The sequence below is a fragment of the Homarus americanus genome, unplaced genomic scaffold, assembly GCF_018991925.1.
Source record: "Homarus americanus isolate GMGI-L3 unplaced genomic scaffold, GMGI_Hamer_2.0 scaffold51859, whole genome shotgun sequence".
Lineage (NCBI taxonomy): Eukaryota > Metazoa > Arthropoda > Malacostraca > Decapoda > Nephropidae > Homarus > Homarus americanus.
Window position 1 is genome coordinate 735,132 of NW_024711292.1, and position 72,089 is coordinate 807,220.

General features: G+C 41.4%; 2 protein-coding genes across 7 annotated transcripts in view; one reads left to right on the forward strand and one right to left on the reverse strand.

Moving 5' to 3' along the window:
* LOC121868915 (mitochondrial amidoxime-reducing component 1-like) overlaps positions 1-2,083 on the reverse strand; it is a 19,495-nt gene extending 17,412 nt beyond the window's left edge. For 3 of the 6 annotated variants that reach the window (XM_042370234.1, XM_042369983.1, XM_042370144.1), the window contains exon 1: positions 1,962-2,083. The gene's annotated coding sequence lies outside the window, so the exon portion shown is untranslated. Of the gene's footprint in view, positions 1-831; positions 1,105-1,961 lie in introns of those variants that run through there. The other 3 variants (XM_042370393.1, XM_042370061.1, XM_042370316.1) reach the window with 1 other exon arrangement.
* Positions 2,084-27,615: 25,532 nt separating this feature from the next.
* LOC121864151 (ribonucleoside-diphosphate reductase large subunit-like) lies at positions 27,616-54,411 on the forward strand (the record flags this gene model as incomplete). The annotated part of the gene is made up of 16 exons (XM_042363160.1): positions 27,616-27,708; positions 28,494-28,671; positions 31,220-31,380; positions 37,353-37,555; positions 39,464-39,660; positions 42,206-42,318; positions 45,623-45,752; positions 45,886-45,986; positions 46,193-46,321; positions 47,719-47,811; positions 47,972-48,105; positions 48,315-48,459; positions 48,830-49,042; positions 49,548-49,643; positions 52,527-52,715; positions 52,924-54,411. Coding segments are annotated over 16 exons (2,349 nt in total), but the record flags the coding sequence as incomplete, so codon positions are not given.
* Between the last annotated feature and the right edge of the window lie 17,678 nt (positions 54,412-72,089).

Here is a 72,089-nt window from a genome sequence, read left to right on the forward strand (position 1 = left end):
ATATGATGGCATTGCACGTATGTTATGTTATGTTAGGTTAGGTTAGGTTAGGTTAGGTCTTTCCGTGCCTTTTTTGTGAATTATTCCTTGTGACTTTTTTTCCTAACCTTCGCTAATTAAAATTAATTTCCCTTTCATGTTTCCAGGTGAAGGTGTCATAATCATGTGACCACAGCCACCACCCTGATGGCTGTCACCCACTGATTCATTGATTATATTAACCGATTAGTGATGAAGAGGATAAAAGAATAACGAGTAGTCTTAAGAAAGTATAACTGCAGTTTCAAACAATATGGATCTCGAGTTGAGTAATGTGGTTTTTTTCCGGTTTTAGGTCCCTTGTGACGGAAACGTCATAGATGAAAAGCGTCTTATAAGTGTCTAAGCCATCGGAAAAACTCATTGCTCAACTACTTGGGGTATTGTCTGAAACTGCAGTTTTATCCTTACGAATGAATATGAGGGATTGGTTAATTACATATTTTATGATTAAGACGAAGAGGCTATCAAGATGAGTAACAGACGACTACCCCTATTATTATTATTATTATTACATTACTATTTTATTATTTTTATTGTTTCACTATTATTATTATTATCATTATTATTATTATTATTACTGATCTCGTCATTTTATTAGTTATTGTTGATAAGGTTATATACTTTTTTTCATCGTTCACGGGATAACAAGATCAATTCGGAGAAGTCTACGTTATTGGTGATAATAAATCTGGATCGGATTAGAGGAAGTGGCCAGCTGGAGCCTGTTATTAAACACAATTTTTACCACTATGGAGGGATCTGTGTTAATATTGGCAAATTAACACTTACTTGGGTAATGTCTGGGAACAACACTTCCGCGAGAAGGAGGTATTCGATGTCGTTCATTTTTTTCCACAGATGTTCTTTGGGTGGGTGATAGTAAGTAATAAAAACGATACACATGATTCTCAAACTGGGGTTCGCGAATTCCCAGTGTCTAATTATGTCCTCGACTATAAATTGACCAAACCATAGTCCAGGTGCCCAAGAACTCTAGGCCACAGTGGCACAGCCCCTAATACCCTAGTCCAGGGGGCCAAGATCTCTAGACCACGCTAGATTCAAACTGAGCAAACTACACCTGCCAAACGAACACCATTAAAATCAAACACACACACACGCATATATATATATATATATATATATATATATATATATATATATATATATATATATATATATATATATGCAAGTAAATCACTGTAGGTGCGCGTGATCTAGGTACAGTATATGCTGATAACCACAAGGAAAGAAGAAAACACGAATATCTTTACCTGTCTTACTGTTACCTGTTTTACTTAGGCCAGACAGGTAAAGATCTTGCAACTAGAATTAAACAACACAAATACAGTGTTAGGACAGGCCAGGAATCCAATGCTCTGTTTGTTCATTTGAGGGATAACAAGCATTGCATTGACTGGGATAATGCCTCCTCAATATTACCATGTAATTCAATTGATAGTAGGAACATCATAGAATCTAGTCTTATTAAACATACCGAAGCATTCAACATGAATTTGAGTAACGGCATGTACAAGCTGGACAATTTTGTAATTAAGAAGATTTGTGATCAGGTGAGAAGGCCGGGTCACTTGACCATCTGACCTGACCACCAACCGTTGTGTGCTATTTAAAGATTAGTAGGGTCATTACCTAATACCTGACCATTGTGGACCTGGTCTCACCCTCCTCTGTATATATACACCTTGATTTGTATTACTCTCTAGTCTGTACTCACCCCTGAAGATGTGAATTACACGAAAGCGCTTGGGAACTTCGTGTTTTCTTCTTTCCTTGTGGTTATCAGCATATATATATATATATATATATATATATATATATATATATATATATATATATATATATATATATATATATATATATATATATATATGTAGTATATTATTACTTTTACTTACTTTTATCCTCTTCACCACTGATCTGCTCGTTAGCCGCTTGGGCGATCGGTCATTGGAGGAAGGTGTCTGACTTGCACTGGTCCCAGACTCCCAGCCCAGATTGGTGGTCACTTGTAATGAGTGACGTGGAGACACGCGACCAAGGAAGATAGAGCAAGGAAGCTCAACTCCCTTTAACTTGTCATCTGGCGCTGACGGATATAACTTAGACAGTATTCATAGAAAACGAAAGATGCCGTATTGTGGGTTAACTATACTAACCTTGACGTATTTATATATATTTATTTATTTAAACTTCATTTATTCATTGATGAAGAAAACCTAACCTCATTATCATTTGTAAAACGTTATTCATTCCAAAATGACTGAAATTACTGTCTCCAGTATTTTTTTCACGGTTAAACACATTTTCTACAACATCACTATTGTAGAGGTATCGTAGTGGATTTCTCCCCTACAAACGCTGTTTGTCGCTGAGTAGCCGATCCCGCGAATTCCCCAGTGTATGCCTCGTGGTCTGGGTCAACCAGCGCCGCCTTACATGACGGAGGTCAACTATTAAGCCACGCCTACCTCCGCTATTTAAGACCTGACCTCGTGGTGACCACTCTCTTTCTACCTACACCAACCAGCCAACAACACCTCCTCCTCCTCCGCCTGCCTGGCCGTCCTCGCTCCCGCCGGCGAGCATGGCGACCCACAAGTTGCCCTCCTCTGAGCATCCTCACCAACCAACTCTCTTCTTCTAGCTACAGCCGCAGCCAACACCACCTCCTCCTCCTCCGCCTGCCTGGCGGTCCTCGCTCCCGCCGGTGAGCATCCTCACCAACCAGCTCTCTCTACATCACGCTTGTAACCACGCTGCCACTTCCCAGCACCAAGCTACATTGTACATCCAATACAATATGTATACAGTGAGCACATTGTGAGTTTCCTTTCTCCATCCCATCCTGTGTGCGAACCCAAACATTATATAAAGTAACAATAATAAGTAATACAGAAAAGGCTGATTCACTATAACAATCTAATCCATGTACCTAACCTAACATACGTGTAATGCCACCATTCATCGAATATAAATTGTGTTGTCAATGTGTATGTTATCGCCTTCCCCAAACAAACATTGGATCTCCCAGCACCCCCCCAATGTGTATGTTATCGCCTTCCCCAAACAAACATTGGATCTCTTTCCCCCACGCGGCCTGTTGCCTCGTGAGATGTGGCGGCTGGGGGAGGGGGGGATGTTCACAGATGAAGAGTTCTTGATTCTCCTGACTGTAAGGTCTAAAGGGTGACGTGGCTCTCATGACACAGATTGCCCTCTCGAGTGATATTCCCCCCCCCCACGCGACCTGTGACCTCGCCAGATGCGGCGGGAAAGTTTACCAATTGTAGGGTATCGAGATATTAATGTTGTCTAGCACTCAGGATGGAAGGAAACTCTAATGTGGTTTTCTTATATAATATAAGTTATATGATAGACAGTCTGGTGCTGGAGGTGCCGTGTGGTGAGGAGCTGCTCAGTAGAGACGTTCGGTGAGTAGCGTGTTGAAGGAGGTAGATGTGCAGGAGCTTCGTTAGAGAAGATGTTGCCTGTTGCTGGCCTCCTGGTTGAATGAATGCTGACAGCGTGGAGCTTGCTGGAGGAGGTGTTGCTTGTTCAGGAAGATGGGCAGAATGAGAGTTGGTTGGTGAGGAAGCTCAGAGAAGGACAGCTGGTGGGTCGCCATGCTCGCTGGCGGGAGCGAGGACCGCCAGGCAGGCGAGGAGAAGCGAGGGCAGCCAGGCAGCGGCGGAGGAGGAGGTGTTGCTTGTTCAAGAAGAATGGTCAGAATGAATCTCAATGGAGAGACAGAGCTTATATACCCAGCAGCCGCTATGAGTCATGTTGGGAAAACCCAGAAAGTCGCCGGTTCCTGGTTCCGTTGCTAAGATACGGTAACATCTGGTTGGTTGCTAGGGAAGGCAGTAGCAGGTGGTGGCTGTGGCTACGCAGTTGTAGGCAGTTGTAGGGGAGACGTCCACTACAATACTCCCCCTTCCCTCCAGGCGGTGTAGGAGACTTGTTGTCTGTAGAGTTGCTTAGCACATGTGAGGCAGACCGGGCGGTGCATGCCTCATGTGAGACAACGGCGATGGCGTGATGAGCCGATCGCTGAAATACAACTGTCTAGATACACACTATCTGTGGGAGAAGGGAGAAAAAGGGTGTGTGGAGGCGATGAATGTTGTGCTTCCCTCACGACAGGTACAGGGTCGTCAGATGCGCCTGCTGGGGTGTGTGTGGGCCTGGGTCAGGAGCAGGGGCTGCGTCAGCAGAAGCGGATTAGGGCTCGTGACAGCAGCTGGGTCCACGACAGCAGCAGGGTGCAGGACATTAGCAGGGAGTACCTGAGGGAGAAAAGAGGGGGTGTGGAGGCGATGGATGTTGTGTGCTTCCCTCACGGCAGGTACTGAGTCGTCAGATGCGCCTGCTGGGGTGTGTGGGCCTGGGTCAGCGTCTGAGGCAGGACGGGTGTGCTGGGGTCGTCAGAATGTGGTGCGTGGGGCAGGAAGAGGAGCCGGTGTCTGCTTGAAGACTGGGAGCGTGATCAGTGTCTCCTCCATCCTGTGTGAGTGCTAATCTCCGGGAGTCACCATTTGTAGGGGTATCGAGATATTAATGTTGTCTAGCACTCAGGATGGAAGGAAACTCTAATGTGGTTTTCTTGTATAATATAAGTTATATGATAGACAGTCTGGTGCTGGAGGTGCCGTGTGGTGAGGAGCTGCTCAGTAGAGACGTTCGGTGAGTAGCGTGTTGAAGGAGGTAGATGTGCAGGAGCTTCGTTAGAGAAGATGTTGCCTGTTGCTGGCCTCCTGGTTGAATGAATGCTGACAGCGTGGAGCTTGCTGGAGGAGGTGTTGCTTGTTCAGGAAGATGGGCAGAATGAGAGCTGGTTGGTGAGGAAGCTCAGAGAAGGACAGCTGGTGGGTCGCCATGCTCGCTGGCGGGAGCGAGGACCGCCAGGCAGGCGGAGGAGAGGCGAGGGCAGCCAGGCAGCGGCGGAGGAGGAGGTGTTGCTTGTTCAAGAAGAATGGTCAGAATGAATCTCAATGGAGAGACAGAGCTTATATACCCAGCAGCCGCTATGAGTCATGTTGGGAAAACCCGAGAAGTCGCCGGTCACTAGTTTCGTTGCTAGGATACGGTAACATCTGGTTGGTTGCTAGGGAAGGCGGTAGCAGGTGGTGGCTGTGGCTACGCAGTTGTAGGCAGTTGTAGGGGAGACGTCCACTACAATACTCCCCCTTCCCTCCAGGCGGTGTAGGAGACTTGTTGTCTGTAGAGTTGCTTAGCACATGTGAGGCAGACCGGGCGGTGCATGCCTCATGTGAGACAATGGCGATGGCGTGATGAGCCGATCGCTGAAATACAACTGTCTAGATACACACTATCTGTGGGAGAAGGGAGAAAAAGGGTGTGTGGAGGCGATGAATGTTGTGCTTCCCTCACGACAGGTACAGGGTCGTCAGATGCGCCTGCTGGGGTGTGTGTGGGCCTGGGTCAGGAGCAGGGGCTGCGTCAGCAGAAGCGGATTAGGGCTCGTGACAGCAGCTGGGTCCACGACAGCAGCAGGGTGCAGGACATTAGCAGGGAGTACCTGAGGGAGAAAAGAGGGGGTGTGGAGGCGATGGATGTTGTGTGCTTCCCTCACGGCAGGTACTGAGTCGTCAGATGCGCCTGCTGGGTGTGTGTGGGCCTGGGTCAGCGTCTGAGGCAGGACGGGTGTGCTGGGGTCGTAGGATGTGGTGCTTGGGGCAGGAAGAGGAGCCGGTGTCTGCTTGAAGACTGGGAGCGTGATCAGTGTCTCCTCCATCCTGTGTGAGTGCTAATCTCCGGGGGTCACCATTGTAGGGGTATCGAGATATTAATGTTGTCTAGCACTCAGGATGGAAGGAAAATCTAATGTGGTTTTCTTATATAATATAAGTTATATGATAGACAGTCTGGTGCTGGAGATGCCGTGTGGTGAGGAGCTGCTCAGTAGAGACGTTCGGTGAGTAGCGTGTTGAAGGAGGTAGATGTGCAGGAGCTTCGTTAGAGAAGATGTTGCCTGTTGCTGGCCTCCTGGTTGAATGAATGCTGACAGCGTGGAGCTTGCTGGAGGAGGTGTTGCTTGTTCAGGAAGATGGGCAGAATGAATCTCAATGGAGAGACAGAGCTTATATACCCAGCAGCAGCCGCTAGTCCTCTATGAATCATGTTGGGAAAACCCAGAAAGTCGCCGGTGACTAGTTTCGTTGCTAGGCTACCGTACCATCTGGCGTCAGCTCTCGCTTGGTTGCTAGGATACGGCAGCGCGTCGGAATGCGATACGCAGTTGTAGGGGAGACGTCCACTACACGCCTGTGTCAGTGCTGGCGTGTGAGTGCTGGCGTTTGCTGCCCTACCCGAACAAAGATTGGGACGGTGGGCGGTGTTTACGGAGAAGAGGTCCTGATTCTGCTAAATGAATGGTTTAAAAGGGTGGCGTGGCCGCCTAGACTCCAAGAGATCGCTCACTCGAGTGATGCTGTAAGGAGCAGCCTTCTGCTCGCACTGATAAACACCACACAATCCTGTCCAAGAATTTGTGCTGAGACAATTTACACAGTACTGTTGTCTCTTGGAACACCATACTGATCTGCATTGATCCTCACTTGTAAGTACAGCATAAGTAATGAAATATTGTTGACTAATTACGTCTACTCGTTTCTGCCTAACTTGGAGTAATAAGACAATGCAGAATGAAGCGAAGCTAAGATTAATAGAGTTATAAACTTTGTATCATGTCACTATGATCAATATCAATTATAATTAAGACAAATTGTGTGAGACTAACTAATTATGTATCAGATAGATCACCATGCAATGCTAATGAACGCCTTGTTCTCTGCAGGTTTTGACCACATCAATAAATATTGAATGCGTCAACAGGCTGGTTTCAATCATTCCCCTGTGGCGTACTGAATGTGGCCAGTAGATATCTCACACTCAGGACGAGGTAGGAGAGAAACAAACAATGCGTTTTCTTTATATATTGTAAGTACAGTGCAGTGCTAGGGAGTTGCCGTGTGGTGAGAAGCTTGCTCAGAGGTCCTGTTGGGTGAGTAGCGTGCTGAGGGGAGTTGCTGTGCAGGAGCTTTGGTAGAGGAGGTGTTGCGTGTTGCTGGCCTCCAGGTTGATTCCTTCTACACGGCGAGAATGGGAGCTTATATACACGTCCAGTGGACGTGCAACGGAAGTACAAACTGCCGGTGTCGACCCCCCCCATGTCTAGACTCGTCAGAGAAACTGGCGCGACTAGGCTTTGGCAGAACTCCGTTGCTATGGGATACAGCTAGGCTGTTGTAGGGGAGAGTATCCACTACAATACTCCCCCTCCCCTCCGAGCGCTGCAGGAGACTTGTTGTCGGCAGGGTTGTATCCCACATGTGAGGCATAACGGGCTGGGGTGTGGATCAGCCAGCCGCTGCGGGAGACGACTCTGTCTGGAGACACGAGATCTGTGGGAGAAACAGAGGTAGAAAGAGGGTTGTGGGTAAGAGAAGGTTGTACAGGCGAGGAATGTGGTGCTTCTCTCGCGGCAGGTACACAGTCCTCAGTGGCGCCGGGTGGGGTGTCTGGGTCCTTAGGGCAGGCTGCGGGGTCGTCAGGAGCAGTAGGTACCTGAGGAAGAAAAGAGGGTACCCAAAAATGTTGTGGGCGGGGTGTTGCTGCAAGAGGTAACTGCGGGCAGACTGGTGTAGGCGTAGTTTGTTGGGGGTAGTACTGGGTTAGGGATTCAACGGGTAAGGTGGCCGGCTTCACTCGATCTATGCTGACGGTATCGTGTCTGCCACAGTCGATGATCGTCAGGAACTTCGCTGAACGTGCAACAACCTGGAAGGGTCCGTCGTAGGGGCGTTGAAGTGGGTTGCGGTGAGCATCGCGCCTGACGAAAACATATTCGGCGTTGAGTAGAGCAGGAGGGATATGTTCAGGGCGCCGGAAGGCTGGCTTGGGGCAGTGGCTCTGAATGCAGAAACTGCTTGTCGTAGAGTTTGCAAAAGGTCGCGACGGGCAGCAGGAGTGAAGTGGTCAAGGTCAGAAGTAAGGCGTGTGATGTGCTGCTTGATAGTGTCGGAGGTTATGGCGTCTACCAATCCCCATCGATGTTGCTTCCTCATGTAGTTGCAGGGGGCCTCACAGCGTCTAGCTTTAGCACCAAAACGTTAATGGTACCAACAGAAGGTAGGTACACTGTGCTGGGGGCTGGCGCGGGGTCAGGGGCAGGACGGAGATGTTGGGGTCGGTAGGACACAGTGGGTGGGGCAGGAACAGGAGAAGCAGCATGCATGGAGGAGCAGAGCTGCTCGAGGGTGTCCATTCTGCGGTGTAGAGACTGTAGCAGGACCCTCATGTCTTGCTTGTCTGGTAGAATGCTACTTCTCTGAGGAGCGTTGATCAGGTTGACGAAACCGGAGCTAAGTGGAGGTGTGACCACTGAGTGGTTTGCGGCAGCATGGCGCACAGCAGTGTATTCGTGGAATACTCTGTGTGCCGTGGCTGCATAGGTCGCCGAGGTAGTAGAGGAGTCCAATGCCGAGAGGACGAGACGAACTTCGCAGGGAGCTTCTGAGTGTGAAGCTGGCACAGGATAGTGTCAGGAAGCCTGTCTGTGTGGAGGGAGTTCAGTCTATGCATCTCGTCCCAGAGACGTGCAGGAGTGGAGTTGCCGAGGGGTAGACTTGATAAGTCTTGTAGGAGAGTGGCGTGGGGCCGTTGGTATCGCGTCTTCAGAGCATCCCGCAGGGCACCGAACTTGTTGTCAGCTGGAGGGTTGGTAATGATCTCTGAGACTTGCGTGGCGACTTCCGTGGGCAGGGAACAGAGCAGGGCGACATACTTTTGCGCGTCATTAGCTGTTGATCCGGTAAGGGCTGCCTCAACATGAATTAACCAGCCCTTGATGTTATGGTTGAAGGTTGGTAGAGAGATCCGTTTGTCGTCCATGGTAGTAGACAGGGCGGTCCTCACAGCTCCAGGGGCACGGCAGCAGAGTACTGGTTTTGCTGATCGTGCTGAGTGGTATTGGTGGATACTCTAGGTGGGGGCGGACAAGTGCTTTGAATAGATGTAGTTGAAATTTGGTGTCTATTTTGCTAAATCTTCGTAGTTTCGTGAGTTGTGATTGGGCAAGCTGTTTGCGTTGTGTTATGTGTTTTGCTATACCTGTTCTTGTTGTTGTGAGTCCCAGAATTTTGCCTTCGTTGGAGTATTGTATAGGTACGTTGTTGACTGTGATTGGTGCAGGGTTTATTTTGTCAATGTGTATGATCTTTAGTTTCTGTTTATTGGTTTGTATTTTCCACTTTTTTTCATATTCGTTGATTTTCTCGATGGTGTGGGCTGTTTTTCGTGCCATCATCTGTTTGCCCTTGCCTGGATGTCGGATGATTTGGGTGACGTCATAAGCATAAGCTACTTATTCTTTGTGTATAGGAGGTGGCATGTCGGCCGTGTGCAGTATATTGTGTAGAGTGTGGGCGAGAGGTTACTTCCCTGTGGTACTCCACTGTATAACCTGATGCTTGGGCCTATGTGGTTACCAATGATAATTTTGGCCTCTCAATTGTCAAGGAAGTTACAAAGAAAGGAAGTAAAGTTGTTGGGAAGTTCTTGGGTGGTAATTTTGTATTTGAGCCCGAGGTGCCAGACCTTGTCGAATGCTTTTGCTACGTCCCTTAATACTACGTTACATTGATCCCTGTTGTGCATTGCGTTTGCTATGTTTTCGTAAATTAGGGCTAAGGCTGTATGGGTTCCTCTGTGTTTTCTAAATCCGTGCTGTCTGGGGTTGTATTTCTCTTCAAGTTCGAGGTGTATTCTCAGTAGGTGGTTAATTATTTTTTCTAGGACTTTTCACGGTGCTTCTAGAAAAGAGATTGGTCTGTAATTTGATACTTGGGTAGGGAATTTACCTTGTTTTGCTGTTTTAAATTTCCTTGGGAAGTAGCCAGAGGCAAGTGCTGCATTAAAAATGTTTCTGAGTTGGAGTATCATGTTGATTGGTAGATGCTGGAGTATGGGTTTGTTTATTTTACTGATGCCCGGGGCCTTGTTCTTGAAACTGTTTATTGTTTTGTGAATTTCCTCTGCGGTGATTGGTTTGATCAGTGTGGAAAAATCATCAAGAGCGTTTATGTCTCTGTTGGGACTTGGTTGCCAGATGTGGGTTGTGTGTGTCATGTGATTGGTTACTTGTTGCTCGTTGTTCATACAGAAGTTTAGGTTGTCTTCCTGGCTTATTTGAAAAATTTTGCTCCATTATTTCCTGAATTCAGGTTCTTGTTCTTGGGTTCAGTTAATTTGATTTGGTTGCTGTTTAGAATGTAGTTTGATTCGTTGCTGGAGAGTCCCATTAGGTGTTTTATTTTCCGCCAGAATTCTTTCGGGTTGTGGTAAATTGCTTCTGTGTCTGCTATTAGTTTCTCCCAGTTATTCACGTATGCTTCTTTGGACATGTTTCATAGTTGTTCGTGCATGGTGTAATATTGTCTTCTGTATTTTGACGTCCATCCTTGTTCTATGATTAATTTGAATAAACTGCTGAATTGTCTGTAGAATTTTTGATTGACGTGAGTATTGAGGGTGTGGTATTGTACGGTGAGTGGTCGTGGGTATGTGGTGTTCCACTGCTTGGCTCACGTTTCCGTACCGTATCTCCAGTGTGTTGTCTATTTGGGAAGTGTGTTTGTTGTTTAGTTGGATGATTTGGTGATTGCTTAACTCCTTCGACACGGCGAGAATGGGAGCTTATATACACGTCCAGCGGACGTGGAACGCAAGTACAAGTTGCCGGTGTTGATCCCCCCTCCCCACTCATGTCTAGACTCGTCAGAGAAACTGGCGCGACTCTAGGCGACTAGGCTTTGGCAGAACTCCGTTGCTATAGGATACAGCTAGGCTGCTGTAGGGGAGAGTATCCACTACACCCTTTGACTTGCCCGTCACCTGAACCTCCTCCTTCCCAAGGCGTTTATAGTATAAGTCATGTATTGTCAGTTAATAAGTGACAAAATTTTTTATTTTATTTCTTTAACTGTTAATGATATTTAGATAAAATGTGACTTTTTTCTTGAGTTTTTTCCTAGTCAAAATTGTCACATTTTTGTGATTTTTTCCTACTGTAAGGGGGAGGGGTTAATGTTTCCCATTTTATTCTTATTCCTTTTTATCTATCACTGTGTAGGAGAGATTAAAGCAATCATCTCTTCTTGTATATATAAATAATTTTATTTTCTAAGTCTTTCTGTCAATATGTATCTATCTTATATTTCATTGCTTATATTTTACCTTTCTTTCTTTCAGTGTCAGTCTATATTTCTTATATCTTCCTCTTACTACTTTCTCTCAACTTCTTATCAGGGCTTAGTTATGTTCTATACAATGGATTAACCTGGGAAAACCATTTCATTCCTTACCATACTACTGTATTTTCAGTATTTACTATACTTACACAGGTATCAGAATAAACTGATATTATCAAACTAGTCTGTAGCGTGGTAGCGAGCTTAGGCACGTGAGTTCTAATGAGTATTTAATGAGAATCAATTGCGAGAAGGAATGAGCGGTGATATTCTCAATCTACTAATGCAATATTTATTAACAGCAAAAGTGAATAAGATGTCAGTTTAACACACTCAGACAAGACTGGACCACTTAGAGTTTACTTTACAAGTAACAAAATAGATCTTCAATTATTTGTTACAACATTCAACAATGATTATATTATTTCCTTGGCCATACAGATGGTTATTTCAAACACTTGACAATATCCCAAATTAAATAGATTATTTACTTTTATCCTCTTCACCACTGATCGGCTTGTTAGCCGCTTGGGCGATCGGTCACGTCTCTGATTACTTTACCTTTTCATTTATCTTCTTCACCAAAAGATCGGCTCGCTAGCCGCCCGGGCGATCGGTGACGTCTCTGTCACGCACTGTTGGCAAATACTGGGCACGCACCGGCTCCTGAATGTACCTGAACCCGCTCCAGTGTTGGTCAAGTCTTGTCTTGAAAGAGCTCACACTCGGTGCCGTCACAACACTCTCTGGTAGATTGTTCCAAGAGTTTACAACCCAAACTCCGAAAAAGTTTGCCCTCACAGTTTTCTGGACTTGCAGCTTCTTCAATCTTGAGCTGTGACCCCTTGTGGGGCGAGCGTCCGCCAGCTCCAAGTAAGGACACTCAACTGAGTAGTGCCCCCTGAGATGCTTATACACCTCAACTAGGTCCCCCCTTGCCCTCCTGTAGTATAAGCTAGACAAGTTCAGGCGCTCCAATCTCTCAGGGTAGCTGAGGTGCCGAAGTGCAGGCACCAGTCTGGTGGCCCTCCTTTGAACATTTTCAACCAACTGACAGTCCCTAGCATATCTCGGGGACCAGATGGGGTGACTACTCCAGATGGGGAAGCACTTCACTCCTGAAGATCGTAACGAGGGACGGACCGTCTAGATATCTGAACGACCTTCTTATAAGACCCAATAATTTATTTGCCTGATTTACCTTCTTCTCGCAATGGCCCGAGAACTTCAGCTCATTGTCAACATACACACCTAGGTCCTTCTCACATACAGTCTCAACTAGTGCGATTTCTTCATCCCTTTGGGACATATGATACGCCTCCTTACCGTTGGTACGCCCCAGGTGCATCCTCTTACACTTCGTGACATTGAATCTCAGCAGCCATTTCTTCGACCATTCCTGGAGCCCACAGAGGTCCTTCTGCAGCTCTTCACAGTCCGCTTGGTTCTTAATATACCGAAATAACTTGGCGTCATCGGCAAGCAATTGTATGGAGGAGTGTACAACGTCAGGCATGTCATTTATGAAACAAACAAACAACAGCGGGCCCAATACACTGCCCTGTGGTACTCCACCTGTGACAGGTACAGATGACGATTTCGTGCCATTAATCACCACACACTGCTTGCTGTCATGTAGAAAGTCTTCAATCCACGCTAGGACATTTCCCCGAATTCCGTACCCTTCTAGTTTGATTTTCAGCCTTTCGTGGGGTACACTGTCGAAAGCCTTGGCAAAATCTAGGTAAATATTGTCGATATTACCATCCCGTTCCAGAATATGGGTCCAAATATCCAATACCTTGAGCAATTGTGTTAAGCAGGAGCACCCCGGTATAAAACCGTGTTGGCAATCCTTTACAAGGTTGTTTCGTATTCGATGTCCCATTGCGGCGTATCTGATAATACTCTCAAGTACCTTACATATTATGCTGGTCAGGCTCACCGGTTTATAGTTGTTCGTGGAGTGACGATCGCCCTTCTTGAAGATAGGACTCACATAAGCCACTTTCCATTCACTGGGGACCATTTGTTCATCCAGGCAATTACAAAACAGGATCTTCAGGGGCTTTGCAAGCTCGTTGCACAACTCTCTTAGCACTCTAGGATGCACCATGTCAGGTCCGGGACTCTTATGGACCTTTAGCCTGGACAGTTTATTTCTAATACCCTCTTCTGTGAACACAATGTGGGTCAGTGCTGTGTAGAACCGTCTGTCCTCAAACGCAGGGAGGTTAGTTGCATCCTCTCTTGTGAACACCGAGGAAAAGAAGCTGTTCAATGCCTCAGCTTTATCCTGGTCAGAATCTGCGTAACTACCATCCACCAGCCTCAGATCTGATACTCCTACTCGCTTTTTCAATGTCGACTTTGCATAGCGGTAAAACGCCTTTGGGTTTGACTTGACCTCGCTTGCAACCAGCCTCTGGAACTCCTTTTCAGCCCTTCTACACTCTGTCTTTGCTTGGTTTCTGGCTCTTGCATACATCCTCCTGTCTTGCTCATCGTTTGACCCAACCCACGTCTTGAATTTCTGGGTTTTCTTCTTAATTTTGTCGACCGCCGCATGGTTCATGTGTAGGGATCCCCTCGTATCCCTAGAAGCACTGGGTTTGGTCTTGGGTATATATTTATCGATCAAATGGGTCACTTTACGAGTTATGATATTTAGCGTAGTGTCTGCGTTCTTGTACCTTAATGAGTCAGGCCAGTTGATACCCCTCATCTCTTCCTCATCCGATTGTAATTTCCTTTGTAATATTTGCACCTTGGCCTGGCCTTATCCTGAACTAGGTAACAGTTAAATCTGAATGACAACACTATATGGTGACTGGTGCCAACTGGAACAAGGTGTTCCAGTTAGGCCACCATACCCTCCTCGTTTGTTATGAGGTCTAGTGGCTTGGGTGTTTGCTCCCCTCTGTAATATGTTAGGTCTTTAACATATTGGAACAGAAAATGATCTCTCAGAGTTTCTACAAAAAGAGTAGCAGGGTTATTCAAGTCATTTGGGGCGAACTCGTTTCTCTAGTCGATGTCGCCATAGTTAAAGTCCCCCATGATAAGGAGGTGGCTAGGGTTGAGCATCGCCGCGTTGTCTAGTAAGGTTCTTAAGTTCCTTTGATTTAGTGGGCCACAGTTTGGGAATTTGCAGATACACCCGACGATAAGTAAGTCCCTCCCTTTAATTTAATTTTACACCGCTTGGACTCTTCAAAAACATCCTCTCCCTGTACCCTCGCCTGGCTGGCTCTAAGGTCTTGCCAAGCTTAGATAACCACACCCCTCTTACAAGTTTCTTGAGAAAGGTTCGTAAATGAGTCATATCCAGGAATACTGAACTCACATTCCTCTGGGTCGATTCTTCTGTTCTTGTACAACAGTTCTACAACACCTACAATATCTGGTCGGTGTACTCTTTAGTAGTGTTTCAAACTCATCTCTCTTATCAAGGAACGTGTCAGTATTGGTGTACATGACATTCAAGTCAGAATTTGTTCTCGGTAACGTCTCTGCTCTTAGTAGTAAACTAGCTCCCCCCATCCTCAGAAGCTGCAGCATTTGCTAAGTACACTGCATTTTGCAGGGTGTGGTTAGAAATGTTATTGTTTACACGGCGCTCGCCTCCTCCTGTCCGGTAGGCTGAGCTGGTGCCGCCTCCCGGGTGGGGGTTGAGTGGGTGGAGGGTTCTCTACTGCCCCCTGGCCCTGTGTCGGCACACTTGTTTCCACTCCCCTCTCCCTGAGTGTAACCCATGTACTCCTGTCTCCGTTCCTCTTTGACTCCTCCCTCTTGTGCTTCAAGAAAATCAAATGTGGCAAACAGAATGAATTTCACACGAGAATGAATATTCTTTCATTATCTCCTGTATCACTTACCGTATCAAAATTATATAAAGCTAAGAGTATTAATTTTATAAAAATATATCATATATTATAGAATATAAATATGGGAATTGGCAGGTTAAATTAATATAAGTACAAATGCAATAATTTTTGTCTTGCTTTCTCATGTAAACAGTTGCGCACTCGGCAGACGCAGCTGGTGACGTAGAGGACTTGAAAGAAACACTATGATTCGTCAATTCAAGCCTCCTCCTTTGTACAAAGGACAGCTTGGCCAATCAGTTTGCTCTCTGAGAGTCATATAGTAAGGTTTCTTCCTATTGGGTGGAAAGGAATATTTCCCGCGTTTTTCGTTGATTTCTGTTTCTCCGCGCGCACATAGTGAATAAGAGGCAAGGCGGAGAGACGCGAGCACTACGTGGAAGGAATTTGCTTCATTTTACTCTCTCCACGACTCAAAATGGCTGAACAAGCAAAGAAGACGTGTTCCAACATATATGTCCTGAAGCGAGGTATGTACTTGTGGTGTTTTATATAAGAATTATAACAAAGAGTATCGGTTTACTTAGACAACTTTTCCATCATGTTCAGAATCAAATGTTCATGGTACTCCTCGGTGTATATTTATTTCAACAAAAGTGCGTTAATTATTATAATATGCCAATATTTGAAATGGCCTAGTTAATTGAAAATCTTAATTACACAACCTTAACGGCTTCTATCGGTGTTACAGCACCACTGGTTTTCCTGTTAACAAGTTCACTTAATGCTTGATAATATTCGAAATGTGTAACGATATTGATGTCACGCATTTAAGGTAAATTATAGGTATGGTGGTTAATTTTGGAAGATGCTGGTTTTGGTGGAAAGTTCGCAGTGTATTGTAGTGTGGTTCGCTTAAACTATCTTGAAGTGAGAACTCAGTTCTATCGGGTAATTTTTAATTATTGATGGATTAGTGTAATTTCTAGGGTCCGGATAATTATGCATTTACATATTTAAAGGCACAGTTTAGCAATTTTTTAGCTAAAGTGCATGTTCATTTAGCTTTTTATAAGGCATAATTTTTGGAAAATCTTAATTTATTGTACATTCATCCTTCTCTGATGTTTAAATTCATAAGTGTCCAAAAGGAAAATACAAAGTGTATATGGCTCAAAATCATGCTGTGGTTAGGCTAGACTGTGGGGTTCAAGATGTTTGGTTCACACTCGGGATGGGATGGAGAAAGGAAACTCACAATGTGCTCTCTATATACATGTTGTATTGGATGTACAATGCAGCTTGGTGCTGGGAAGGCGGCATGGTTACAAGCGTGATGTAAAGAGAGCTGGTTGGTGAGGACGCTCAGAGAAGGACAGCTTGTGGGTCGCCATGCTCGCCAGGCAGGCGGAGGAGGAGCAGGGAGGGCCGCCAGGCAGCGGCGGAGGAGGTGTTGCTGGCTGGTTGGTGTGGGTAGAAAAAGGGAGATCACCACGAGGTCAGGTCTTAAATAGCGGGGGTTGGCGTGGCTTAGTAGTTGACCCCCGCTCCGTGATGTATGGCGGCGCTGGTTGACCCAGACCACGAGGCATACACTGGGGAATTGGTGGGGTCGGCTAGGCAGCGACAAACAGCGTTTGTAGGGGAGAATTCCACTACAATACTCCCCCTTCCCTCCAGGCGGTGTAGGAGACTTGTTGTCTGCAGAGTTGCTTAGCACATGTGAGGCAGAACGGGCGGTGCATGCCTCATGTGAGACAACGGCGAAGCAGGGGCTGCGTCAGCAGAAGCGGATGAGAGCTCGTGACAGCAGCTGGGTCCACGACAGCAGCAGGGTGCAGGACATTAGCAGGGAGTACCTGAGGGAGAAAAAGGGGGTGTGTGGGTCCGCACTCAGGAACAGAGGCCGCATCAGGGGCGGCAGGGGTTACTGCTGGGCCGGGGTCGGCGTCTGAGGCAGGACGGGTGTGCTGGGGTCGGTAGAGGAGCGACTGTCTGCTTAGAGTAGCAGAGCTGCTCTAGGGTGTCTGACCTGTGGTGTAGAGACAGTAGCTGTAGAGCCGATGAGAGCTGCTTCTGGGTGGATAAGCCAGTCTTCCATGTTGCTTGAAGACTGGGAGCGTGGTCAGTTTCTCCTCCATCCTGTGTGAGTGCGAATCTCCGGGAGTCACCATTTGTGGGGTATGAGATTGTTTGGTTCACACTCGGGATGGAATGGAGAAAGGAAACTCACGATGTGCTCTCTATATACATGTTGTATTGGATGTACAATGCAGCTTGGTGCTGGGAAGGCAGCATGGTTACAAGCGTGATGTAGAGAGAGCTGGTTGGTGAGGACGCTCAGAGAAGGACAGCTTGTGGGTCGCCATGCTCGCCAGCGGGAGAGAGGACCGCCAGGCAGGCGGAAGAGCAAGGACCGCCAGGCAGGAGGAGGTGTTGCTGGCCGGTTGGTGTAGGTAGAGAGAGAGACAGATCACCACGAGGTCAGGTCTTAAATAGCGGGGGTAGGCGTGGCTTAGCAGTTGACCCCCGCTCCGTGGTGTATGGCGGCGCTGGTTGACCTAGACCACGAGGCATACACCGGGGAATTGGTGAGGTCGGCTAGGCAGCGACAAACAGCGTTTGTAGGGGAGAATTCCACTACAAGACCATAATTGGTTGGTCAATGGACAAGAACTGTACGTGATGGGTTCGTGTTCAGCCAAACGACAGGCTTCACAAGATCCTTCTTTGGTTTCTCACGGAGGTACAGTTGTGAATTTTATATTCGCATTTCCCCCACTAAAATGACCACTTAATTTTGCTTGTAATCTTATATTTTGAGGAATATGATTTTGTTAACGAACGGGTATTAGTTACTAGTTATTGTTAATGAACTTGTACAGTATAAGTAACTGACATACATATTTAAGTAACAAAAGAAGATACAGTACTGGTATTTTTACGACTGAAAAGTAGTGACGGGGATAAATGATTGAAATGTATTGTGTCAAGGCCCAGGATGTATTGACGTGTTGATTTAGCATGTATTTACTCTCAAAATGAGTTGTAGGATTAAAAAATTCTACGCACTATTGGCAATTCAGGTATAGATTGCTGTTTATTTTATTGTTTTTTTTATTCATTAAAAGAATAAGCTTTAACTTTCACACAATTATTGGTAAATTTGCATAAGCGCATCCCACTGTTAGAAAGTAAAACATATATTTACTCGTGTATTTGTGTGTGTTTAGACCGAATATAACCTTCATTTCCGTCGGAAGTTGGCCGTTTTTTTTATCGAATTTTTTTTTTCGAGGGATATTTTCCGAAAAAAATGGCTAAGCGAATAAAAAATATACAGTACCACAAAACACAAACCTAACCTAACTCACCATATGACGGAATCGCTTATTTCCTACCTAATTGGCCCGGTTCTTGTTCGTTGTTGGACTCTTGAGATAATTACACAACGCCATATATGTTGGTCTTTGCGATATTTACATTTAGTCTTGCACTTAGGACACTTTACTGAGGTTGGAAGAACACCATGCGATCGAAAAAATGCTTTAGTTTCTTCGATTAAAAATAAAAACTCGCAATCAGCTCCATATAATTTAAGTGACACTCATTGCAGACTTCCATGCTCGGAAATGAATTTGAATTTCGAAATATGAGACCCAAAATAAAAATCGAATTTGATTGGGCCAATAATACCGCGAATTGAATAAAGAAATAATTTTAATTGGTTGCAAAAAAAAAAAAACCGATTGGCCGCGTGACGTGTGTGTAATGATTTATGAAGGAGAGACAGTGTGGGAGGTGAGGTAGGCGATAATGGCGGAAGAAAATGTAGAAATTTTGAATGTGCTATCTCCGTTATTATACATTTGCAACGGTAATGTAATAGATGAACATTATCTTATAATTAGACGTCTTATTCGAATATGATAATAGAATAGTGGTAGGAATGTAGGGTGTGAAAACGCAATAATACCCAATTATTTTTGTTTTCAATAAACGGTATACTGTATACATGAAAGTAACAACCATTGTGGTATTATTGCAGCTTCTGCCATTACACGCCGACTTTTTTTTAACCATCCCAACCTCTAGATCTCCTTATGAAGTATTTCTAACCTCATTTCAACCAGGGGACAAGGAATAATAATTTCGCAAATAAATTTGAAGTTTTTCCATAGTTTTACAACAGTATGACCGCGTGTTACTTACTGTAGGTGTGTTGTGGGCTCTGATGTGCAGTGTCGGCCCCTCGACATCTAATCAAGTTATTGTACCGATTAGGGCTTTAAGTTAGGTTAGTTTAGTTTAGTCTAAATTAGGTTAAGTTTCGCTACCTTTGAGGCCGGGGAGGATACACGGCATACTGTTTTAACCATCCCCAACCTTTAGATCTCCTTGTTTGGAGTATTTATAACCCCCATATCAGTCAGGGATAAAGAATAATATGTGAATTTTAAAATATTATTTATTTTTTTTATTATATATATATATATATATATATATATATATATATATATATATATATATATATATATATATATATATATATATATATATATATATGTGCAAGTAAATCACTGTAGGTGCGCGTGATCTAGGTTATTATATATATATATATATATATATATATATATATATATATATATATATATATATATATATATATATATATATATATATATATATATTGGGGACTTTAAAACGGCCGCTTTCCCCCGGAAATAAAGGTCAAAATCGATTAAATTACACCAAAATACACAGGATAAACTAATTTCTAAACTTTTATGGCATATTGACTGAAACTGCAATTTTACCACTACCTGTATAGCATTTAGTTAATGATTATATGTAACTTCAAGGATATCAAAAAGGGGGGAGGGGGTCCAAGAAGTTTTGGGTAGGGGGGACATGGCGAGCACAGCCAGTCCATCCAGCTGATTTGGGGGAGGGGGGGGGGCCACTATAAGCCCCTGAAAATTTTTGAGAGCTGTCCAATATCCTGGGCATTTTGAGGCCATGTGCACTTGATATTAGAAGATATTCTGAGATCAATAGTAATTACAAGATATTCTGAGATCAATAGTAATTACCTTTAACCATAACTTACTATAACAACTTGGAAGATGATCAGAATAAAATAATAGTTCCAACAAAGGTACAGTAATCCTCTTTTATTTGAGAGAAATTTGCAAATTATTACATAGAAATGAAATAGAAGTTATTCATGCAGTACAGAACCATAAAACATCCTTCAATCAATTTTCTGAATGAACTTTTGGCAAATGACTTGAGGCCAGCGAGTCGCTCCTCTGACTTAGTGGCTCGCAAAAGGTTTTTGCTCTTCTGAGTCCACTAAGTGATCTTTCTGATTCACAGCTTTCAGTTGGTAGTGTGCATCCTATTCTCAGCAGGACGGCAATATTCAGAAACTGATCCCCATCCACCACCTTAGGCAGCTAAGTAGGTGGTAGGCAGCTACCAAACAGGGAGGTACTACCGCCTGGAAATATATTGGAAGCATAATGTGTTGTCTAATGGTAGACCCTACTGCCATATGGCATCAAAAAAATTTTGACCCAGTCCCAGGTTGCTAATCTGACTTTCTGCCTCATTTACACACAATTGCAGGGTCGCAATTGTCTCTTACTATTGACAACAAAACAAACATATTGTTTCTCAATCTTGATCTTTTTTATATTTTATTTTTGTCTTTATTATTATTATTATTATTATTATTTATTTTTAAATAATTTTTTAGAAATTGTATATATTAATATTTATTTTTGTTTTTTAATATTTATTATTATTGTTGTTGTTGTTGTTGTTGTTGTTGTTGTTGTTGTTGTTGTTGTTGTTACAACATCCCCCCCCCCTCCTCCCAAGGCCCCGATGTGGGTGAGTGACCTGTGACCGGGTGGGCTTATTCCTCCCCTCCTATATATATATATATATATATATATATATATATATATATATATATATATATATATATATATATATATATATATATATATATATATATATATATATATATATATATATATATATATATATATATATATATATATATATATATATATATATATATATATTATATATATATCTGCTGCTTGAAAACAGTTACACACGTTCAGATCTGTTCTGTGACTGAAGATATCAGATACAAAAAGGACTGACACTAGCACGTATATTTTAGTCATTATGAATATATTACTGTACAACAAAAAAGAAACATTCAACGCCTTCCAGTTTCATATCCTAATCTAATTAAACCCGTTTATAAAACATTACACAAAATACGACTTCTCAGTTGCATGGACAGTCTGTTAGGTGCCACATGGGAGACTTGGATATTGTATATTAATAACTGCAATTGAAAAACAAAGCAAATGGCTTATTGATACATTCACATACTTGCTAAAAGGCCATCCACTCCTGTAGCTCGTTGGCAAGGCAAGTATTTCACTATCTGATTAATACATCGGTGTAATAGATGGAGTTTTTCTTTTATAATTTTAATTTAATATTTTCTATCTTTTTTGTTCCTATATCTTATATAACTTTCTTTAATTTCTTTTGGTTATCTTATTCTCTTTTTTATTTACTTTCTAATTCTTTCTTAAGTATGTATTTTGTTTTTATTTACTTATGTGTTTCAATATTCTTTATCGTTCTTTGGTGTATCATACATTTCTTTCAAGGTCAATCTTTGTGTCTTTTATTTTCCTCTTTCCATATTTATCAGTTTATTGTTTTGTGTATTTCTTCGTAGTAGTATTCTCAGCTGTGCTTAGTTATATTCTATTGAATGGATTAACCTGGGAAAATCATATCATTCTTTAACAAAACCTGTTAGGATAATATTATACAGTACAGTACTTACACGGTAGACTGCCACCGCCCAGGCTTTTATTAGAATATAACTGGTATCATTAAAAGTGTTGGGTAATGTGGTACATGAGCTTAGGCATGTGGGTTACAGTGTTAATTTTCTGGAAAGCAAAAACTTGAAAAGAAAGGAGCGGTGATATTCACAATATACTAAATCAATATTTATTTAGATCAAATGTGAATAGTATGGCAATTTTAACATTTATCCACAACAACAAAAATATGTTCAATCACTGATTACTGCAACACTCAGACAAGAATGGACCACTAGGACTTACTTTATAAGTAACAAAATGGGTCTTCAATTATTTGTTACATTAAACTACTGTTAGATTATTTCTTTGACAATATAGTTGGTCACACTCACTAATAGCACAGTGATATTAACTCATTACTTATAACATCATTTTATTACTGCATGAACATGGAAACGTGTACCAACATCTCAGTTGGGAGTACACATTGATGATTTACTCAAAACTCATATAACAAACTGTAATACTGGTAATAGGAATCTTTTATGGTTTCAAAATTCAACTGGGACAATTATATATCTACTAATTATCCACCATCATGCACATATAATTGAGATTAGTACACCAGGTTCAATCACTGGTGTTTACTGCAAGTGAAATATGCTATTGCCGTTGGTTGGACTGGCAGGCGGCTAGAGAGCTCATTCTCCGGAGTTAGCACCCAGGGCGCGTTACTCCCTGGTTTTAATCTCGCTGAATTAAAACTGCCTTGGACATTGCTGATAGCTGCTGGTATCTGCTACAACACACACACACACTGCCTGAGATATGATAAGAGAGCGTGATAAGTCGAACTCAGTTACAAACAATCATGTACGTCTGGCAAGGAAGACACATGGCTTCACACAGACGATGTTTAGTTACGTTGTTATGTGGCACATGACTTTCAACTATGTCAAAACATGAACGCTGATAAGATGCAGTTTTTGAATATTTGTACAGAGATTCTGAAGATGCCATCAACCCCTCAGGATGTAAGGAGGCTAGGACAAAAGTAGGGGGACAAGCCTTGCCCCCTCAGGATCACACTAGTTTGTGAGGAGGAGAAATGGGAGGTTATTCGGCAGGCAAAAAACTTAGCAAGGAGCGAGGCATCTCGGAGTGTTAGTGGAAAATTAATATAACAATAATGTATACAGTATTACCCCGCCTAACGCGGTTTCACTTAACGCGTTTTATCATATACGCGGTGCCTCGCCAGAGCTGAACTTTCACTTAACACGGATTTTTTCCACATATACGCGGTGAGTGTCCGGCTCGAAACGCTATTTTTAGATTTGCTCCACCCGCCACCCTGCCTGACTGCCTGTTTTAGCTCATAAAATTCATACAAATTACCCGGCCAGAATATAATTTACATTGCTGGAATTCTTATAATTTGGTGATCATTTTGAATATAAACATCATATATTTTGCATTAGACATACAAATTTTAGATAAAATGTTTACTCTTGAGTAAATATGTTATCTTTTGTGCAAAATATATGACATTTATATTCAAAATATTCCTGGTCTTACAAGGAATCCAGCAATGTCAATTGTATTATCCTAACTTTAGTTTGAGGTATTATTTATTAAAATTTAGTGGTTTTCCCCCAAAAATTTCTCAGAGAGGGAAGAGCCGGCAGTGTAGTGTGAGAGAGGAGGGAGTTGAGTCCATTATTTGAATGGACATTAACTTGGCGACTGTATTTCTCTATTTCTCTTAAGTATTAATTGTGTGCATGTACCATCATAAAATTAAGATGTTATTTTTACTACAACATAGTTATGTGTCTTCAAAAAGTGGAGTTTGGGGGTCGGGCCGGTTTCTATTGGAATTAATCCCATATGTTCTGTTGTTCACTTAACGCGGATTTTACTTAACACGGGACCCTCTGGGTTCTATTGACCGCGTTAAGTGGGGTACAACTGTATACTGTATACAGTAGTAGAAGATTTTATAGTATAAACCACAATAAATATACATTTGGAAAAATATTTAAAAGTTTGTGATACAGAATTGCAGGAGTACAATACTGCACTAAAGAAAAAGGATTGGAATTTTCTGATGAAAAGAGAGGGGGTTCGGACCTCCCGGATCTGCCCTTGAAATTATGTAAAACAGTGCCATTGGATGAGTTTCGATTTCGCTGATGTTTTCATTATAGTAAGTAGCTGCGTATCCCCCGCCATATTAAACAGAAAGTACTTATTTTAATATCTGATATCAATGTAAGTGCTCGGGCCATTGTGAGGTGAATCAAGCAACGAAACTCGTAGGTCTTAAAAGATGGTCGTTCAGATATCTAGACGGTCCGTCCCTCGAAACGATCTTCAACAGTGAGGTGCTTCCCTGTCTGGCCCCGAGATATGCTAAGAGACTGTCAATTGATTGAAAATGTCCAAAAAAAGGCCACCAAGCTGTTAACTGTTCCTTGGCACCTCAGCTACCCGGAGAGATTAGAATGCCGGTAAGCTAGGCAGTTGCCTTAGCTTATACTACAGATGGGCAAGGGGTGACCTAATCAGGGGCGGATCCAGAAATATCATGGAGTTCCCAGAGGCTGGTTGCAAGTGACGTCAAGGCAAACCCAAGAGCGTTTTACTGCTTTGCAAAGTCGAAATTAAAAACACGAGTAGGAGTATCGGATCTGAGGCTTGATGATGGTAGTTACGCAAAGTTTGATCAGGACAAAGCCGAGGCACTGAACAGCTTCTTTTCCTCGGTGTTCACAAGAGAGGGTGCAAAGAATCTTCCTGTGTTTGAGGACAGACGGTACGACACAGCACTGACCCACATTGTGTTCACACAGAAGAGGTTATAAGAAATGTTCATAAGAGTCCCGGCCCTGACATGGTGCATCCTGTTTAGTAAATACCTGGATGAGCAAAAGGTCCCCAGTGATTGGAAAATGCCTTATGCGAGTCCTATCCTCAAGAAGGGTGATCGTCACTCCACAAATAACTATAGACCAGTGAGCCTAACAAACACAATATGTAAAGTACTTGAGAGCATTTTATGAGATGCTATGATGAAACATCTATAAACAACCTTGTAAATGATTGCCTACATGGTTTTGTACCTGGACTCTCCGGCTTAACACAATTACTCAAGGTAATGGATATTTTAACCCAAATCCTGGAACAGGATGGTAATATAGACAAAATTTTCCTAGATTTTGCCAAGGCTTTCGACATTGTACCCAATGAAAGGCTGAAAATTAAACTGGAAGGGTACGGGATTCGGGGAAATGTCTTAGCGTGGACAGAAGACTTTCTTCATGACTGCAAGCAGTGTGTGGTGGTTAATGGCACGAAATCATCTGTACCCGACACAAGCGGGATACCACAGGGCAGTCTGTTGGGCCTGCTGTGAAGAGCTGCAGAAGGATCTTTGAGCTTCAAGAATGGTTGAAGAAGTGGCTGCTAAGATTCAATGTCACAAAGTGTAAGAGGATGCACCTGGGACGTACTAATGGTAAGAGGGCATATCGTGTGCTCCAACGGGACGAAGAGAGTGCATTAAATGAGATGGAATGTGAAAAGGACGTAGGTGTGTACGTTGACAATGAACTGAAATTCTCGGCCATTGTGAGAAGAAGGCTAATCAGGTGATTAAATTATTAGGTCTTATAAAGAAGCGTTAAAGGCGTTCAGATATCTAGACGGTCTGTCCCTCATAACGATTTTCAAGAGTGAAGTGCTTCTGCGCCTGGAGTACTGTCACCCCGTCTGGTTCCTGTGATATGCCAGGGATTCAGTTGATTGAAAATGTCCAAAGGAGGGCCACCAGACTGGTGCCTACACTTCGGCACCTCAGCTACCCTGAGAGATTGGAGCGCCTGAACTTGCCTAGCTTATACTACAGACGGGCAAGGGGAGATCTAATTGAAGTGTACAAGCATCTCAAAGGGCACACTGCTCAGTCCAGTGCCCCTACCTGGAGCTGGCGGATGCTCGCCCCACGAGGGGACACAGCTCAATGCTAAAGAAGTTGCACGTCCAGAATACTGTGAGGGGTAACCTTTTCGGAGTGAGAGTTATGAACTCGTGGAACAACCTGCAAGTGTGTTGTGATGGCACCGAGTGAGCTCTTTCAAGACCCGATTGGATAAGCACTGGAGCAGGTTCAGATACATTCAAGAGCCGGTGCATGCCCAGTACTTGCCAACAGTGCATAACAGAGATGTAACCAATCGCTCAAGTGGCCAACGAGCCAATCAGTGGTGAAGAGGATAAAAGTGAAAAATGAACCAGAAGAATTTGGATGAAAGTGGCCTAAGAAATGACCTTGTTGTGTTTCTTAAACCCACAGGAATTTCAGAGGTAAAGATTCCTTTTAGGTTGAACAAGGAACTTCATATATCTATTTATGTAGGGAGAAAGGGAAAAAACTTAAGTTTCCATTGCAAATTTATATTTTAGAGTATTTTAACCGATATTACTCTCAAAATTACGTGTTCAAAGTGGGTAGGGCTTTGAAGTAGAGGGGAAATTTGGGGTAAAATAGCAACTAAATAGAACACCAAACAGAACTTTGATAACTGTACCTTACCTGACCTGGTGGTGGTTTTGTGTGTTCAGATGAGGAGGGATCCAAAAACTCGGAAGTGATTTTTAGCCAATTTACAATTTAGGAAAGGTATGGTATTTGTTTTAGTATTTTACCTGTACTTCAAAGCCGTGCCCACTTGTTGGTAATGGGCTGGGTCATACTGGTTAAAATACAGTACTACTCGAAAATATTAATTTGCAATGGAAATTTTTTTTTTTTTATATATACGTATATAGAAATAGCTACTGTATGAAGTTCCTTCATTAACCTAAAATGAATCTTTGTGATTTCAGATCTTCAAAATATTATAATGATGGTGTGTCAATATCATTGTTCCCAGCTCCTGACTTTTTGCTGCTCATAAGTTTCTTCAATTCTTGTTGGTAGTTGCAGCTGAACGCATTGATTTTCTGTCACCATTTCCCTGTTTGCCTTTGGTTCAGTTTCATTAAGTTTATCCACTAACTTATAATAGCACTCAGATTTCACACCTGTGTTCTTGTGCACATCACTTTACCTTCCACGTTGCTGGTAATCCCTACTCGTTTCAATAAACTCTTCAGTAATGCTTACCATGGCTGCTAGTGCATGACTGAGCATGATTGCGTGATCATAGCCATACCGTCAAGCATGATTGTGCAGGTGTTATGGTTGACGAAAAATATCTGAGTATGGTATCCGGTCATTTGCACATGCCTTCAGTCATACTAGGATGATCACAATGATTGTCATCAAGAGTGACTGTCTATGGGGGTCTTTAGGGTGGTTAAGCTTAAGGTGAAATAAACTGGGGGTTAACCTTCATTGATATTGTGATAGGTAACCCTAACGATACTCTAATATAAAAGGCTTATGACTACCCAATACTGTACATCAAAGTAGGCGTCAATGGGAATAATAGCAATTTTTATTTTGTGACCGTGAGAATGGCTCGGGTCACAAGCATGGTGAGAGACTTAAAGAATTATTCTAATGGGTCATGATTTACAGATGGACATCAAGAACCAGTAATGTTTGACAAGATCACCTCACGCATCCAGAAACTCTGCTACGGGCTCAACATGGAGTTCATTGATCCGGTAACACCTTATGATGGGTTTTGTTTTTAAAAATTACAGTACAGTACTGTCTGTGATACGGGTCACTATTATGGGGTTTTGGATTGCGAATAGATTACATTAGTCATTTTGGGGGAAAAATTGTATTTTATATTGAACATCATTAAACTATCATTTATGAGCTTTTACTTAAGAGAACTTTTCATGTAAATGTACAAAATTGTCATGATTCTTTTCCATTATTTGCCGTTTTAATTAAATAGTGGGCTAGTTTAGTCATTAAATAGCTGTACTAATTCTCTAGTTTGCCATTTTATGGAATTCTTGGGGGAAAAAATTGGTTAGGGAACAGATAAACAGAAAAGTACCATTGTTGCCAAACACTGAGAATGTTTATCTCTCCATTTTGTCAGATAGCTGTGGTCTGCACCTCTGGCATGTTCTGAGTTTTAGGAGGAAGAGAACACTGGGCATTATGGTTTAGTCATAATTTTGCCATAAATTCAGTGATTTTCTGAGTTTCAACATTATTCAGTGTATAAGTACATTCAGGTAACAATTATTCTATAAACCCTAAATCTTTCAGTACAGTATGGTGTAGTATAGTGGCACTCCTTTTGTTTTTTTCAATGTACGGTAAACAACTTCTGCCAAATTCATGTATGAAAGGTGCAGAACTCGCCCTTAAAACTGACCCAGAAACTGGCTACCGATGAAAACCTATATCTGGCAGTTCCCTAAATGACAATTTTCAAATTACAACCGAAACCTTAGATGGCACGAAATTGCATTATTTTATTTTTCAGTCGGCAATGACCTTGAAGGTGATAAGTGGACTTTACTCTGGAGTAACCACAGTGGAGTTGGACAACTTTGTAGCGGAAACTGCTGCCACCTTGACCACCAAACATCCTGACTACTCTGTTTTGGCAGCAAGGATTGCTGTATCGAACCTTCACAAGAAGACCAAGACATCTTTTAGTGGTAAGTGTTGTCATGAGAACTGATATATACTCGTAGCTGTAACCTCGTGTGACTGCAGTATATGTACACTCGGTAAAAAACTACCGTTACAATTCCTGTGTGAAACAAACACACTACAAACGAAGTGTTTCAAAAAGGCCCCTGAGGCATTCCTCGCATTGGTAGCCCTGCATGTGTATGAGTTCGGGCACATGTGCTTGAAAAAGTTATCGGCACTCTAAAAAGAGTCCGAGTTAGTGCTGCCACACAAACGCAAGGCTTTCGACAGTGTACCCCACGAAAGACTGAAAATCAAACCGGAAGAGTACGGAATTCGGGGAAATGTACTAGCGTGGATAGAAGACTTTCTACATGACCGCAAGCAGTGTGTGGTGATTAATGGCACGAAATCATCATTCAAACCTGTTATCACAGGGCAGTGTATTGGGCCCGCTGTTGTTTGTTTGTTTCATAAATGACATGCCTGATGTTGTACACTCCTTTTTTTTACCTGGGGCGTACCAACAGTAAGGAGGCGTATCATATGTCCCAACGGGATGAAGAAACTGCACTATTTGAGACAATGAAAAGGACCTAGGTGTGTGTTGACAATGAGCTGAAGTTCTCGGGCCATTGCGAGAAGAAGGTAAATCAGGTAAATAAATTATTGGGTCTTATAAGAAGGTCGTTCAGATATCTAGACGGTTCGTCCCTCGTAACGATCTTCAGGAGTGAAGTGCTTCCCCATCTGGAGTAGTCACCCCATCACCGGTTGCTTGTTGCCCTACGTAGATCCTGTTGCCCACTTCCCTTTTTGTATGATTTATATAATACAGTGACCCCTCGTTTAACGAACGCCTCGGTTAACGAAATTTCGGTTAACGAACTGCCTTCCATAAGGATCTTCAATTTGGTTAACGAACAAAAATTCGGTTAACGAATTTCTTACGAACCGACCTCAACATGTTTTCGCTTGCACTGACCGGGCAACCAGCTTTAGTATCAGTCCGCCAATACATTAATCGGTTCTAGGGCTTAAATTCCTTACTATTTTAGTAAGTATCAAGAAGTTTATACTATTCAATAATTTTAAAAGTTTAATATTCAATTTTTTAGTCATTTTAACATTAATGAACATAATTGAAGGTAAAGTGACTAGTTTAATGCGCGGCATCCAGCCTCTTAACACAGCAAACAGGCGTTAGTCTCTCTCTGTTTTCACTGGAGGTAACATCTTGCTTGAGACTCTCTTCAACTAAATGCTTTTTTTCTGTGTTTCCAAGCAAATTATTGGTCATTTTGAAATTCATTTTACATATTGACAATATATAATGCAGTGCAGTGTTGATTTAAAGAAAATAATCTTGAAATACACCAAGAGAACTAAAATTTTATGGGTGAAATGGTGCCATGGGGTGACTTCTCTTCCACCCCAATGCCTTCTCTTCTCCCTTCTCCTCCTCCACCTCCCACTTCAAATGCACATCATCATCATCATCCAGGAGCCTTCTACATACAAACCTCAAAGTAAGTGAACTTTTCTTCCATTTTTGTTGAATTTAGGAAATTTTCGGTGAGCTGGAACCAATTACCCAAAAACCCATTGAAACAATGGTTTCGGTTAACGAACTTTTCGGTTAACGAACGACCTTCTGGAACGGATTGAGTTCGTTAACCGAGGGGTCACTGTATATATATCAAATATTGAAAGGTATTACAGTAAGTGTCTTTATGAAAGTGGTGTGGCCCTATTACACACTTTCGCCTATGATTGGGTCTTGGAGGGGTCGACTTATATGGCGAGTATAGAACTAACCTGAAATTTGAAAAAAAAATCTTGAGGTCGACTTATATGCCGCAATTTCCGGTATATCCACTAACATATAATGCATTCTTATATGGCAACTCATCCACTTCCATGGTGACTGTAGTCCACTGTGTGGAACATTTAATATAACATAGTTTAACTTACCTAGATATTCTGACATTCTCCAGTCATTTGTAACAAAGAAATTCAACATTGTCAATGAAATAACTATTTTCGTCCTACCAAATTAATTATGAAATGTCTCGCATTCAGGCCTACCAACCCTTGTGAGACAACGGGAATGTTCTGTTGGAAAATCATCTGACCCCACCTGTACATGTTATATATGTGTATGGTTATATGCTGTCTTTATTGATGATATATACATTATATATTATGTTCCTTCATACCAAAGTTAGAATGTGTTTAGGCCTGTGTAATCACGAATGCGTTAGGCGCGTGGGACGACAACAACAATAATAAACCACCTGAGTAAGAGTCAGCATGTTGCTTCTCATTCTCCCATTAAATCATGTAAGATACTACATACGCTAGGTTTTTTTTTTACAGAGTGTACATTATTGTGGTATTGTGTTCAGTATTTTGCTGTAGTGAAGGTTACTGTACAGTACATGTTATATACCTATTGTTAAGTACAGTATACAGTATTTGTAATCCTAGTACAGTAAGTTAGACTAGACAACACAGGAGCCGAGTGTATTCAGTTCAAGTATCTTTTTATAATGAGACTTATGTTAATAGAGGTGATGGATGATCTGTACAACATGGTCAACAAGACGACTGGGCGGAAGATTCCAATGATTGGTGAAAAATATTACACTATAATAATGGACAATGCAAATAAACTAAACTCTGCCATCATCTATGACAGAGACTTTTCCTACAACTACTTTGGCTTTAAGGTTGGTAAATGTTACTTCTAATAATGGCTATTATTATAATGTTTTAGCTGTGTTATAAAAATTTTTGTATTTATGCTGTTCTATAAAATTTATAGTGTTTGTGTGGTCCTGTAAAAACTTAATAATCATTTGAAACTGCTTACAAAATGTAATATTTCTACAGGAATTACTTTGAGTTAGCATTTTTAAATTAAGTGAAATTGTACGTTAGTTTGCACACTACTTCATTGATTTTAATTTCCAGAAGGTGAACATTATAGTAATTTAGCTTGTGTGGAAGTGTGCTGGTGATAGGTAATGACACTGGGATGCTGGTCTTAGGGAATGAAGGTTATTTTGCTCATTACAATACGGGGTTCCTGGGTTAGGAACAGGTTCCGTTCCTGAGGACTTCCGTGAGTCGGAAATGTACGTAAATTGGAACTCATAATCCTATGTGCACTATACCATAGCCTAAGTCCTTTTATACTTCACAAATCTCTTAATTTAAGAGAAAAGTAGAAATTAAATGACAAAAACAGTAAAGAAAAGTAAAAATTAAAGTTTAGACACATTGAAGCATGGGGCCGGCTTGTATGTGGAGAAGGGCATTTGTAGGAGTGACAGAAGCATTATTGGGACAATAATAATGGTGTCACCACAACAAACGAAGAGCTCTGTTAGGGTCGGCGGCTGTCCGACACACGGAGAGGGAGTTCGGGCCTAGTTCCAAGGGTGTGGACTCGCACAATTTAATCGTGCCAAAGGCAGCCAGCTGGTGTGCTGCTACCAGTCCCCCGGTAACTGTTGGGTATTCAGCTAACACACACACACACTGTGCCTGAGATAATGATGGAGCAGCATCAGAGATGTGTCGAGAATAGTTCAATAACAAACAATCTTTCGTATAGCAATGACAGATGATATTTACGTTACATTAATTCTTTCACTGGGTAAATGACAATTTCACTGTTACAACATGAACACTGATATTCAAAAAATTCACTGAGTTAAACTGACTTAATGTGGCAGGCGTGGGAACATACACATACCTGAGATAATGATGGAGCAGCGTCAGAGATGTGTCGCTACTCCTTGGACACGAGTTTTATGAGTTTTGTACGGGTAACTGGCAACTCAGGTCTGTGCGCTATCCATGCTAGAAAGGCTAATCACGCAATGACAGAAATTACATTCAACTCAGTTGCTGTACATTTAATTAAGAAAAGCAATGCCATGGGTCAGGTGAATTTCTTACGTCTATTTTTATCTAATCGGAGATTGAGCCTGCCAGGAAAAAGTAAAATGGACGTCAAATACACACGCTGTTAACTCTAGTTTCACAAACTCGGCAAGGCTGCGAACAAGGAACTATTCACAGGGATATGTTAGATTTTGGAGATTATACAGGTTGACAGAATAGTTCAGGAGATTAATGACTTTCTTAAATAGACAATTGACACTAACTAAACTACAAATATCAGATTCTCTGATGCTTGGGCATCAAAATAATCTAACTTCAGTAGCAATTGGAAACTCATGGCTATCCCCAGGGACAGTATCATGGGATGCCATTCGTACTGGCAGACTCGACACTCACTTAACAAGTGTTACTAACAATAAAGACAGTTAAACTTTTACTTTTATCCTCTTCGCCACGGATCGGCTCGTTAGCCGCTTGGGCGATCGGTCACGTCTCTGTTACGCACTGTTGGCAAATACTGGGCATGCACCGGCTCCTGAATGTACCTGAACCCGCTCCAGTGTTGGTCAAGTCTTGTCTTGAAAGAGCTCACACTCGGTGCCGTCACAATACTCTCTGGTAGATTGTTCCAAGAGTTTACAACCCTCACTCCGAAAAAGTTTGCCCTCACAGTTTTCTGGACTTGCGGCTTCTTCAATCTTGAGCTGTGACCCCTTGTGGGGCGAGCGTCCGCCAGCTCCAAGTAAGGACACTCGACTGAGTAGTGCCCCCTGAGATGCTTATACACCTCAACTAGGTCCCCCCAAAAGCTTTCAACATCACTCACAAAGGATCTTGAATGCTTTAACTGAAATCAGACATATCTAAGTTGACTCAAAACAATGGTGTTCTCTCTCACATTCAAATTCACTTTATAAAGAGGTTGGTTTCAGGAAGTCAGAAAATGGATGGCACCCAAGCTTGGGAGCAATGAGAAAATGGTCACCTCAGATGGGAGACCCCATAAAGAAGGCATAGCTGCATGTTTTGTGGGCTATTGAGCGTAATATGAATCGTCTGATTTTACGTTAACTGACGTGTATGACCGTGGTCATTACAGTAGTACATATTTTACAGTGGTGTTGATATATATAAATATGATGGGAGGGAAGCAGCACAACGTGGGTTGCATTAAGGTGGAACAAGAAGACAAAGCTGTCCGTATCAAATCTTGTCAACTATAATTATTGTAATGGTAGTTTGTCTTATCTACTTGATGATCTATGATATAATGGTTTTGGTGGTACAATATAGCAGGAATACAAAGTAGGTATTTCAAGAATATTAATACTTAGACAATAGATATTTTTCAAGAGATGATTTAATGGAAGGGAGCGTAGTCTTTGCTCGGATGGGTGTGGGTAAGTTGTTCCACGCTTTCACACCATGATAGTTTATGGAGGTCTGGGACTGAGAGGAGAACACTGGGGGTGGTCTTAGTAGCTCTGGGTGTCTTAAGTTGTATCTCTGATTATTCCGGAACTGGAAATAATTATTGTCAAGCAGGTGATTGACAGATTTTCAAACAAAAAGGGCACAGCGATACTGTGGGTGTTAATATTCTTGAATTTAAAAATTTAAAATTTTGCAAATTGTTCGTTAGTGTAATAATTTTTTTCAAGTAGGTCATTGTTCGCACAACTCTCTTCTGTGCAGTAATCAGCCGATGTGTTTTTGAAAAGCCAGAGGCCCACCATAGTGTGTGACAGTGTATCAAGTGTTGGTAAACAAGATCATAATAGATTTTCATTGTTGATAGAGTGAGTGTGATACAGGATACTGCACAGTTTATTGATGTTACTGTGAATGGCTTGTATGTGGTTTCTCCAGCCAAATTTCTTAACAACAACAACCCCAAGGAATTTTTTAATTTGTTTGCATTTGTGGACTGTATTTCCAAGGTATAGGGGGTCCAAATCTGGGGGCACATTTTTCCTTTGTGAAAGATTGTGTAGCGTTTTTTTTTTTTTTTTTTTTTTTAAGGTCACTTTATTACGTATTACCCAGGTCCTGACTTTGGTCAATTCAGTGTTCATAGATCTCATCGAGGAATGGAGATCTAAGTTGCTGGCATAGAGCTTACTATCGTCTGTGAATAAGTTGTATTTGACGTGTGTGATGGAGTGGACTTGTTTATATACAAGAAAAGCAGTACAGGACAGAATGAAACCTTGAGGATTGCCATACATAATTGGTGAGGAGTCAGATTGATGATTATTATAGGCTTTATAGCAGACATAATGCTTCTATTAGTCAGATATGAGGTAAACCAATTGTGGGATAAGCCTCTAATGCCATAATGTTCAAGCTTTGCCAGTATCAAAGGCTTAGAGAGATCCAGGAATATTTCGACTGAACTGATTGTCATCAAAGGCATTTAAAATGTCATTAGTAAAGGAGTACTCTCAGTTGACCTTCTAGCTCTTAAGTCCAAACTGAGAGTCTGTAAGGATGTTATTGACACTGCAGAAGGAATCTAGTCTACTACATGGTTTTGGTTGCCTTTCAACTTTCTTAAAAAAACTTCAGGGGATGGTTGAACTGAAACTTTCTTCTCTTCATAAATCTCTATAGCTTCGTAGACATTCAGTAATACTGTACCTCTATGAACCTTGCTATGTTGTGATTTTGCTGTTCAAATTTAAACAATCCTTCAGTAATCCTGAAACCTTCTGCCATTTCTTTTGTGACAAAATGCTTTGGTTCTGGAATCTAGACTTCCTCTACATCCTCTGACAAAATTTGCTTCTCCAGTTCAATCAGGTCCCCATTGCTTGATTCTTCGGCATGAGGCTTGAGTAACTGTGTGACATCCTCATGAATATCAAGCTGGAGTTTGTTTCCAAGGCCTACCACTGTCTGTGTCACTTCCCCAACCTTATCTTCAAAGCCCTTGAAATTGTGGACAAACTGTGGGCAGTTTTATCCAAACTCTTTCATGTTGGTTTCTTTTACCTCAGCTCGTGAATCTGCAATGTTTTTCACAGCATCCAAAACGCTGTTGGACTTCCAATATTCCTTTTAATTCCCACTATTTTTTTGTTCTGTTGCCCTGGTAGCTTGAGCAAATGTCCTCAGGTAATTATGCTTTAAATGATGCAAAAACTCTGTGATCCATCGGTTGTAAAACAGTTGTGGTGTTTGGAGGTAAATACACAACCTTAATGTTTGGATGAAAATCATCTAAAAATGCTGGATGGCCAGGTGCATTGTCAAGAACCAAGAGAATTTTAAAAAGCATTGGCTTTGAAATACAATGCCGCTCCACTTAAGGCATAAATTAATTAGGGTACCAGTCTTCAAAAAGAGACAGAGACACCCAAGCCGCCTTATTAGCTTTCCAGGTAACTGAAAGTGATGCCTTGAAAACACCCTTCAAAGCTATAGGATTTTCTGACTGGTAGATAAGCAAAGGTTTTAGTTTGTAGTCCCCAGCAGCATTACCCCCCAACAGTAAGTTCAGCCTCTCTTTGGTAGATTTATGCCCTGGTGCTGTTTTTACGTGCTTTGAAAGGTACGTGAGTTTGGGCATCCTTTTTCAAAATAAACCAGTCTCGTCAGTATTAAAAACTTGCTCAGCACAATAACCTTCTTCAATTACTTTAGCTAAAGCAGTAGGAAATTCACGAGCTGCAGCTTTACCTTGCACTTTAACGGTATGTAAGTTTGCCCTTGCCTTGAACTGGTTAAACCAGTGCCAACTAGCAACAAAATCTTCCCCATTACTTTCATCACCACGTTTAGCCTTCAAGGCAGCATGCAAGCTTCTTGCTTTTTCCTGAATCAAGGTTAAACTTGGAGGCCATATCACTTACAATCCACTTCTTTGTTTAGTTATCACAGCTGACTGCATTGGTGTAGATCTTTTAACATGTTCAAAATTGTTCTGACCGTTGAGCAGCTGAAACCCAACTCCTTACCGATCACTGAGGGTGTTACGCCATTTTCAGAACGTTCAATTACGTCAAGTTTAACTTCCGTCAGAATTGTTTTCCTTTTCTTGAATGCACTACTATCTCTTGCATGAGGTTTGTGTTTGGAAGCCATGATGAGGGCCAAAAAAGAGAGTTAATAAGCATTAAACAAAAGTTTACACTTGATCACACACGTTATGGAGGTTAGGGTAAGCAGTATACTGACTCAAGGCGAGTGGTTGGCCGACTCAACATTCCCCACGCGCCGCTCTACCTCACCTCTATGCCGTGCAAACTTTTTCTCGTATGTAGCTGCTACGAACCATTGTACTCTTGTCATATTTTTAAAATTGACCTTATGGGACTTCGTTCGTATTGGCCGGTGTTCGTAAGTCAGGGACCCCCTGTACTTGAGATACTGCGTATTAATGTGTAAACTTAAGAAATGGAGAAATAATTGCAGTAATATGGAAGTTAAAGTTTATTATATTTGAGGCTTTTTTGGTTATTGTGACATTAATGTTAAATTATGAGTGCAGTATACAGTATATGTGCCTAGGTCACTCCATGGGGAATTTAAAATTTATATTTGACTGAAATTTTGATTATGAAGTTTTAATTAAATAAATAGAATGTTCGAGATCTTAAATGCCTTGCTATATTATAAGGATGGTGACATCCATATGTTGAAATTAAAAGAAAAGAATTACTGTACTGTATTTTCTGGTTTAGGAGTCTCAAATTGCCCTGCACCTCTATACACCGAAGGTATTAGTCATTCACTGTCTGTAATTCAGAATACAGTGCAGGTTTTAATGTAAGATTTTCTCACCCAGACTCTGGAACGTTCTTATCTACTGAAAATCGATGGGAAGGTAGCAGAGCGTCCCCAACAGATGCTGATGAGGGTGGCAGTAGGCATCCATGGTGAAGATATTGATGCTGCCATTGAGACATACAACTTGTTATCTGAGAAATGGTTCACTCATGCAACCCCAACTCTCTTCAATGCTGCTACTTGTCAGCCACAGTTGTCAAGGTGTTACTATACTTCTTTTTCGGTTCGACTTGACAACTCTATAGCTAACTTTCCCCCTGATAAAGCCAATCTCTTTGGCACCTTATTCTCCTCTAACTCCACCTTAGACGATTCCAACTCTATCCCTCCTACTCCTCCTGAACCTATGCTCTTTCCTATAATCTCCACTCTTAGGGTTGCTGGTGTGTTATCCAGGTTGGATGTTAGTAAGGTGCATGAACTGGACGGAATACTCCCTTGTGTTCTGAGGGAGTGTGTTGAACTTCTGGCCCGTTCTTGCTCGCTTCTTTTGCCTTTGCCTCAAATCCCAAACTTTTCCTTCTTCTTGGGAGCATGCCTTGGTTCAGCCCATCCCGAAGAAATGTGACTATTCTGATCCCTCTAGCCATTGCCCCATTGCCCTAACTTTATCCCTCTAAGATTTTCCAACTCTCATTTTCTCTGTCACCTTGAACACCATTCTCTTTTGTCGGATCACCATACAAACGAGATCTACGGGTGATCTGCTCTCCTGCACCCATCTTTGGTCATCCTCTCTTTGGGATTATGGGAAAACTTTCGTTGTGGCCCTCAACATCTCCAAAGCATTTGACAGGGTATGGCACAAGTCTTTGCTTTCTAAACATACCTCTTATGGTTTCTCTCCCCCACTTCGTTCTCTAATTTCTAGCTTCCTTGAGAACCGATCCATGGCAGTTGTTGAAAGATCGATATCTCACTATTTCTCTACCAATAGTGGTGTCCCACAGGGTTCTGTTCTTTCACCTACTCTCTTCCTTCTTTTTATCAATGATTTACTTCACACACTGACTAATTCTATCCATTCTTATGCTGATGGTTCTACTCTTCACTCTTCTTCACATTTTCCCTTTCCCCCTAACTCTCAAACTAGATTTGTTTCTAGAGATGATATCATTACATCTATCAATGCGGATCTGTGCAGCATCTCCGAATGTGGAGGTAGAAACTTGGTTAAATTAAATAGTAATAAAGCTCGGTGTTTACCAATTCCACTTACCAAATTAGACAATCTCCTATCAATCACGTTTCAGGACGCTATCATTCTGCCAAATTCTAAACTAGGTATGCTAGGCCTCACCATTTCCTCTAATATGTCATGGAAGCCACACATCCTCAACATTGTTAAAGCTGCCACCCAAAAGCTGGGAATGCTGTACAGATGCCGTAGCTACTTCACTTCTGAGCAGTTGCTTCAAGTACCGGTATATAAGGGATTTATTCGTCCTAACTTTGGAGTACTGCTCCCATATCTGGGGTGGCTCTTCTGTCCAACTGTTAAATAGGGTGGAATCAAAGGCATGTCGTCTGATTAACTCTCCTCCTTTATTTGATAATCTTATCTTCCCTTTCTCTTCACAATGTTGCTTCACTCTCTTTTACAGGTATTTTAACGGGCAATGTTCGGTGGGTTTGACATCCTGTGTACCGCCGGCAAGGCCGTGGGCTCGTAATACACGTCTTGCCCGTGGTGCCCACCGTTTCTCTGTGGATGTCAGTCACACTAGAATAACCCATTATAGTACATCCTTTCCCCACACAGCCAAACTGTGAAATGCTCTGCCTTCTCTGTTTCCACACTCATACAATCTGGCTCTCTTTAAAAAGCTGGTGTTCCATCTTCTTCATGGTGATGTTTAACATACCCCTTTTCTTTTCTATTTTTAATTTAATTTTCCTTATTTTTTATTTTTTGTCCCCTAGGTCCCATTGTGGGTTAATGACCTGTGCCTGGGTGGGTTATTCCCCATAAAAAAAGAAGTATGTCTTACCGCAGATGGTATTGTTAGGTTTACCATGTACTGTATGGAGATGCTTTGTATCAAAGATTTTCCCTGGCTTTATTATGTGAAGATTAATCACCCTGACACTAACCTAACCTTTAAACAGCTGTTTCTTGCTGACGATGAAGGATGATAGCATCGAAGGCATTTTCGACACCCTAAAGCAGTGTGCACTCATTTCGAAGTTTGCAGGAGGTATTGGTCTTAACGTACACTGTGTCCGAGACACAGGGAGCTACATTGCCGGAACTAATGGTACATCTAAGGGCCTGGTGCCTATGCTCCAAGTGTACAACAACACAGGTGATGTATAATGTGTTTCTTTTAATTTACTTTTATCCTCTTCACCACTGATCGGCTTGTTAGCCGATTGGGCGATCGGTCACGTCTCTGTTACGCACTGTTGGCAAGTACTGGGCATGCACCGGCTCCTGAATGTACCTGAACCTGCTCCAGTGTTGGTCAAGTCTTGTCTTGAAAGAGTTCACACTTGGTGCCGTCACAACACTTTCTGGTAGATTGTTCCAAGAGTTCACAACTCGCATTCCGACAAAGTTTGCCCTCACAGTTTTCTGGACCTGCGGCTTCTTCAATCTTGAGCTGTGACCAGTGGCGTTTCTAGCCTTCGGAAAGGGGGGGGGCCAAAACCAAACCTGTGTACAACTTGCAAGATGCAGTTTTTGGCATTATTACACCAATTTGATTGACAAATGTGAAGTGACGTCTCTCATGATGCCAGCCTAAAATAATCAGCATATAGCTGTATAATGGCAACGCTCTTATACTGTACAGCTCAGCTCAACTACAGCCACTTGAACTGAATGATTGAGATTGACTGATTGTAATATTATTCCTATAGTTAAAAAATTACTTACATGTTCTCTCTAAACATACCTCACTTAGCAAGTAGAAAAACCCACAGTGGCACTGTGGCAGAAGAAATATTTCTTCTGGGTAGTTTCGGCGACAAATTCGACAATTACTGTCAGTCTGTCACCCTCCTCAGTGGAAATACAGAGTGGTAATGTTTATCACCGACAAGGCAGTTTGTTTATATACACCGTGATGTGACCCCACCCCGCATATCTGAACCCTCCCAATTCCTGCCCTCCGGGCCTCACCTCACCTCACCTCATCTCACCTCACCCATGCTTGCATTTGGCGTGCGGTGCGCTCATTGCCCGAGTCACTTGACTCACTTCCTGGTTTTTGGAATGTCTTTGGAATTACAATTTTGAGAATAAAAAGTGGGGGGGCATATTTAGCACAATTTACATTTAAGCGAGATTAACATTTTATTATGTATGTTCATATGTGGCGGTATATACCTAGAACATTGAACGAACGACTGTGGAGCTCCCCCGAATAGGTTAGATTCTATTCAAATTTGTTTGTCTGATGGATTTTGTTGTATTTTCAGCACTTTTTACCACAAAAAATGCATGATCCAAGATTAAATGTAAAAATTATGTAACTGATGACAGTTAGGTTTGGATACATCCAAAGTTTTGGCGCCCTCCACTATATTTACTATGACAAATGTGGCCCAGAGCCTACAAAAGATTGGGGACCACTTTCCTAGCTTATAATATAGACAGGTAAGGGGTGACCTAATTGAAGTTTATAAACATCTCGGAGGGCACTACTTCATTGAGTGTCCATACTTGGAGCTGGTGGATGCTCGCTCCATAAGGGGCCACAGCTCAAGGCTGATGAAGCCACAAGTCTGGAAAATTGTGAGGGCAAATTTTTTTTGGAGTGAGAATTGTAAACTCTTTTTTTTTATAATTTGCCAGGTTATTGTGACGGCACCGACTGTGAGCTCTTTCAAAACTAGACTTGGTGAAGACTAATACAGGTACAGATACATTGTGCAGCCACTGCTGTACTTGCCTACAGTGTGTAACAGAGACATGACCGACCGCCCAAGCAGCTAACAAGCTGATCCGTGGTGAAGATAAAAGTATGATTTGACTACAGTATTTCTACTGATTTTTATGTTACTGTTTATTGCACATAAATTATAGCAATCATTTAGGGTTTTTGAATAAAAGAATGACCCTGTATTTAATGCACAACTGTTGGTAAAGGTGAGAAGCTTCTGGGTCTCCCCAAAAAGATGAAAATATAAAAGAGTGGGAAGTATGGTATTCTCTGTTATATTAAAGTTTTTACATGCTAGCTATTTTTACTAAAACTGTTTGTAGTGGATAGTTGTTTGTTATTTAATGATTATACTGGCTAGTTATGTATACACTTAATGTTTATACTGGTTAGTTTTTATATATTAACTAAGGATGTTTATACTAGCTAGTTATTTATACTAAGGATATTTATACTGGTTATTTATGTGTTAACTAAGGGTCATTATACTGGCTAGTTATTTATACTAAGGAAATTTATCCTGGTTAGTTATAAAGATGTTTATACTGGCTAGTTACAGTTTGTATATTAACTAAAGATATTTTTACAGGGTATTTATTTATTAACTAAGGATGTTTATACTGGCTAGTTACAGTTTATATATTAACTAAAGATATTTTTACAGGGTATTGTATTTATTTATTAACTAAGGATGTTTATACTGGCTAGTTATTTAAATTTTTACCTTTATTTTTATGCTCTGTCACTGATAGGCTTGTTAGGCATTTGGACGGTCAATCATATGTCTGTTCCGTACTGGGCATGCACTGAGTCCTAAATGTACTGCATCTGTGCCTGTGCCAATATTGGTCAAGTCTGGTCTTGAAAGAACTTTCACTCAGTGCTGACACAACGCTGGTAGATTGTTCCATGAGTTTACAATTCTCACTGCGAAGAATTAACTGATACATTCTTGAATCATCAGCTCGTTACGTTGACCAGGGAGGGAACAAGAGGCCCGGTGGATTTGCCATATACCTGGAGCCCTGGCACCCATGTGTCTTTGAGTTCCTTGAATTACGCAAGAACACTGGTAAAGTAAGTATGATGCTGTGGTGTGACTTTATCCTTGCCATGTAGTGAGTTACCAGAATTACCCTTGACTGCCAATTTTTGAAGTGACCTTTTACATGAAAACACCTGTGGCAATTTTGGAAGTGACAATATAGTTCTGTATTAGGGAAACACCTATATGGCAATTTTGGAAGTGACTTAATACAGTACATACAGTATTAGGAAAACACGTGTGGCAATTTTGGAAGCGACATAAGAGTACAGTATTATAAAAATGCCTGTATGGCAATTTTGGATGTGAATACATTACAATGATATCCCAGTCAGCCAGAACAATTGGTGCAAAGCACTTCTGGGGATGAGAGATGTCCAGGTAACAAGATGACTTTCTAAAACTTGGAGTTTCCTCCCCCCCCCCACACCACTGATCGGCTCGTTAGCCACTTGGGCGATTGGTCACGTCTCTGATTACTTTTCCTTTTCTTTTATCTTCTTCACCAAAAGATCGGCTCGTTAGCCGCTTGGGCATTTGGTCACGTCTATGTTACGCACTGTTGGCAAGTACTGGGCATGCACCGGCTCCTGAATGTACCTGAACCTGCTCCAGTGTTGGTCAAGTCTGGTCTTGAAAGAGCTCACACTCTGTGCCGTCACAACACTTTCTGGTAGACCGTTCCAAGAGTTCACAACTCTCACTCCGAAAAAGTTTGGCCTCACAGCTTTCTGGACTTGCGACTTCTTCAATCTTGAGCTGTGACCCCTTGTGGGGTGAGCGTCCGCCAGCTCCAAGTAAGGGCACTCGACTGAGTAGTGCTCCTTCAGATGCTTATGCACCTCAATTAGGCCACCCCTTGCCCGTCTGTAGTATAACCTAGGCAAGTTCAGGCGCTCCAATCTCTCGGGGTAGCTGAGGTGCCGAAGTGCAGGCACCAGTCTGGTGGCCTCCCTTTTTCGGTTACTGGATAAAGTTTCCGAGTGTCTAAACTAGACATCTTGCATAGATGAACACTAGCCCACTTCCCCAGAATTTTTCTGGGTGTTGAAGTTTTCCTGGAGTCTAAACTTTTGGAATCCGTAAAAACAGTTTTAATTATGTTAGAAACTTAATTTCTTTGCTATAATAATCCAGAAGTTTATCTAAAAGTTTGGTTAAATAAATACTGTATATTTAAAAATTAAAACTCGAAAGGATATGGGCAAGAATGAAGCTGTGTGTTCCAGCAAAGACTGTTATTTTCCATTCCCATGAAGCTGTGGGGGATTTGCGGGTCTCGTGTAACTGACCTGACCTGATGCTATGTCAGTTGGAGGTAGGATGGGGGATTAGTGATCTCATTACTGACATGATAGAATGTCAGGTTACCCTTTCTTGGGTGGAGGATTAGTGGTCTCATGACCTGAAGGTGTCTTGAATAAACACGATACCTAAAGTATTTTTAGAGAGATGTGGTAAGTACAGATATAAGGGTAAATGAGCAAAGTTGTTTCCCTTCAACATTACATTACATAACATTTTAAAATGGAGTGAAAAAGCAGAAAGGTGTGGGTAATTAGAGAGGGGTGGAAATGAGTGGTGCCAAGCGCTCCTCAACAGCGAATATGTAACTCGCTACCATGCAGTCACATACACGCAGATGTGTCATACAATAAAATCTTCACTCCTTATGCTTGCTGTCTTAATTCTCTTGTTGGGGGTGTGTGATTGGTGGTGGAATGTGTGGTTGATGGAGGGTGTGTGTGGGGGGTTGTTTGTTTGTTGGAGGATGTGTGTGGGTGGTTGTTGGAGGGTGTATGTGGGTGGGTGTATGTGGGTGGTTGTTGGTGTGTGTGTGTGTAAATAATAATAATAATAATAATAAACGGTTTGTTAATAGAGTTGCAACCGGTGGCTGAAAATATACAAACTTACATGTGATTTAGACATAATAATATACGTTCAATACATTTACAGGGCTGTACAGTACTTAAATTAGGAGCTGTTTATTATTTTAACAATAGATGGTATGGTGCTGTTCTTATATCTATCAGTGCGGGCTCTTATGAACTAAATTTTGTTGTAGTGGCGGACTGCGAGAGGTGGGTAGGTGGCGACGACTAGGATGGTGCAGTAGTCCACTGCCAAACCTTGCTAGTGCGTGGTAGTGGAGGTCACCGAGGGATGGCATTTCCGGGGTGGAGAGAGCTTTGTTATAGCCATAGTAGTCTGCGCTGAGCATGATTCTGCAGGCCCTCTTCTGTACCTTTTCTAGCTGACATTGTTGGGTAGAGTTGAGAGAAGACGACCAGGCTGGTGACGCATATGTTAATTTTGGGGGGAGAAATGCGTTGTAGATAATCCTCGGCTCTGGCGTGGGTGCCCCAAGTAACCCGAGTCGTCGTAGCATGTAGAGTCAGTACGAGGCTGCCTTGATTGTGTTGTTTACATAGGCCTTCCAGTCCAGTTTGTGGTCTATAGTTGCACCCAGGAGTTTGGCAGACTGCACTAACTGGAGAGGATGGGCACCCACTGTAACTGCTTGAGCTTGCACTGGAGTGGTGGCGGTATTGATGTGCATGACTACGGTTTCGGTGTGATTGGTGTTGACCTTGTTCTCCATAGTCCATGCCTGTAGCCTGTCCAGGGTGCCTTGTAGCGATGAGTAGTCCGGTGAGGCGTTGTCCACTGTAACCCCCACAGTGCAGGCATCACGTACTTCCACCTGTGAGGAGTGTCCGATAGAGCGTCGTTGATCAGGATTAGGAAGCACAGTGGTCCCATCTTGGTCCCCTGGGGAACACTGCGGGTGAGGTGTTGGATTGTGGAGACAGAACCCTAGTACCTCACTGCCTGACGACCCTTACTTAGGAAATCTTGAGACCAGGTTGGTGAGCAGCCCTAGTGCAATGGCCTTGTGAACACAATGTGGGTCAGTGCTGTGTTGAACCGCCTGTCCTCAAACACAGGAAGGTTAATCGCATCCTCTCTTGTGAACACAGAGGAAAAGTAGCTGTTCAATGCCTCGGCTTTATCCTGGTCAGAATCTGCATAAGTACCATCTTCAAGCTTCAGGTCTGATACTCCTACTTGCATTTTTAATTTCGACTGCATGCATGTACAGTATATAAGTATGTGTGCCAATTTTAACCATGAGTGAAGCTAGTGCTTGAGCCATTCATATCCAAAATAAAGTCAAAGCTTGTTTTATTACTGCACAATCCTTAACATAATGATACCTAAAGTCTAAGCCTGTTTTAGTACTGCACAATCCTTAGCATAATGGTACTCAATGAAAGAACACTTTACTTTATCAAAATATTTTACTGACTTGCCTAACTTTTTGTATAATAGAATGAACAGAGGGCCCGTGACCTGTTCTATGCCCTGTGGATCCCTGACCTCTTCATGAGACGTGTAAAGGAGAATGGGGACTGGTGCCTGATGTGCCCTCGTGTGTGTCCTGGTCTCCATGATACTTGGGGTAAGCTTTACTAGATGGTGTTGGACTGGAGTAAATTTTACCATGTAAGATGTTTATTTTAATTGAAGAAAGGTTGTTATTATAAAAGTGCAACGGTTTGAATAAATTTACAGTAAATTTAAATTATTAACAGGTGAGAAGTTTGAGGAACTGTATATGAGGTACGAGAAAGAGGGCCGCTTCCGTCGTAAAGTGAAGGCACGTCAGTTGTGGTGCGCCATCGTTGAATCACAGGTGAGTGCGGATTGTGAGGATCAACATCTTTTACTTGTCTGTAAATTGTCTGAAATATATTTCAGAAATAGCAGCTAGGAAGAGCTTTCTTTAAAAAAAAATTATGAAATTAATTAATTAATGGTGGGATGGAAAATGAGCTGATTACATTACTGTATGACAAATACAATATTGTTTACAGACACTCATTATCCTACCATATACAGGTGGAGACTGGGACTCCCTACATGCTGTATAAGGATGCTTGTAACAGAAAGAGCAACCAGCAGAATCTTGGCACCATCAAGTGCTCTAATCTTTGTGCAGAGATTGTGGAGTATTCATCCCCAGACGAGGCAAGTCGAGTGTAGTTTGTTTGGTGTGGTTGGAGACGGCAATTGTAAGGTTTACCGTACAGTACAGTATATATGAAGTCAATACCAGTCACTCCAGCAGATCGTGATAGACTAGGCTACTTGGGTATGAGTGGCCTCTGAAGGGCAGTACTGTACTTCCAAATACGTAAATTAGAATGTGACTTCACTTGCCATGGCCATAAACCTTAAAAAATTTAAAGTATTGTGTTTTCCACGGGTTTATTCAAACAAATCAGCTCATTACAAATTTGGCCAAGTTAGTTACCAAACTCGTGGTTATTACCAAATCATATTTTTTCATTACCAAATTTTTCCCAATTTAGAAATGAAAAATATCCGTATTGAAGTATGAAAATAAAATTGAGTACAGTATTTGAGGTGGGTATATACCCTATACTGTATTTAAAGAGCTGTGGGGGTAGTTAAAAGTTTTCGTAGGGATGGGAGTTCCATAGTCAAGAATTATTAGGAACACAGGAGTTGCATAATGTTTGACAGATTGGAACCTGCAACGAGTAGGTGTGACTTGACATGGAAATTACAACTTGTAATCTGCGGTAAAGTTTTAGTTTTGGTCATCCGGGGAATCCTAGGAATATAACTATTGGAATCAGTAGTTTAGATAATTCAAAGACACTTCTACTTTGATATTTCCCTCACAAATAACTTGACCTAACCTCCTAACTGGAGGCTCCGCCCTCCCCACCCCCAGCATAATACTACAAAACACAATGTTTTGTTTATTCTAGGAGAAGGGCTGAGGTGCATCTGGGTAGACTCGCAGTCTTTTTAGTATTTTGTGTTTCTCTCAAGTACCAAACTAAATTATTCCATTGAAACAATACTTCGATTTAGTGAATTCGGTTTAAAGCCTTTCTTGGAACGTATCTCGAAAAAAGAAAAAAAATCAACGTTTTACTGTACCTGGAGCTGGCAGACGTCTGCCCCACTAGGGGTCACAGCTTAAGGCTGAAGAAGTCACATATCCAGAAAACAGTGAGGGCAAACTTTTTTGGAGTGAGAATTGTGAACTTTTGGAACTCTGCCACAGTGTGTTGTGATATCATTGAGTATGAGCTCATTTAAGTCCAGACTTGACCAACACTGGAGCAGGTTTTGATATATTCAGGAGCTAGTTCATGCCCAGTATTTGCAAACAGTGCACAACAAAGACTTTGACCTACTGCCCAATCAGCTAACAAACAGATCAGGGGCAAAGAGGATAAAAGGAAAAGTAATATTAAAACAAATCTTTTGGTATAATCATATGTGGAATGTTTATATGATGAACTCCCGTAAATGCACTAGTGAAGGGGACTATATGTTTAATTTTTGATACTGTATAATTTTATAATTTTCAATTTTATTCCTCACAGGTTGCTGTTTGTAACCTAGCATCCATTGCTCTTAACATGTATGTTAATCCAGATAAGACCTACAACTTCTCAAAGCTGAAGGAGGTCACTAAGGTAAGACTTAAGGTATAGTTTTGAGTTTTTAATTAATTTCTCAGTGTGGGAAGTGTTCTTTGAATCTTATGTTATACTGGAACCTGGTGGTGGAGGAGGAATTCCAGCATAGGTGATGCTTTAATATATGCACTCTCACATGCAAGCATATTTCTTGTAGGTTGTTACTAAAAACCTCAATAAGATCATTGATGTGAACTACTACCCCGTGGAAGAAGCACGACTCTCTAACATGCGACATCGTCCTCTTGGAATTGGCGTTCAAGGTTTGGCTGATGCCTTCATCCTTATGAGGTATTTAACTTAGGTTATCATGTAAACTTTTTGAGATAATGTATTTTAAGTTTTTAACATGTTTCTTAGTATTCATTTATTCTGAACAATGCTTAGTTTCTTGTGTATAGTATATCTAAGTTTTATAAGTAATGATGTGTTGTTCACTTGTGTAGCCTTTATTGTACATTAATGATTTGTAAATTTCACCCGTCTTATTTTTACTGCAGATATCCCTTTGATTCTGTGGAAGCCAAGTACTTGAACATACAAATATTTGAAACAATATACTATGGAGCCTTGGAGGCCAGCTGTGAACTGGCAGAGAAAGAAGGTCCATACGAGACTTATGAAGGATCACCCATCAGCAAAGGAGTAAGTTTATCCTTTTTGAGAACACTGTCAAGGTAATACACTAACTGTATACTGTTATTCAGTTTACTAGTTCAAATTTTTTCAGATCATGTGATGATTGTGGGCCAACTTATTTCAACTTAAGATTAACTACCCTAACCTAACTCCCCAGGTCAGATAAGGGTGTTTAATCGTAAGATGAAGTAAGCTGGGCTAACTAATCTTGAAGTGATCCAAATTTTTCTACCATAAATAACTAGTAAATAATTTATAAAGCTGTTGGGAGGAAAGTTTTCCCTAAAGTGATTTTGACCCTCAATAGGAACTGTTACTGTGTATACATGGTCAAGACATCAATTATTGAAAGCTGAATCTAACTCTTCCTTTGCAGATTTTCCAGTATGACATGTGGAAGGTGACACCCACAGACCTTCATGACTGGGCTGCTCTCAAGGCTAAAGTGGCTAAGTTTGGTGTGCGTAACTCTCTGCTCCTCGCTCCCATGCCTACTGCTTCCACTGCCCAGATCCTTGGAAATAATGAATCAATTGAGGCGTACACCTCTAACATATACACCCGAAGAGTGCTCTCAGGAGAGTTCCAGGTTAGTTGTTGGAGAGAGAGTATCCTGAGATCAATTCTTGTCGTAAGGCTTCTTGTGGTGGTGGTGCTCAAACTATAAAACAAAGTACCATAATTTGGTTGTTTTGCGGTAAACTGGTCTAGAAACTAATACAGTCTGTAAGGAGCACATAAGTGAAGTAGGAGGAACACCGGTATGACCGAAAAAATATATGATATCTCACTAGTATCAATTAAATCTGCACTTACAATGCTACAGTCTTCCACTTGAATCGCTTCAATATCATCACTGGTTCCAAAGTTATAGTAATTTTAATGTTTTCAAACTTTTTTTTATTTTATTTATTTTTATTTTTTTATTTAAGGCACTTGCCCTATTTTGGTTCAGTGCACCTCTATGTAAATTAAAGAAAAATTGATTGTTGATTGAATACATTTTTACTTTAGTTTTCTTGCTGTGTTTATTGTTATGCTTGGGTAATAATGAATGACCTTATCTATCATGTAATTACCAACTAATTGCTCAGATTGTCAACCATCACCTCTTGCGAGACCTGACTGAGCTTGGATTGTGGGATGACAACACCAAGAACGAAATAATTTCCCAGAATGGTTCTGTCCAGGTGAGTGTATATTCAGGGTGTCTACTGGTCTAGAAAACATGGAAAAGACAGGAAATTTTATTTGGATCGGGAAAACCTGGAAAAGCCAGGGAATTTTATAAATAAACCTGGAATTTTATGTGAATTCAGTTCAACTTCAAATTACAGTATTGTTTTGATGGCAATGTTACCATAAATTAATGGTGTACTACAGTATATATAATAAGTAAATAATTAAACTTTTAGGAACAAATTCCAGTAATTAGTCCACTCCAATAACTGAATTGTTTGTGTACCTATCATATTTCATGTTAGCGATCAAATAACCTGTATTACAGGTTATATATAATATTTCTGCTATAAGTATTGTCAGAGATGAATTTTTCTTATAATTAAGTGACTTTATTTAAGTGGATTATTCCACATATCATGAGTAATATAGGTGGATCAGGGGTGTGATTTTCAGTTTTTCTGGATTTCCAGCTTTTTGGGAATATCCAGGTCGACCCACGTGAATCGTGCAAATCCGAAGAGAAAAATTTGGAGGTCATGGTCCTTTTGATTATTTGTAATTGTCACATTGTTTATAGGTAATGTGTGCTATAAAATGGTTGTGGAAAGAAGTTGTAATATTTGTTGGATGTCCTGGAGTTGATTTACTTTTATTTTTATCCTCTTCGCCACTGATCAGCTCATTCGCCGCTTGGGCAGTCATTCACGTCTGTTATCCACTGTTGGCATGTACTGGTTCCTGAATGTACCTGTTCCAGTGTTGGTGAAGTCTGTTCTTGAATGAGCTCATACTCAGTGTCATCACAACACTGGCAGATTGTTCTAGGAGTTGACAATTCTCACTGAAAAACTTATGCCTTAGTTTTCTGGACTTGTACCTTCTTCAACCTTGAGCTGTGACCCCTTCTGCCCTCTGAAATGTTTATAAACTTCAATTAGGTCACCCCTTGCCTGTCTGTTGTATAAGCTAGTTAGTTGCAGGCGTTCTAATCACTGGGTAACTGAAGTGTTGCAGTACAGGCACTAGTTTGGTGGCCCTTTGGACAATTTCAATCGGCTGACAGTCTTTAGTATATCGGGGGACCAGATGGTGATGTACCTCACTCTTGAAGGAAAAGTAACAGAGACGTGACCGATCGCCCAAGTGGCTAATGAGCCAATCAGTGGTGACGAGGATAAATGTAAAAAAGTAAGTAAAGTAACAAGGGATGGACCATCTTGATATCTGAACAACCTTCTTATAAGACTTACTAGTTTAGTTGCTTAATTAACCTTCTCAAAATGACTCGAGAACTTCAGTTCGTTGTCAACATACACACCCAGGTTCTTTCACATTCGGTCTCAATTAATGCAGTTTCTTTGTCCCATTGTGACATGTGATATGGCCTCTTACTGTTGGTATGACTTGTGTGCATCCTCTTACACTTCGTGACATTGAATCTCAGCAGCCATTTCTTCGACCACTCTTGAAGCTGACAAAGAGATAGATCATTTCTGTAGCTCTTCACGGTCTGTTTAGTTAATTTCTCTGAATAACTTGGCATCGTTTGTATCGTGTGTCATTTATGAAAAAACAAAACGACGACCCAGCACATTTCCCTTTGTTATCCCGCTTGTCATGGTTACACATGACAATTTCATGCCATTAATCACCACACTGCTTGTGGTCGTGAAGAAAGTCTCCGATCCACACTAAGACACTTCCCCCAAATCCTGTACCATTCCAGTTTTATTCTCAGCCTTTCATGGGGTATGCTGTCGAAGCCTTGGCAAAATCTGGGTACAATAATATCTCCATTAGCTGGAATCCCTCAAACCTGGAACTCTCCTATAGCCGGAATTGAAACTTTCAAGAAAAATCGTTCCCAAAGGCATTGGGAATGATTTTCTGAGGAGCACATTTTCCGGAAAATTCAGAGAAAATTTTCCTGATACCTGTAAAATTCCGAGGATTGGGGTGTTTTTTTTTTCCCCGGGTTTGAGAGATGAAAATCCGGCGCATTTTCCGGAAATTCCGAGACAAATTTTACAGTACAGGTAGTTCTGCTATAACGCGATAATTGTGTTCTTGTAAAATATCGTGTTATAGAAAATCGCGTAATAGAAATAACAGGGCTTATGGAGAAAATATGGTTAGGTGCAGATTACTCGAAATCGAAAAAATTTAGTAGTTAGCCTAACACAAAGGATAGCACAGTCTAAATAAATGTTACATTCATATCTAATAATGAAATCATACAGTAAATGTAACACTTTACCTTGAAAAAATATGAATGTAACTTGATGGGGGAGAAGGGTGATTTTGAGGTTGATAAAATCGAGCTTCTCTTCAAGTGTTATATCCTTTCTTTTACGATCATCACCGGGAATTCTATCACCAGAACGCGTCTTGGAGATATTCTTTACCATATTCACAGTTAATACCACAAAATTGGAGAAATAGTAAGCAAAAATCGCGTTATAGCAAACAAGCGTTCGCGTTATACAAATATCGTTCCTAATTCATAAATCGCGTTAGAGCAAATTCGCGTTATCAAAACTCACTGTACCAGGAAATTCGGGGGATGGGGGATATTTTTCCGGGTTCGAGAGATGATGTAATGGCAATTTCTGGAACATCCGAGAACATTTTTCTTTTACCTGGAAAATTCCGGGGATGAGGGATTTTTTTCCGGCTTTGAGAGTCTTCTCGTTACCCGGAAATCGAAATCTCTCCTCCCCGGAAGTGCTCTGCACCAATTATTCCAGCTAAGGGAGATATCACTGCATATATATTGTCGATATTACTGCCTGTTCCAGAATTTGGGTCAAAACATCCAGTTTATGCTTACACAGTTTATCTTATTTCTGTGCTATCTTCATTATCTGATCTTGGCTTATCAACTATTTCAGAACATTGCAAATATTCCAGCTGATCTAAAAGCGCTTTATAAGACAGTGTGGGAGATTTCACAGAAGGTCATTATTGAGATGGCAGCAGATCGTGGGGCCTTCATTGACCAGAGTCAGTCACTCAACATACATATTGCAGAACCTAATTATAGCAAGCTGTCCTCCATGCACTTTTATGCTTGGGAAAGGGTAAGTGTTTTATTCTTGTATTATAGTATAAACAAGTGGCGCTGGCTGACTCTTGGTGGGGATCTATGAATAGTGCACACAGCTCACTCGTCATTAATAGACGTACAACATTGTTATAAAACTTAAAGTCGTGATGTTATTCATTTTTGATAAGTGGTATCTTTAATATTCTTGGAGTATTTTTCTAATGAATGGACTAATTCAACAGGGGTTAAAGACTGGAATGTACTACCTCCGCACAAAGCCCGCTGCCAATGCTATTCAGTTTACAGTTGATAAAACCAAGCTAAAATCAACCACTGATGCCACTGCTAAGACGAATGGGACCACAAATGACTCTCTCAGTGGCACTGTCAATGCTGTCAAGAATGAAGAAGAGTAAAACATGGCTGCCATGGTGTGCCCACTTGAATATAAGGATGACTGCCTTATGTGTGGGTCATAAATTTGTAACTCTTAAGAGATTATAATTACATTATATCTTGTAAGATATTCTTTTTAGATTTTCTTTGGTTTAATTATGTATCTACATTTGCATATACCATTTTTAATCATTAATGATGCAAACTGTGATTTATTTTTATTCTTTTTCATATTAATCCTTTTGTTGGCTGCTCGTGCAGTCCAAATCTCACCCATAGACCAGCCAATGATGCAAATTGCATCATCCAAAATGCATAGAATTTTCTTTCAATTTATTATTTCATTTACCATTTATGGATAAAAGTATTTTATTTAAGTTCTCAAGATAAACTCTGACAAAGTGATAAAAAAAAAGAGTTGAATAAATGATATGGGATGGCTGAAAATGAGTGGAGAGAGATGTTATGTGCCAATGTGAGCACTCAGGGTGATGGGAAATACCTGTATATCTCTTCTAACGGTCTGTGTAGTGATGCAAATAGCGTCTTCAGCTGGCGAAAGATTAATAATAAATGTACATACCTAGAACTTCATACTTTCAATAGTTATCTGTGAACTGGATACCTCTGGTTGAAAGTTGTTTCTTATGTTTTAAGTAAATCTTATAATTTTAGCTTAAATTTGTAATACCTTTTGTTCTTGAGCAATTCTCTCATCCAGGGTAGCTGGAATAGTTTTAATACTTATAGATTTGTACATGAGGCTTATTGGTTATTTTATATTTTCTTGGTAAACACAATTATATTTTTGTTCTTTGCTGTAAACAGTAGGACCCTCTTAAGTTGTACTTTCATAAGTCAGACCAGGGTCTGTGGCATGCGAGTGCATCTCCGCTACCCTCTGTGTTTTCCCTCTTTCAGTACTCCCCTGGTGAACTATTATGGTGTCATGTAATGAGGTTGAATTGATTTTACTTGAATTAATATAAAAATTGAATTTTCTTTTGTAACAAAATATTCAAGTATCTATAGAAGTACAGTAGTTTAGTTATCCTTCTGAAATGTAGGAGAATAGGGGCTGATAGAGCGTGGGAAGTATTAAGCTTACATCAGTTTTAAAGCAAACGTTGTAATACATTCTTAAATTGTGAAGTTAACCTTAATTGTTATTTAATCTGAAATAACCTATGAAAAAGATTGATGATCACTTTTAGATGAGTGGCTAGTCCTAAAATGTAACTCATTGAATATTTTTGAAGTAAATATCTTGTAGAAAGTTTGGGAGTTATTGTAATAATGTGATTTTTCCAGTAGATATGTAATGTTATCTTATTAATTAATTGTAAGATAAATTGATGATTGTAGATTATGATGATTTACTTGACTAATAAATAATTAAAACTACTTCATAAATTGTGAGATACCGAGAGGAAAGTTTGGAGTGTATTAGTAAAATGAACGTCGACAATTCAGGTTCAAATAATATCGACTGCTGTGATTTTCGGTTTTCTGGTGCATACTCATTGAAATTGTGGGGGATTTAGAAAGAATTTTTAAGTGTTATAAACATTGAAATAACTTGCAGAAAATTATGAATCTAAGAAATGGGGAGTTATTTGGCAGGCAAAAAACTAGCAAGGGGCGAGGCATCTCGGGGTGTTTTCATTCACCCAGATCGCACGGTAATGCAGAGGGAACAGCACAAGAAGCTCCTGCAGGACTTGAAGCAGAAGAGGGAGGAATGGGGACGGGTGTACGTGGTTTATATTCAGGGAGAGTTTTTAGTTTAACAAATTTATTGACAAATCCTGGAGTACAGTTTGCCTATTCCAAGTAATTTGGGGAAGTGGAAGTAAGTGTGATGACACAGGGCCAGGGGGCAGCAGCGCACCCTCCACCTGCTCTACCCCCACTCGGGAGGTGGCACCAGCTCCGCCTACCAGACAGGAGGAGGCGAGTGCCGTGTAAACAACAACATTTCTAACCACACCCTGCAAAATACAGTGTACTTAGCAAATGCTGCAGCTTCTGAGAATGGGGGGGAGCTAGTTTACTACTAAGAGCAAAGACGTTACCAAGAACAAATTCTGGCTTCAACGTCATGTACTTTGAGAGATCATTTTCAGTTCCAACATTTTAGAGACCCGAAACATTACAGAGGGGAGCAAACACCCAAGCCACTAGACCTCATCATAACAAACGAGGAGGGTATGGTGGCCAAACTGGAACACCTTGTCTCAGTTGGCACCAGTCACCATATAGTGTTGTCATTCAGATTTAACTGTTACCTAGTTCAGGATAAGGCCAGGCCAAGGTGCAAATATTACGAGGGAAATTACAACCCAGTGCCTCTAGGAATACGAGGGGATCCCTATATCTGAAACATGCGGCGGTTAACAAAGTTAAGAAGAAAACCCAGAAATTCAAGACGTGGGTTGGGTCAAACGATGAGCAGGACAGGAGGATGTATGCAAGAGCCAGAAACCAAGCAAAGATAGAGTGTAGAAGGGCTGAAAAGGAGTTCCAGAGGCTGGTTGCAAGCGAGGTCAAACCCAAAGGTATTTTACCGCTATGCAAAGTCAAAATTAAAAACCGTGAGTAGGAGTATCAGACCTGAGGCTTGAAGATGGTAGTTATGCAGATTCTGACCAGGATTAAGCTGAAGTATTGAACAGCTTCTTTTCCTCGGTGTTCACAAGAGAGGATGCGATTAACCTTCCTACGGTTCGACACAGCACTGACCCACATTGTGTTCACAGAAGAGGGTATTAGAAATAAAATGTTAAAGCTAAAGGTCCATAAGAGTCCCGGCCCTGACATGGTGCATCCTAGAGTGCTAAGAGAGTTGTGCAACGAGTTTGCTGAGCCCCTGAAGATCCTGTTTTGCAGATGCCTGGATGAACAAAAGGTCCCCAGTGAATGGAAAGTGGCAAATGTGAGTCCTATCCAACGCAGGCTTCGTTGGATGTGTTTGAAGTCCTATGTTGGAAATTCTCGCTGTCCAATGGAAGGAGGGTCGGTTCTACCCTGACATCACGGCAGATTTCCTTCAACATATTTGCTGTGAGATCCCTTACTTCGTCATGCCTCATGCCTATGAAGCTCCCTTTCTTGCACACCATGGCGTGATCGACGTCATAGGACGAGCCACACACGCATTGGGAGGGCAAACCTACTGGCCTACTGTACCTTAGAGCAATGGCATCTGTAAATTCTTGTTTATTGAGACTGAAATCATTTGTCCTTATCGGTAACAATTAACCAGTTCGAGGCGCCCACCTCCTGTGCTATAGCTACTTTTTTTTTCCAAATTCTCTGGTACTTGCAGCAACAGTTGCTGCAACTTATGCCAGTGGGCCTATGCGCTGTCTCTCCAGGATCCACTGCTGCTCCGAGATTCCCTTTATGTCTATCCCGGGCCCAGGAGGCACCCAGTCACTGTTTGTTGCCACGAAGAGGCACAGCAGGAGTCTTGATGGTGAAGAGGCTGTGTACTGGTAGCGGAGGACTTATGAAAGCTGCTTCCCTGTTCACCCCTCCAAGGCTAGCCATTGGCGGTAGCTGAAAGTGAGGAAGCAAGTAGTGCTTGCACTTTAACACAAACATATTGCTGCCACACTAGACGCATTATACCACCAAATGTGTGTGCGGCTGTGCGCGCGCGCGCACACAAATACATACAGGTACATACACACATTCAAGATCCCTTGTGAGTTTAGATCCACATTGTTTTAAAACGAGTCAACTGTTGAAATTAATCGTGGAAATGATATATGGGGTTATTTCCGATGAAAATTCCATTAAAACCCGCTGAATAATGAGTATTAATTTATCTCTGTTTATAAGTCTCTATATCTCTCTCTCTCTCTCTCTCTCTCTCTCTCTCTCTCTCTCTCCCCCACGGGTACCGTAAAGACAGGCTCGTGAGCTGTCATCTCCAGCCACTACATAAGTCACCCCTCGTCCACCCGCTTTCTCTTTCTTGCGATCATGTTATCGCTCAACTTTAAGAAAATAAGGAGTCTGCAATAGGCCGGTTGGCCTGTGCATGGCAGCTCCTGTCGAGAGTTACTACCACTCTATCATCCATGAATCTATCTAGCCCGTATAGTACCTGCCTCCCCTTGACATGTTCTTTACCTTTTTCTCTGTCTTTATCATTTTCTTTATTTCCATGTACAGTATAGTACAGCCAGTGTCAAAAGTTTGTTTGAAGCAGTTTGACCCCAAATGAGATAAAAGAGCACACCGGTACCAAACGACAGTCAGGGTTTATAAGTTATGAGACTCACTCCCGTGACAACAGTTTCACTGCTTCAATCTTTAGACCCTGATTGTACAGTACAGTATATGGTGTGTATACCTGCACTGTTTACTGTGTGTGTTAAGTTCCTGCATTTTATCTACATCACTTGTATACCTGCAGTGTACCAACGATGATTTTACTGAATATTTTCCTCAAAGCCACCCACTAGAGATGGCCATGCCGAGGGAAGGAGGCCAGTGGCCTGTGTAAGATGCCTCCGTTGTTCTTGATAGTCTTGTCAAGGGTTATTTTGAAGCCAGTGCTGTTCGTGGTTCCACAGCTTGGGCTGGTAGACCGTTCCTTTTGTCTACCAACCTCTATGCGAAAAAGTGTTTCCTTATATTCGTTTAGCATAACTTGGGGCGCTTGTCCTCTCGTGTTAGTGGTGTATGTATGTAGGTACATACTTACTGTATGTATGTATGTATGAGCTCTCCTTCAATTCTCTTCCGCTTGTGTCTTGACATAAATTATTTTTTTTCCTGAGCGTTTTGGTCGAATATCATATAATCGCCTCTATATATATATATATATATATATATATATATATATATATATATATATATATATATATATATATATATATATATATATATATATATATATATATATATATATATATATATATATATATATATGTATAATGGTTGCCCCTCGTATACGAGGATGGCCGGCCCAAGGGCCACCTCGGCGTGAATTTGTTTAAGGTGTAGAAGCTGTCGCCAACACAACACCCCACATCCTGTTAACGAGTCGCATGACCCAGTGTCATGGAATAGTCCGAGAAGACCGGACAACTCATCAACTGCACAGGCTAAAAATTTCCCCGGAACATGATCCGCAAGTTAATTAACATCCAGGTCCCAATTACTGCTGGGTAGACAGTGGCAAATGATGTAAAGAAACTTTCTCACGGTTTTACCCTGCCCGGGGATCGAAGCCGGGTCCACTTGCTTGCGAGGCAAGAATGCTGACCATTACACACAATCCCTCTCCCTTTGTGGACCAACTGCTCATTTAAAAAACAATTATAATTCGTGTGATGTAATAATGATGATCCGTGTGAGAGAATCTTCACCTGTTGGGAGGACATAATTCAACAAGTTATTGACCGATGCCTCACATCACTCTCTCGCTCTTTCCCTCCCTCTCTTCCTCACTACACCCCTCTCTCACTCTCCCTCCCTCTCTTCCTCACTACATCCCTCTCCCCATTCCTCTCGACCCCCCTCACTCTCTCCTTCCTTTCCTCAATACTCACCCTCCCTACCTCACTTCACTTTCTCACTACACCCCTGCCTCTCGCTAACTACACTCTCCCTTACTCCCACATTACATTCCTCCCTCCCTCGCTACACTCCCTCCCTCACTACACTCCCTCCCTCACTACACTCCCTCCCTCACTCATTCATTTAACCCCTACTCCCTGCTTCCCTTCCACACTATATGCCCTCCGTCACTCCTTCCCTAACTCCACTCAGTCTCTCCTTCTCTCTATCCTTTCATCATTTCTCCACCACACACCCTTCCCCCAGCCCTCCTCTCTGACGTAATTATGTCTTAAAGGGAGTGTTTCTGTCTGGGGTAGACCTCTCACTCTAAACGTGTGTGTGTGTGTGTAGTTACTTACGTATGGGTGAGTACATTATGTATGGTAACGTATACCTTTGACTGTCCCTGTATCAGTATTTGTGTATATTACATAAACAATTCACTATAATGATGTGGATGGAGGGAGTGAGTGAGGGAGGTGATGGAGGGAACGAGAGAGGGAGTGACGGGAAAAGGAGTAGAATGCTGAAGGAAGTGAGAGGGATTTAAGGAGAGAGAATGAAGATCATAAAAACTACATATTGGCACAGACGTATACAACCAGAGAACAAAAGACATCTACAATACACTATTACAGATGCGGGGCATAAAAAATAACAACACGATCTTCAGTTATAAATCCTTATTAATTCACGATAAGAAAATAATTAATACTCGTCTTTATTACACGCAAGTACAGTAAATATATTTCAGGGTAGGTTAAGTGATCTAGAGTTTTTTAAGTAGTGAGTTTTGTATCGCTTTAAAGTGTTAGACCAAAATCTGTTGTTGTTTTGAGAGATAATTTTGTGTTAATTTTAATCTCTCTCTCTCTCTCTCTCTCTCTCTCTCTCTCTTCATTTATTCTCTGTTTCTCTCATTTCATTTATTGATCTCAAGATAGAGAGAGGGAAAGGTAGAGAAAAAGAGTGAAAGAGAGATAGATAAAGACAGACAGACAGAAAAAGAGATAGGCAGACAGGGAGAAAGAGACAGCCAAGTTCAGGTACAATCTGCTGAAACACTGATCCTCATTTTACTTCAAATTTATAACACTTTTCTTTAGTGCTAGATAGATTTCATGACCGTCTAACATTTGAAGAATGGTGTCTTGAATAGGCTGGATGACAGTGCTTCAGTGAAATGTTTTGGTCGTTTCTGTTAGGGCCAACAATAACAATGTTGACCTCAGTTGTACCACACATGTGTCGTTCATTGTCTGTGATTGATGGTCTTGTATAAGTATCGCACACAAAGTCCACACGTCTACCATGAGCACACAACTTTGACAGCAGGGCTTCACCCACCCCGCCATAGGTAGCAGGGAGAACTGACAAAGATCTGATGAGAAACATTGCATCTATAACACAAGCATCGACTATGGAAGATGGCTGACTATTTACTTTCGTTTCAATTTTCTTTAGGAGTGCTGTACAGACTTTCCTATTTTATTGATTAATTCGTTAAGATGTGCCAGAGATGCAGGTACAGGGGTGATAGGGTAACTCTTGGACCTTCATATCTTAACCAGTTACCTTGACTTTTACTTCCTCTGTTGCAAAATTCTTCACACTGGTTTTTCAAATCTACTAGCATCATTTAAGCCGTCTGTTACGAACTCATCACACCACTTCTGGCCAATATCAGTACACTGTGTCATATCTTCTTTCACTTTTTCTGAAGCTGCACAGCCAATTGAAATGCAAGACAGATTTTTGTCATTAACAGGTTCATAGTGATATCTTATAGAAAAAAGTACAGCGTTTAATGGCAAAATCTCATCACTCAGTTTTAATACTGACCACTAAATTATATTTCAGTATTATTTATATAGAATGATAAAAATACACGGAAATGGTTAATCTTGACAAACTATTCCTGTAAACATAGAAAATATAGCTCTCAGACTGTTATGTACAATTTTTAACCCTTGCCACAGGGTTTTGGCCAGGCTGTATCAAGTAAGAAATTGTATTTTGACTTACTCATATAATATACATTTAAAAAATACCATCAAACCTTTTGGCCTCAGACGGGTGATTAACCCCCAAACAGCTCTTGGACTATTGGGTTAGAGCTTACGGCGAGATCTCTAGGTTCATTAAGTTGTAACGTGAAACTATTGTAAGTTTGTGTTGGAGCACTACTGTTTTATGGCCATCTTATAGAAGTTCCCTTCCTCCTCTTCCTCCCCCTCCACTACCATTATCATCATCACGCACTACCACCATTGTTATCACTTATCGCTATCATTATCATCATCATTACTCACTATCACCATTATTATTATTTTCGTCACTATCATCATTATCATCACTATCATTATTATCATCATCATCAGTATCATCACTTTTGTCATTATCGTTGTCACTATCATCATTGTTATCACTAGCATCACTATTGTCATTATTATATAACTATCATCACTATTGTCGTCACTATTGTCATCATCACTCGCTATCACTATTATTATCACTCATCATTATCATCACTCATCATCACTTCCATCACTGTCGTCATCACTATCATCATTATCATTACTATCGTCATCGCTATCATTGTTATCATTATCACCATCATCATCACTATCATCATCGTCGTCACTACCGTCATCGTCACTATTATCACTATCCTCCCCTACTCATTCGCATTGTTCAGTTACTCACCCACACTTGGTTATTTCCTAGTATCGTAAATTCTGAAGTGATTTGGTATACTGCACGAGAAACCTCCATATAGCGGACTTCTGTCTCCATATAATCCGTTACCCACTTAAACGAGAAACTCCAACGCCATCTACAGTATGTGTAGTGAGGGAAGTGGTGTTGGTGGTGACGAGGTATTGATGAAGTGTAATCCCTTGTGGTGGCCGATATGGCACTCGCCTCCTGGACAATGGGGCTCAGGTTCTTAACAGGATAATAATTTCTTGGTAGTCATCGGATCACTACTGGCGGACGTCTCTGTCTAATTGATGGACCGTAAATTGTATCTTCAGTACACTATTAGTGTGTGTCTCAGAAAAATGTCTACACCACTACCTTGCAGATTTTCGTGGAGATCGCGTGAACATGCTTCTCTTATAACAACAACAAAATGTCCTCACTTGTACAGTCCCGGCCAAAAGTCTTGTGTTAGGCAGTTTTGGCTAACCAGGTTATGTGGCACCGTCGGAGACACGCACGCACGAACACACATGGCGTGTGCCAGAAACCCCGATTATGTGAACAATTCATGATATGGCATCTATATGTACATATCCTCTTTGAACTTCACTACTTACCGAGGATCAATGGTACAGTTGAGGAAATGTGTTCCTACGCCCCCTGTGGTAACCCGTGTCTCCCAATGACACCGTCGTAGTAGTAGTAGTTGTATCACTATTTTTGATTGAATGGATGTTGGTCGTGTAACGACGAACGTGACTGGTAGATAGCAATGCTAGTCATATAGGTTGGCCGTTTGGAGACACCTCAACGGTGTGGGAGAGTTGACGGAGATAATGTGTTTTTTCCTTCTGTTTGTGTTATAAATATATACATATATATTTTTTCTTTGGAAGTAACGTGTTTTGTTTCTATCCTCATGTACAACACTTTTATATCACCAAATATTTAATACTCAATTCAAATTAAAAGCGATGCAACATTGTTTACTTGAACCAATTTTACCAATTGGAACATAGAACACTCTCAAACAAAGTAATGCTTAAACTGCGTGTGTGAGTGTGTGTTAGTCAGGGGGTGGGGGATGTCCACATCGTGTTTTATGTTCTCTTTCAATGTTCTCTTTCAAATTACTATAGAACCCTGTAATGTGTAAGGTTAATATCTCAAATGTGGCACTTGATTATACTAAAAATAGTTGTAAGATTGTCAATGATGTGTGAAATTGAGGAAAAATTGACTAGAGCACCTCACTCCTGTCGCTCTGTTGTCTGGAACCATCACCAACCCTCTCCCATCAGGAACCCTCTCGGTTGTGACTTGAAATTAAGTATCTCTTTATGCAGCGTTTTTTATACCTATCCTCCTGACACTCACATAAGACAACTCATATCATCTATACATGGTGTAGTTCAAAGCGGATGTGCACATAGACACGCCATAGAATGTAAAATTGTTTGTTCACATGATCAAGGTGTCTAGCAGACGGTGCAACGCGGTGTGTGTGTGTGGGGAGGTATTTCGTCTGTGCTAGCAAATACATTGGTGGAAATAATTATAAATGGTATTCGTTGGTTTGTTCCTGACATTGCTGGCAACACGGCAATCTAGGCATGAAATGCGTCCTTTAAACCACAGCGCGATAGTTCCACCATGTGTTCTTGCGCGTGTCTCCGACGCTGCCATAACCAGGTTAGCCCAAACTGCCTGGCACAGGCAATGTTACTTTTCCTTTTATCCTCTTCACCACTGATCGACTTAGCCGCTTGGGCGGTCGTCCACGTCTGTGTTACGCACTGTTGTCAATTACTGGGCAAGCACTGGCTCCTGAATGTATCTAATCCTGCTCCAGTGTTGGTCAAGACTGATCTTGAAACAGCTCACACTCGGTGCCGTCACAACACTCTGGCAGGTTGTTCCAAGAGTTCACAATTCTCAATCCGAAAAAGTTCGCCCTCACAGTTTTTTGGACTTGCGGCTTCTTCAACCTTGAGCTGTGGCCCCTTGTGGGGCGGGCGTCCGCCAGCTCCAGGTATGGACACTCGACTGAGTAGTGTCCTTTGAGATTTTTATACACCTCAGTTAAGTCACCCCTTGCCCGTCTGTAGTATAAGCTAGGCAGTTGCAGGCGCTCTAATCTCTCTGGATAGCTGAGTTGCCGAAGAGCAGGCATCAGTCTGGTGGCCCTCCTTTGGACATTTTCAATCAACTGACCAGACGGGGTGACAGTACTCCAGGCGGGGAAGCACCTCACTCTTTTTTTTTTTTTTTTTTATCCTCTTCGCCACTGATCGGCTTGTTAGCCGCTTGGGCGATCGGTCACGTCTCTTTTCCTTATATTCACCAAAGGTCGGCTCGCGCCCGGGCGATCGGTCACGTCTCTGTCACGCACTGTTGGCAAATACTGGGCATGCACCGGCTCCTGAATGTACCTGAACCCGCTCCAGTGTTGGCCAAGTCTTGTCTTGAAAGAGCTCACACTCGGTGCCGTCACAACACTCTCTGGTAGATTGTTCCAAGAGTTTACAACCCTCACTCCGAAAAAGTTTGCCCTCACGGTTTTCTGGACTTGCGGCTTCTTCAATCTTGAGCTGTGACCCCTTGTGGGGCGAGCGTCCGCCAGCTCCAAGTAAGGGCACTCAACTGAGTAGTGCCCCCTGAGATGCTTATAAACCTCAACTAGGTCCCCCCTTGCCCGTCTGTAGTATAAGCTAGGCAAGTTCAGGCGCTCCAATCTCTCAGGGTAGCTGAGGTGCCGAAGTGCTCTTGAAGATCGTTACGAGGAACGGACCGTCTAGATATCTGAACGACCTTCTTATACGACCTAATAGTTTAGTTGCTTGATTCACCTTCTTCTCACAATGGCCCAACACACTGTCCTGCGTGGTAACCCGCTTGTCACGGGCACACATGACGATTTCGTACCAGTAATCAACACAGACTGCTTGCGATCACGCAGAAAGTCTCCGATACACGCTAGGACGCTTTCCCGAATCCTGTACCCTCCCAGTTTAATATCCGCCTTTCAAGGAATACGCTGAAAGAAAGTCTTGGCATAATATAGGTATATATTGTCGATATTGCCAACATGTTCCAGAATTTCGGTCGAAACATCCAGTAACTTGAGTAATTGTGTTAAGCAGGAGCGTCGGGCATAAAACCGTGTTGGGAATCCTTTGCAAGGTTTTTTCGTAGTAGATGTTCCATCATGGCATCTCTTATAATGCTCTCAAGTACTTTACACACTATGCTGGTCAGGCTCACTCGTCTATAAATATTCGTGGAGTGACGATCACCCTTCTTGAATATAGGACTCACATAAGTCTTTTTCCAATTACTGGGGACATTTGCTCATCCAGGCATTTGCAGAACAGGATCTCCAGGGGCTCAGCATGCTCGTTGCACAACTTTCTTAGCACTTTGGGATACACCGTGTCAGGGTTGGGAGTCTTATGAACCTCCAGCTTTGACAATGTATTTCTTATGTCCTCTTCTGAGAACACAATGTGGGTCATCTCTGAGTCAAACCGTCTGTCCTCAAACGCAGGAAGATTGTTCATATATTCTCTTGTGAACACCGAGGAAACAAAACTGTTTTTATTATTATTTTTTTTAATAAATTGTTATAAAAGAGAAAATTCAAATACAAAATTTTAACATATTGCATGTACATGGATTAAAATCGCCTAATAATACTTATAAATTTACTTATAGGCTACTTTAAAAAATTTTCTCCTACTTTTTTAATTGCAAAGTCTTTGATTAAGTCTTCAAAACTAATCTGCCGTAAAAAATCTGCTTCTATGCTTAGCAGAGACAAGACATCCAACCTCTCTTGTTGCATAGTTGTTCTGTATGGATTTTTAATATGCTTCAGTTAAGAAAACGAACGCTCAGCTGTACAATTTGTGAGAATAAATGTTAAAAATATACGAAATGCAATTTCTACATTTGGAAAAGCACATTCAAGTTTGTCTTCTAAAATTATTTTATAAAGTTCAGCGTGACTGAATCCGGTTTTTACAGTTTCAGTTGCACTGAACTTATGGCGCACATATGAGTGAAACTGCTGAAGCTCAGTAGAGAAATTAATGTCCAAGTCCTCTGGGTAAGCATCAATTAGCCTTTGAGAACACTGAACACTGAACATACCTCTTAGTTTCAGTAGATGATGATTCAACATTTGGTACATCACTTAGAAAAGAAAATCTGTCCGCTATTTTTATGTACACCTCCTCTTCTTCTCATCTGGGATTCGAGTTTGTCAACAATTGTGTAAAATGTGGCTGTCTGCATAAGAGAGAGAGAGAGAGAGAGAGAGAGAGAGAGAGAGAGAGAGAGTGTGTGTGTCTTTTTGTAATTTCAGATCATTAATTAGCTCCTGCTGTCCTCACAGAGGTATAATTAACCAGAAAAGAGACAGCCCCCCCCCTTAACACTTCCACCCACCTAGAGGCAGCTCATAACCTATATGTCCGTCATTGACAAAAATTAAATACACAGGCAAAAAATAACCCGAGCACAGTTCAGCTTTGTGTTAAAAATAATGGTTGTATATATAGACAGGCCAGTTTAAGACGTCCATGAGTATTCTTGGGGCTATTTACATACAAACACAAAATTCCATCTCTCTCTATCTTAAAAAAACGGTGCTGTGCATAATAAAAACACAGTGTTCCATCTTTGGGAGGTGAGGGGCCGACTACTGAGGTTAACCCGCCCAAATTCCATCTCTGTGGCATTTTTGGGGTGGTATACCAAATTTTGTATATATTACCTTCAAAATTGTAGCTGTGTATAGCGAACATCCACACACACACACACACATCTAATAATAACAGTTAATACATATGATACCTCTTCGAATCCTCACCAATATACGGCCACCATAACACAGAACTGGCGGTAACCATGACAACCATAGGGGATGATCTCCATAGAAGGAGTGAGGAAGGGAAGGCGATGGTGGGAGAGTGGAAGAGAGGAGGGAGGGAAGAAGAGAGAGAGAGAGATGAGGGAGAGAAAGAGAGGGTGAGAGGAGGGAGGAAAGGAGGGGGTGGATGAAATTGGTTGATTGATTGATTCTAATAATTACATCCCTGAGGGTGGGAGAGAGAGAGAGAGAGAGAGAGAGAGAGAGAGAGAGAGAGAGAGAGAGAGGGAAGGAGAGGTGTGAGAGTCGGAGGGAAAGAGAGGTGTGGGAAAGAGGGAGGGAAGGATAGGTGTAGGAGAGGTGTGGGAGAAATGGAGGGATGGAGGGAAGCAAAGGGTTGGAGGGAGGGAGGGAAGGGAGGGAGAGTGGGAGGATGTAGAGGGAGGCAGAGAATGAGAAGGTGATAAGGAAGAATGTAAGAGATGAGGGTATGGACGTGAGGAAGAAAGAAAGAAAGAAAGAAAGAAAGAAAGAAAGAAAGAAAGAAAGAGAGGGAGGGAGAGAATGACAGGGTGGCGAAGAAAAGAGAGGGGGGGGGGCGAGGGAGAGGCTGACGTAAGTCTAAATTGGGCTCCTACCGAATCACTTTTGAAGTTGTAAGGTGACTTCGTTTGTGATGTAATGAGCAGACATGGGGCGATTACATCGGTAATGTAATCGATTACGATTACATGGTAATTTTATGATTACTATTATGAATACAATATAACTGGATGTAATCGATTATGATTACATGATACATAATCATGATTACAATCATGGTTGCTTCAAAAGGACTGTGCATAAATAAACAAATGTACTACAAAAACTCAATTTACTGAACTGTTTGTCAATCTGGTATAATTAAATCATATTTTCTGAGAGATGAAAAAGGTAGACAGACATAATGCACTATACAGTACATAATGGTGCTGACGGTTAATAGACAAGAACAAATAAAAATTATTAATAGATGGATCTAAATGTTCATAAGATAAATATTGAAATAATAAAATTAGAAATGTATCTGACCTAAATAACTCTAAGTGTTCCGAAGTTTTGAAATATTATTAACACAAATGCTTATATTTTGTTACTAGCACCTAGAGTATTACAGACATAATATGGATGGTGAATGTTTGCCGAGTCATATAAGGGACTGAATGTAGATGACTATTGAAAATCATGAGCTCAGTATTGTATGAAAAGGAAATGAAGTACCGGAATGTACTTACTATTGAAATCGTGAAAGTAATCGTGATTATGACTACATTTTGAATGTAATCGATTATGATTATGATTACTTTGCCAAACACAAGACTGTAATCGATTACGATTGCTTAAAAAACTGTAATCGATTGTAATCAATTACGATTACAGATTACGATTACCCCATGACTGGTAATAAGTATATAACAACTTTATCTGTGCCTAACTGAACTATGAATTCGGGGTCCCTTAGGTTATGTTAGGTTACGTTACGTTACGTTACGTTACGTTGTTACCTGAGGTCAGGTTCGGTTCGTGTTACCTTTCCAGACAAACTTAGTCTATCATTGTCATGTCTGAAGGATGGCGCACGCCCGCGGCCTCCCACTCCAAAATTTTCGGGCTTCTGTACCAATTCTGCCAATTTTTTATAACTCCCCGGGACTACAATTTTTAGTTTCAGTCATCCGTCCCAGTTTCTGCCTACCCCTGGCCTTCCTACCTATTAACCCATTGAGTACGAATCTAAACCCCCGATGACAGTGAAATAATTCATCGATTAAGTTATTTTAACCCCTTGAGTACGTTACCTTGACCCCCATAACCACGATATTTTTAACCTTTTAAATGAGATGACTGAATCCCATTGACTAGCTACGATTTTAATCCCCTGAGTACCGTTGAATTAACCCCTCGAGTACGATGATACAGTACTCATGATGTTGACATTGTACTCAACATGGGAGGGGAGGGAGTTATGTACATTTCTACTATCGTCTCTTATAAATCATATGGTTAAAGTAACTCATATTCCTTTTTTATTTTCTCTCTATAAACTTCCAACTTAGAATCAAAAAGCGTGTGTGGAATTCTCTGGTATAGGAGGAGATAATGCCCTCACGTTCTGCTCTGTAAGTCTTGAGGTGACCCCCCTGGCTACTCCCTATCAAGTGTCTCTTCAGCCTCCCGGTGGGAACTGGGGAAGAGGTGAGGAGAGGGAGGAGATGAGGAGGGGGTAGAGGTGAGGAGGAGGGGTAGAGGTGAGGAAGGTGGATAGAGGTGAGGAGGAGGAAGATGTGAGGAGGGGGGGTAGAGGTAAGGAGGGGGTAGAGGTGAGGAGGGGGGAAAGCTACGGTGGGGGAGAATGATTTTGTTTTACATGGATGGGAGGGAGTGGGGGGAAGAGAGCCCTCGACTTGTCAGGCTTTTAAAGATTCTCTCCCTCCCCACGGTCCTCCTCCTCTTACTTAACACAAATCCACTTCTCCTCTACTTTCCTTCTCATCTCTCTCCTCCACCTCTTACCCAACCCCCTCCCCTCCCCTCCTTTCCTCCCACACCCCCATCAACACATACATTACAATCATATATCAAAGGTATTACAACTTCACTAAATACGTACTCACAAAGATTTATAACATTAAGATAAAGAAGGAAATTTCTTAGATACTTATGCCTTTTCATCGACGTGTGTGTGTGTGTGTGTGTGTGTGTGTGTGTGTGTGTTGAAAATTAGTTACCAGGATTAATATCAAATTTATATTTATATCAAAGTTTGGTTATTACATACTCTAGTTGTTGTCAGAGATATCACAGGTTGCTGTCGTATGAAATGAGCACCAGTTGTAACAGTCAAGCAGTCAGTCAGTCAGTCAGTCAGTTCGTTAGTTAGCTTGTTATTAATTAGATAATATGTTAGTCAAGAGAGACTTCTAGTAAGCTAGTGCTACAGACACACACAAAGCCCTAGGAAGGAAGAATAAAATTTTATTCTAGGTCCCCAGAGATACAAAACCTTGGCGGATTAGTAAAAACACCACGAGGACATTTTAAAGTGGAGGATTGTTGTCGCTAAGCCGCGGATCTGAGTACGGCTGGATATCTTCAATATAAGGAGCCTGCAGCTCCTTCCACAGACATTCGGATTACTATTATAACAGAGAAGGGGCCGACAGCTCCTTCCCAGAGACAGACAGGGAGAGACAAAACTCAGAAGAAAGAGGAATCACGCTCTTTACTAGTCGAGATCGGGAGGGAGACTTCTCTCCCCACTCCCAGCACCGAGTCCCCAGCTAGCAGAGTCTCCCACAGGAGACAGAGTCCAGCCACACCTGCAGACATTCCCCAGCCACTGGGCCTCCCTCAGGTCACACATGAGTCATTGTCAGAGCGATCCATAGGGTGAGTTAATTACGGTGGGAAGTGTATCCATTTCGTGTTTGTGTCCGAGAGTCATTGTCTAGTAACTTCGATATAATGATTTATTAATGTGCCCATAGCATTGAGTTAACTAATAAATAGCTGTACTTAGAGTTGGTATTTAGAGTATTCCCCCTAAGAATATAATACCAAGTCAAAGTAACTAACCGGTCACGCTACCAAACTCCCTCACTTTACAATCCTGCAACTAAAATTCTTCCTATATTTCCTACTTTGAGTTTCACTTGTTATACAGAAGAGAAACGTGAACAATATCACACACATACACACACACACAGTCGCGGTCAAAGTCCCACACACACACACTTGATTAACCTCGTGAATAAAATATGACCCCCCATAATTTCCATCTGAAGTGAAGCTTATTGGAAGCTGTGGCGTCTGTCTGTCTGTCCAGCAATTTATGCCCCTCAGTCTCAAGATATAATCGAGGGTTTATGTGGCACAGAATTCGTTTATGTGGCACAGAAAGTGTTTAGGTACCACAGAAAGTGCTTTATATACAGTCAACTACTGAAGTCCGTTCGCCTCTCCCCCTGAACCACGAACCCCGAGAATCAGACTCATGAATTCGAATCATTAAGGACAGAATAATGTATCAGTCTATTGCCCCGGTTCACGCGTCTGAATCTCGGGGTTCGTGGTTCAGGGGGAGAGACGACAGAACTTTTGTAGGGGACTGTAAATGTGGCTCTTATGAGTAAAATTCTCTATGTCAGCTACAGATACAGTATTTTCAAAAACTGCAGTACTCGAAAGATTCAACCAAGTAAATATTGTTGTTGTTCATTTTGTAATATTCTGACTAAACAAACTGGTTTTTTTCATGTAATTCAGTTTGTATCATTTTGTAATATTCTGACTAAACAAACTGGTTTTTTTCATGTAATTCAGTTTGTATCTGTATTATTCTGGTTACATAAACAAGGCTGTTGCCAAATGCACTATTAAGAAATATTCTATCAACTAATATCGTAGTTTCTATTCACTATATATTTCACTTTATTGAAATACGTCGTCTCAGAAGCTATACAGTATAGTGAGCCTGGGGGTTAATTATCTATAGCTATAATATTAATAGTTTGACGCACACAAATATTGACTGCCGCCACTTGCCTCAGCTGTTAATATTATATAACTCACTTGTATCAAACCTTTCATGAATTTCCTTAAAAGGATGGAGTATTGAACATATTAATTAACTCCCTAAGTCAACTTCTCCGTGTGTTTGTACGAAGCATAGATCACATAGGGGACTAGCAGTGTGTGTGTAGGGGGGGGGGTGATTCATCTTATCTTAATTAAGTATACACTCCACCAATAGGTAAAGATCATACTCACACACACCGAGTCCTTAATAATATAAGTAATAAAACAAATAACCATCACTTCTGGTACTTATACAGTATAGTGATGATGGCTGAGACGGCGGTATCCACGACGTCGGCTTTCTGGTGGCAAGAATATTACACACACACGACGGAGACCACAACACTTACGTCACCCTGGTGGGGGGAATACGGGACAAAACCCACGATATTTATGACAGCAGAGGCGACGATAAGGACAGCTACCTTGGAGGAAGAGGAAAACGACAAGGAGGGAGAGGTTGGAGTTGTAGGAGGGAGTGCCACTATCCACGGCCCTCAATATCACAAACAAATACGGATCTTCCTTATCTTCATCATGATTTTCGTCTCAGTATTTGGGAACTCTATGGCCGTGAAACGCATCTATTCCAGGTGGGTTCCTTTTGTTACTAATCTATGTCGTGTGTGTGTGAAAAGAGAAGATGTTCATAGTATGTCGGTGGACCTAAAATTCGATGTCAAGCTAACTTCCGAGTTCCAGTTACCAATGTTCCGTGTTCCAGTTACCAATGTTCCGTGTTCCGGTTACTAATGTTCCATGTTCCAGTTACCAATGTTCTGTGTGTCCCAGTTACCAATGTTCCGTGTCCCAGGTACCAATGTTCCATGTTCCAGTTAATGTTCCGTGTTTCAGTTACCAATGTTCCGTGTTCCAGATGGTCAAGACAATCCAGGACCACAACCTTGTTCCTGCACCTCACTCTAGCTGACCTCTCTGTCACCCTCTTTACCATGGTCTCACAGGTCAGTCTACTAAATATGCATATTCAAGAGGGCAAAAAAAAAAAAATTATATATATATATATATATATATATATATATATATATATATTATATATATATATATATATATATATATATATATATATATATATATATATATATATATATATATATATATATATATATTGTATTAGGACGTCTGCGGATATAAAACTCATTATTACAACATTTTAGAAGAAACAATAAAAATTTACTGTATATGTGTTCAAGAAGCTCCACCAGATCCATCCACCTG